This window comes from Lactuca sativa, chromosome 7, assembly GCF_002870075.4.
Source record: "Lactuca sativa cultivar Salinas chromosome 7, Lsat_Salinas_v11, whole genome shotgun sequence".
Classification (NCBI taxonomy): Eukaryota; Viridiplantae; Streptophyta; class Magnoliopsida; order Asterales; family Asteraceae; genus Lactuca; species Lactuca sativa.
Window position 1 is genome coordinate 9,679,888 of NC_056629.2, and position 71,057 is coordinate 9,750,944.

The 71,057-nt window shown below is 36.1% G+C and overlaps 7 protein-coding genes and 1 long non-coding RNA gene across 10 annotated transcripts in view; 4 read left to right on the forward strand and 4 right to left on the reverse strand.

The window, feature by feature from the left end:
* LOC111876936 (uncharacterized) overlaps positions 1–344 on the reverse strand; it is a 4,857-nt gene extending 4,513 nt beyond the window's left edge. Inside the window, exons 1-2 of the long non-coding RNA XR_006185050.2 lie at positions 145–344; positions 1–71 (exon numbers count right to left, since the gene is read on the reverse strand). The exon at positions 1–71 is cut by the window's left edge and continues 132 nt beyond it. This is a non-coding gene — a long non-coding RNA (uncharacterized LOC111876936). The remainder of the gene's footprint in view (positions 72–144) is intronic.
* Positions 345–1,918: 1,574 nt separating this feature from the next.
* LOC128127190 (uncharacterized) lies at positions 1,919–3,419 on the reverse strand. Its single transcript, XM_052765613.1, has 3 exons — positions 3,357–3,419; positions 2,099–3,243; positions 1,919–2,006 (listed from the first exon to the last, which is right to left on the reverse strand). Exons 1-3 carry the CDS (start codon positions 3,417–3,419, stop codon positions 1,919–1,921), a joined length of 1,296 nt encoding a protein of 431 aa, XP_052621573.1.
* A 136-nt stretch (positions 3,420–3,555) lies between these two features.
* LOC128127191 (uncharacterized) lies at positions 3,556–6,675 on the reverse strand. The gene is made up of 2 exons (XM_052765614.1): positions 6,333–6,675; positions 3,556–3,734 (listed from the first exon to the last, which is right to left on the reverse strand). Exons 1-2 carry the CDS (start codon positions 6,673–6,675, stop codon positions 3,556–3,558), a joined length of 522 nt encoding a protein of 173 aa, XP_052621574.1.
* Positions 6,676–6,720: 45 nt separating this feature from the next.
* On the reverse strand, positions 6,721–9,029 carry LOC111876939 (uncharacterized). Its single transcript, XM_052765615.1, has 4 exons — positions 9,021–9,029; positions 8,676–8,762; positions 7,622–7,855; positions 6,721–7,530 (listed from the first exon to the last, which is right to left on the reverse strand). The coding sequence occupies exons 1-4, from the start codon at positions 9,027–9,029 to the stop codon at positions 6,721–6,723; spliced, it is 1,140 nt and encodes a 379-aa protein (XP_052621575.1).
* Positions 9,030–30,564: 21,535 nt separating this feature from the next.
* Positions 30,565–32,101, forward strand: LOC111876935 (40S ribosomal protein S13). Its single transcript, XM_023873490.3, has 5 exons — positions 30,565–30,721; positions 30,822–30,894; positions 31,075–31,213; positions 31,292–31,478; positions 31,921–32,101. Exons 1-5 carry the CDS (start codon positions 30,699–30,701, stop codon positions 31,952–31,954), a joined length of 456 nt encoding a protein of 151 aa, XP_023729258.1. The 5' UTR covers positions 30,565–30,698; the 3' UTR covers positions 31,955–32,101.
* Positions 32,102–33,464: 1,363 nt separating this feature from the next.
* On the forward strand, positions 33,465–37,913 carry LOC111876933 (uncharacterized). Of its 2 annotated transcripts, XM_023873486.3 has the most exons (9): positions 33,465–33,811; positions 34,872–35,131; positions 36,031–36,132; positions 36,311–36,458; positions 36,609–36,698; positions 36,836–36,890; positions 36,962–37,084; positions 37,322–37,378; positions 37,493–37,913. In XM_023873486.3, the coding sequence occupies exons 2-9, from the start codon at positions 34,962–34,964 to the stop codon at positions 37,615–37,617; spliced, it is 870 nt and encodes a 289-aa protein (XP_023729254.1). In that variant the 5' UTR covers positions 33,465–33,811; positions 34,872–34,961; the 3' UTR covers positions 37,618–37,913. The 2 variants fall into 2 exon arrangements, with proteins under 2 accessions (XP_023729254.1, XP_023729256.1); XM_023873488.3 differs by lacking the exon at positions 34,872–35,131.
* Positions 37,914–45,574: 7,661 nt separating this feature from the next.
* LOC111876934 (uncharacterized) lies at positions 45,575–49,145 on the forward strand. 2 transcript variants are annotated; one of them, XM_023873489.3, is made up of 8 exons: positions 45,575–46,149; positions 46,378–47,322; positions 47,430–47,577; positions 47,862–47,951; positions 48,364–48,418; positions 48,527–48,649; positions 48,736–48,792; positions 48,872–49,145. In XM_023873489.3, the coding sequence occupies exons 2-8, from the start codon at positions 47,246–47,248 to the stop codon at positions 48,994–48,996; spliced, it is 675 nt and encodes a 224-aa protein (XP_023729257.1). In that variant the 5' UTR covers positions 45,575–46,149; positions 46,378–47,245; the 3' UTR covers positions 48,997–49,145. The 2 variants fall into 2 exon arrangements, with proteins under 2 accessions (XP_023729257.1, XP_042752528.1); XM_042896594.2 differs by having other exon boundaries at positions 45,575–47,322.
* Positions 49,146–51,312: 2,167 nt separating this feature from the next.
* Positions 51,313–55,078, forward strand: LOC111876931 (uncharacterized). The gene is made up of 9 exons (XM_023873485.3): positions 51,313–51,554; positions 51,647–51,760; positions 52,335–52,489; positions 52,581–52,703; positions 52,860–53,068; positions 53,178–53,321; positions 53,505–53,725; positions 53,811–54,069; positions 54,725–55,078. The coding sequence occupies exons 3-9, from the start codon at positions 52,414–52,416 to the stop codon at positions 54,884–54,886; spliced, it is 1,194 nt and encodes a 397-aa protein (XP_023729253.1). The 5' UTR covers positions 51,313–51,554; positions 51,647–51,760; positions 52,335–52,413; the 3' UTR covers positions 54,887–55,078.
* The last annotated feature ends 15,979 nt before the right edge of the window (positions 55,079–71,057 follow it).

Below are 71,057 nucleotides of genomic sequence, written 5' to 3' on the forward strand. Positions count from 1 at the left end.
GCCGTAGATGGGAGGTCAGAGGGTGTGCTGCGATGTGGAGTGGATATGCGATTTTTATGGAGCGAGTTTAGCTATTAGGGCAAAGTGTTTGAGATAGTCGTCGATGCCAGCCATAAAAAAAACGATTTCAGAAAGCAAACGTACCTCTGTGTGCGACGCTCGAAGAGGGAAAGCCGGAGATGGTAACGAGCGGAGCACCGGAGGTGGTGGAAGGTCTCTGGGATAGGCGTCGGAGGCGGTGACAAACAGAGGGTTGGAGGTGGCCGAAGGTCTCTGGGATCGACGTGGGAGATGGCACCCAAAAGATGGAGGGTCTCGTGAAAAAGAAGATAACATAGGGAAGGGAAATCAGGATAAATAGGGATAGATAGGTATATTGGGGGGAGATTAAAAATTTCGGAGTTTTTGACCATAATCGGGTCTTGAAAAGTATTTACCATTTTAGTGTTTCTTTAAAAATATTTACCATTTTAGTGTTTTTTTTATTTTTTTTATTTTTAGATTCCTTTTCAGTTTTTTTTGTTATTTTAAATATCTTATTTTTTTTTCTTTTTTATTCCACATTTTTATTGTTTTATATATATATATATATATATATATATATATATATATATATATATATATATATATATATATATATATTTAAATGACAGCTTTCATTTTAGTTTTTTTACCCTTTTATACTATTTTTTAAAATAAATGTTTTTTTATCTTTTTTTTTCCTGTTTTTTTTTTAATATTCATTTTTCTTATACAACATTTTTACCAACAAGTTTTAGCCTCAATATTAAAAAATCATCAAAAAACATTTATATAATCAAATTTTAATGCGCAAAAATTCCAACATTCACATACAATGTTTTTAAAATGAAAAAAAAAAAGACATCTCAACATTGTTTCTTACAAAAAGAACACCACAAAAAGAAAAAAAAAACTCTAACATTGTTTCTTACAAAAAGAACACTACAAAAAGAGAAAAAAAAACTCCAACATTGTTTATTACAAAAAGAAAAACATCACAATTAACTTGACCTTGAACCGGTAAAAAATCATTACCTGTAAAAAAAAGAAAAAAATAAGAGAATAACCACAACAAATACCATTAAAATTATATATATATTTTAAATTACCTTGGCATAGACGGACATCGTTTTCGATTATGTCCCGGTTGCCTACAAATTCCACAAAGATTGGCATTTCTTCCTTCTTTAATATCCATGCCATTTTTTAGTCTTGTTGAACGAGGACGACCTTTTTTATTTCGTAATAGTTCTAAATTTGGAAGTAATTCATTAAATGGTGATTGTGGCCAATAAGCTTCATGAGGAAGCGGGGAGAACTCAGATGCCCAAGTAGCATAATAATATTCAATCGAGTAACATCTATCAACATATTGCCAACTATTCAAAGAGAGTTTGGCACATGCACTCAAGACATGAGAACAAGGATATTTAAATGCCTCCCATTTACCACATGTGCAAGTTTTTTGTTCCAAATTAACTACTTGCACATTTCGACCTCTTTGAGTTATCAACTCAAATATACCTTTTTCTCGGTTAAAAGATCTTAAGGAATGTGCACTTGCTTTTGCCATCAAAGCTACTTGTTTTACAACAACATGTGGAGTATGTGTATCTCCATGAGCTTGAGAACTAGATCCTAAAGGACGTCTCACCTCAAAATAATGCACCATTCTATAGAATGTAAGTTGCACACAAGATGTGATTGGTAAGAAACGAGCACCTTTAAGTACACTGTTGAAAATCTCTGACAAATTTGTTGTGAGCAACCCATATCTCCTTCCACCATCATGTGCAAGTGTCCATCTATTAAGTGGATGACTCTCCAACCATTGTCGAGCACGTGGATTTAACTTCCCAATTTCTTCCATGATGGAGTTGAACTTTCGAATTTGATTCTAACTCCCAGCACGGTAAGCTAAAGCTTTCAATTCTGAATTACGAAACTTGTCATAAAAGTTGTTGATGAAATGCCGTAAACAATACCTTTAAAATTAAAAAAATAATAATAATAATGTAAGTTAATGAAGCAAGTTGTTGAAATGTCCTAAAAGAATAGTTAAGAAATATAACAATACCTATGAAAACCACGTGGCTCTAACCATGGAGATCCATGCTCATTGACAGCCTTAAGAATTCCACCATGACGATCAGATATTAGGCATATGCCTTCACGGTCTTTCACCACATGATTCTTGACATGAGAAAGGAACCAATCCCAAGTATCATAAGATTCATTTTCTACAATAGCAAATGCAAGTGGCAAAATTTGATTATTGCCATCAACTCCCATTGCAATTAGCATCTTACCCTTGTATTTACCATACAAGTGTGTGCCATCAATACTAATCACCGGTCGACAATAGTGAAACCCTTTGATAGAGGGAGCAAAAGCCCAAAAAACACGCCTAAATTCAACTTCATCCACATCGTTCGATCTTGAAACACACCATTCAACTATAGTTCCTGGATTGAACTTTTGAAGTGCACCTAGATATTTTGGTAAAGCGACATAAGACTCTTCCCAGTTTCCAAACACATATTCAATTGCTTTTTGCTTTCCAACCCAAACCTTCTTATATGAAGGAGTATAGCCCAATTTTTCAACTATTTCAGCTCTCAAAGCCAGAATACTGATAGAAGGTTGCTCTTTTATAAGGTGTCTAGTTTCCATAGCAATCAAGCTTGCATCTAGGTTTGGATGGTCTTGAGAAAGCTTATAGTGTAAACAAGTGTGCGGACCGGTATACGTTGTGATTTCAAAATAACCACTACGTTTACGTTTACTTGCATGAAGTTTCCATTTGCAACCTGATTGTAAGTACAACTTGCATCTTAGAGTCCAAATAGTTGGGCGTGACTCAATGACCTCAAATTGTCTATGTGTCCTAATGCTATGGATCTTGATTGCTCTAACAAGTTCCTCTTTATCCTTGAAAGAATCTTTTCCCAACTCTCGCGTAAAATCATTCTTACTCGTTGATTGTGTCATAATCCAATTTTCATCAATAGTCAAATTTGTTCCTTCCATATTAGTAAAAGTTGAGGGTAATTCAACATTATTGTCAAAAGATGTTTCATCATCATCTTCATCTCCAATTCCATCTTCCAATATTTCATTTAACTCAACATCATTGTCTATATTCATCAAATTAGTCACAACAGCAGCTTGAGAAATTATAGAAAAATTCTCATTGTCAATCATATCTATAATAGAATTCATCTACAAACAAACAAAAACAAGCAAAAATTGATCAAAAAATGATCATATGAATTTGTGATAACAAAAAATAAGAAACATAATGCAATCAATTACATCAAAAGATTAGAAAAAACAAGCTGTGAAGATGGGGAGGCAAAATCAAGACATAAATTGATCAAAACAATAATCAATTCCATTTACAAAAGCAAATAATCAAAATAGAAATTGATCAACAATTCTTCCTAACTAAAGCAAAATTGAGATAAATAAGAATAAAGAAGCAAAAAAGCAAACATAAACTTAACAATTGGAATCCAAAAGCAAACAGAAAACTTAAGAATCGGAATCAAAACCTTGCAGTCGCCGGCGATGGTGGAGGAGGCGCAGCCAGCCGCCGTCGGATGGAGGAGATGCAGCGGCCGGAGATGGTGGATGACAACAACACGATGAAGCAGCGAGCCCTAGTTTGCGTTTTCTTTTTTTTTTGTTTCTGTTCGTTCCAGCGTTCCAAACTTCAGGGAAAACCAAAACCGTGTTTTTTTTTTTTTTTTAAATAATATTAGTATTAAAATTAAATAATACCATTTTGGTAAATACTTATGAGAGAACACTAATATGGGAAATATTTTTTCTCATAACACTATAATGGTTAAAAACTCAAAATTTCGTGAGGCATTTGGGGGGAGATTGGAATTTTTCGTGAGGATCCAACATAAAAACTGATTCCACGTGAGGGAAAACATCCATGTTCATATGGCCTATAATTAAATATATATACACTTCTTTATTATTATTATTATTATTATTATTATTATTATTATTATTATTATTATTCGAGTTTTAATTTTTTTTTGGATAAATTTTCTTACATATTTAAGACACGAACAGTTAACTTTCTAAAAATGGTCAACTTTCTAAAATTGGATTTTTGCTGCATTTTTTAATATAGCAACATAGTCCAAATAAAAAAAATTGTGCTGACCTGGCAGCTCGATCCCAGCCAGGTGCTCTGCCCCTTGGACCCCGCCAGGGACTGCCGCACCTGGGACTGCCCCCGGACCCCCGTTCGTTTAGGGACTTCTCCCCTAAATAATAATGTACTTTGAATCTTGAAAAACTTGAACAAGTGTGTACTCCTACACCATCCTAACTTGTTCAATATTCAACAAGATTACTTTTGGTCAACAACTTTAATCATATTACACTTAAATAATATTGATGATATAAAATCACCAACAAACCTCCCTTATTTAAGTGTAATCATGATTAAACTTAAAACAAAACATAAATAACAACAAACTGATGCATAAATGATGACGATGAGGATGTGATGGTGGTGGTGGTGATAGGGGTGATGGTGATGGTGGTGATGATGATGGTGATGGTGATAATGATGGTTATGGTGATGGTAATGGTGATCGTGATGGTGATGGTGATGGTGGTCACAAAATACACTTTTAAACTCTTAAGCCTTTGGAAATTACCTAATGTTGTTTATATCTCATAAACAAAGTGACTAAATGTTGTTTATATCCTCCTAATAACTTTTAAATCCTAAACAAAGTTGTTTCTATACATTCTCTAAATCCTGAAACATATAGTTCATATTAAACTTTTATTATTACAACAAATAAATTCATTTTTTTTAATAGCCAAACCTGTTTTTAAGAAGAACCATTGCTTAGATTTGTCAAAACCCTTTGAAATTAATTATCTTATAACCATTTTGACAATCTACATTCAACAAAGTTTGTAAATCACATAAACCATTTTATCATATTGAAACCAGAATCAAAATAAACCCTAAATCAAAACAAATAATCAAGAAGCAAGTTACAAAAACCTTGTTCTATTCTATAACCAATAATCAGAAGCAAGTTACAAAAACTGAAAATTAATCCTAACCCAAAAATAAAATGTAAGTTGAATTAAACCAAAAGAAAAAAAAGCTTACTAATGATGGTGATGGTGTAATGGTGATGGTGATGGTGATGGTGATGGTGGTGGTGGTGGTGGTGATGGTGGTGGTGGTGGTGGTGGTGATGGTGTGATGGTAATGATGATGGTGATGGTGTGATGGTAATGGTGATGGTGATGGTGATAGTGGTGGTGATGGTGGTGGTGGTGATAGTGGTGGTGGTGGTGGTGATGATGATGGTGATGGTGTGATGGTGATGATGATGGTGATGGTGTGATGGTGATGGTGATGGTGGTGGTGATGGTGATGGTGATTGTGGTGGTGGTGGTAGTGGTGGTGGTGATGGTGATGGTGATGGTGATGGTGATGGTAATGGTAATGGTGATAATGATGGTGATGGTGTGATGGTGATGATGGTGTGATGGTGATGGTGATGGTTATGGTTATGGTTATGGTGGTGGTGGTGGTCGTCGTGATGGTGGTGGTGGTCGTGATGGTGATGGTGATGGTGATGAAGATGGTGATGGTGTGATGGTGATGATGATGGTGATGGTGTGATGGTGATGGTGGTGGTTATGGTGATGGTGATGGTGGTGGTGGTGGTGATGATGGTGATGGTGATGGTGGTGGTGGTGGTGGTGGTGGTGGTGATGGTGATGGTGATGGTGGTGGTGGTGGTGATGGTGGTGATAGTGATGATGGTGGTGGTGATGGTGGTGATGATGATGATAATGATAATGATGATGGCAGTGTGGTGGTGATGATGATGATGATGATGATGATGATGGTGGTGATGATGATGATGATGATGGTAGTGGTGGCGGTGTGGTGGTGATGATGATGATGATGATGATGATGATGGTTGTGGTGGTGATGATGGTGGTGGTGGTGGTGGTGATGATGATGGTGATGGTGTGATGGTGATGGTGATGGTGATGGTCAGTGGCGGAGCTCGGGTCAAATTAATGGGGTATCCCAAGAAAAAAAATCATGTAATATAAAATAAGCAAAAAAATAAAAACCGCAATTTTATTAGATATAAACTTCAACTTCTATAACAAAGCTTCGTTTTAAAGTTCACCTCTTCGTTCTTTCATTTTACGAAAACGATTAATCACATTTTCAGTCTTAACATTCTCTAGTGCTTATTTTTCTACACTACAAATCAAAGCATCATTCATAAAATCATCACCTATTCTATTACGCAAATCGGTCTTCAAGAACTTCATCGCAGAAAAACATTGTTCAACGGTTGCGGTTGCGACGGGCAAAACCAAAGTTAGTTTTAATAATCTATAAACCAAAGGAAAAGAGAGGTGCTTTCCAGTTTCCACCAACAAACGAGAGAGGTCTGCAATTCCCTTCAAGTTGAAAAATCTTTCATCATGGAGCAAAGAGTGATAATAGATATCAAGTTGCCCATTAAGTTGCACCCTTTCTGAATCGTCAAAATCGTTTTTGTATATCTCGCTTAACTTTAACAACTTTGCTTTATCAAAACCAGAAAATGAGTCACAAGGACTCAAAGCCGCCATGTTCTCCATCAGCTCCGTGCCAACTTCACTAAATCTTTCCCCAAATTATTGAATTTGCATATCCAAAATCGTGTTAAAAATCACAACTTCAAAATGATGTTGATTAGTCTTATTGGTCCTACGCTTTCGTGGGGTAACATAATATTCTGACATGTCCACAATTCTAATACTATGCTTTTCACTAAAAGCACATACTTTCTTCCAAATTTGTGGAAACCCATCTTTTCTAAAAACAAGCAATGCTTTCTTTGTCCCTTTTACTAACGAAGTCGCTTCCAAAATATTTTGATCTTTTTTTCGAAGAGGCTTTGACAAAGTATCCGTGAGACATAGAATTTCCAACATTAAGTGTAAAAGAAACACGAAATCAAGTGTTTTGAAATATGACAAAATACCCTTTGCTTGATTACGGTTATATAAAGTAGACCCCTCCTCTTTGACATATTTAAGAACCGTAACAACTTCTGCAAACAAATTCAACAAACTTACAATTGTTCTAAAATGTGAACCCCATCTAGTATCTCCAGCTCGAACAAGAGAAATCTCTTGATTTAACCCTCTTCCTGTTTCAGTTTCACCAATACCAATTTCGGCTGCCACTCTTTCTTTTTGCATCTCTCGTATCATATATTTTCTCTTACAAGACCCACAAACGACAGTAACCACCAAACCTAGTTGTTCAAAGACTTCTTCAACATCATCATGTTTCTTTGCAACCGCCACAACTACTAATTGAAGTTGGTGTGCAAAACAATGTATATAATGTGCGAAACTATTTTCATTTAAAATCAAATATTTCAAACCGTTAAATGCACCACTCATATTACTTGCTCCATCATAACCTTGCCCCCTCACCTATATATTTGAAAAAATTAATAAAAAAATATAACACATAAAAATAAAATTAATATCATATTAAAGGAATAAATATTTTATGATTTCTCACCTGATCGATAGTCAAGTTGTTGTTGGAAAAAACAGTATCGATGGCGGCTTTAAGAGTCAAAGAGGATGTATCCAACACGTGAACAACTCCGATAAATCTTTCCTTTACAATCCCAAGTCTATCAACATATCTTAAAACTATAGCCATTTGTTCTTTTTTGGAAACATCACTAGACTCATCAACTAATATATTGAACACATCTTTACCAATTTCATCACAAATAGACTTGATTATCTATTTTGAAAAACAATTGGCAATATCTTTTTGAATTGTCGGAGAAGTCAACTTTTCATTTTTTGGAGCATTTTCTAAAGTAACATTAAAAATCTTCTCATTATCTTCTCTAATCAAAGATAAGACTTCAATGAAAAGTCCTTTATTATTAGACTTTTCCGTCTCATCGTGTCCACGAAATGGTAATGCATTTTTTAATAAAAATCTACAACTACGGATTGTAGCACGTAATCAAATTTCATAATTACTTTGCTCAAGTTCCGTTTGCTTATGCAAAACTTCACCAATAGATTGGTTTTTTCTCAATAACAAATGACACTTTTCTTCGGCCTTATGGTGAGAACTTTGAATTTCACCCATATGTTTTCGGAATTATTTTTTTTACTCCAATTGTCAAAGCCTTCGGTTATAAATGCATCTTTTCCTCCTTGACCCCCTACCATGTCTCCAAATAAGTAGCAATAAAAACAATATGCCTTCTTTTTTTTAATGCTATACTCTAACCATGGAAATTCGGTAAACCATTCCACAACAAAACGTCTTTGCTTCTAACCAAATAAGGTAAATTCAAAATTATGCCCCTTTGGTTGACAAGGTCCTTTAATCAAATATGCCCTCCTTATTTCATCCCTTTGATTAGGATTATAAGATGTAATCTTTGGCCTCTCCCCTGGGTCCGAAGGAAGATCATTCAAATCAAAAGATTGTGGTACTTTTGGTTTTTGAGTATGCTCATTAGATTGTGGTTCTTGTGGTTTTGGAATATGTTCATTAGATTGTGGTTTTAGTGTATGTTGATTAGGTTGTGGAACTTGTGTACTTTCATTAGTCCTATTTTTTTTGAAGTTCCTTCACAATTGTTGTCTCCAACATCTAACTGTCTTTTGAAAAACTTGTTAATATCAACCTACAATCAAAATATATCAACAATCAACTCTAATTTTATAACTCGATTTCAAGTTTCAACAATAAATAACAACCTGCTATCAAATTATCAAAATATATGAACTGTATACTTTATTTCAAGTTTCAACAACAAATAATCACTAATTAGTGACCCTAAGTCTCTAATTTAATAACCTAATTGGTATTTTCTATTTTTTCAACACAATGCCAAAAAATTGAATTTCAATTAACCAAAAATAATCATAAAATTTCTACTTACTTGCTTCATTGTGCACCACTTTGATCAATAATCACCCACCACCGGTCATCGGGGGATTTAGCCGGAAAACACCCACCACCGGCCACCGATCAACGACAGAAGAAGGAGGGCAGTAGAGTAACGGCGAGTAGCAAGGCAGGGATGGAATTATAATTTGGAAGTTACACTAATTAGATGCTAAGAATTGCCGTCAATTAGTTTTGTGGTATTAGGAACTTGGGCTTTTAAGTTTAGGCTAATTATTTATTGGATTAAACATCTACAACAATATTAAAAAAAAAAGTTAGGGTAGCCCAAAATATATTTTAGACTTTCAGCAATATAAATAATAATTTTCAAAACAATTTATACTATTAAAAGAAATTTGGGGCCTCCTGTGATACCCATGGTGCTTTATTGAATCCGCATATGGTGATGGTGATGGTGATGGTGGTGATGGTGATGGTGATGATGATGACGATGATGGTGGTGATGATGGTGATGATGATGATGGTGATGATAATGATGATGATGATGATGTTGATGATGATGATGTTGATGATGATGATGATGTATATGAGTTTGTGAGATGTATGTGAACGTATTCATAAACATTATAGTGTTAAACCACTACTCCATCAGTGATAGACCACTTCCCTTGATGCTTCCCAAAGCTATCCCAAGTACCAAGACCAGAGCCACCAAACCCTGATAATGGTGGGGGATACTCCCCGTACCCTGCCCATCATCCTCCACACAACGCTCCTGAACTGCTTTTGGTCATAATTGGGATAATACTGGACACTTCGAACCCAAAGTGAGATATGACCCTACACTAACTACTATTAGTTCCTGGTATGCAATTGGCATAAGATAATTTCGAAAGTACAATCCGAATACAAGCAGAGAGACAACTCATACATACTATTACCAGAGTTCGGGGTAAGAACAACCCTAATACACATGAAGTCCAAAAAGCCATAGATACATACCTGCAACATTCCCTGTTGTGATCCAGATCTCCCTCATCTGCCACTGCAAGGCCCTACCCTCTCACCCATTCGTAAACCTCAAAGTTGTCGGGGCAGACGCACTTCTCGCTTCTCCCCTCATCGTCGGGTAGTCGGTCTTCTTGTGGCCTACCTGATTGCAATGAAAACATAATGGGCTTGGCCCTTGTGGTCGGTCCCTGCTAACGTGACCATCACTGCCACACTTGTAGCAGCCTGAACCCCTGGAACGACAAACTCCCTCATGAAATTTCCCGCACGTGCTGCACTGACTCCGGCCCTGCCGGTCTGTTATCCGTTGATCTGAAGTCTTGGGTCTCTTCGCGGGACCCTCCAAAGTATACATCTGATCCGACTTCCTCTTTGCAATATACTCCAAATCAATCTCCCTTTCCCGCACCCTGGAAATCATAGAGTCCAAGGTCGGGCATGCCGAGAAGCTGACATGCTCCCAAATATTCGCTCTCAACATGTCATGATAGCGGGTCCTCTGCATCTCATCATCCCCTGCATACTGAGGTACCAATAAGGCCCTCTCCCGAAACTTGGCGGTAATCTCCGCCACCGACTCTGTCGTCTGTTTCATGTCTAGGAACTCTCTGGACAACCGTTGAAGCTCCACCGTCGGTGCAAACTCCGCCTTAAACCTGGTCACAAAGTCGGGTCAGGTCATAGCCTCAATGGTTGAGGCTCCTAAGGAATCACCAACTGACTCCCACCAGTCTCTGGCTCTGTCTCTCAAACATCCCGCCGCAAAGCGGACCTTCGACCCCTCCGGGTAGAAGCTCGTCAGCTGCGCAGACTCGATGTCTGCAATCCATCTCCTAGCAGCAATGGGGTTCTTCACCCCGTGAAAATCTGGCGCACCACTCCCTCTGAAGTCCTTGAAGGACAATGTGCGCGTACTCGCCTGGCCAGACGCCAAATCGCTCCTGAAAGCTTGGAGGCGATCCTCCATCAGCTCAACTATCCCTTCCTTGACCGACCCGACGATGACGGGGGTCGACTTAAGGATGCCTCTGGTGATCTCAAACGCGATGAACTCGCGTAACCCCTCATCCACTGGTTCGGAGCCTGAACCTGAACCCGATCCCTCTCCTGAACTGCCAACTACCGGCCTCTGCCGTAGTACCACCATTCTACAATACATACAGGCAACTATTAGAGATACTGATATCCTTTAAGGGATCACATCTATTACAAGTCCCCCGGTCTTGTCTTAGCCTTCCTGAATTCGGGTACGGATCCTCTGCTTTCAGTAGTACGGGCCCATACTACCTTCCACATCTATCCGTACCTTCCTAAAGGACTGCCTCAACTCCACAAGATCCTTTTTACCACTGCTGATCTCTGCTACTCTTATCCTAGGCTTACCCTAGGAAACCTCTAACTCAACTCAAACCAGTCCTCAACTGCTGAAGGCCTCCTTGTGATGTCAATTAGCCATCACCTGAATATCATCACATGTGACGATGCTCATATAATCCTTCAAGTAAAAGACTCGTCCCTACAACGGTTAGACTCAGACGAGAGTTGCGCAATAGGGCCAAATCCAACACTCTGAGATTATTCAACCCTGATCACATGTGACGTAACGTATTCACCTAATGGCTAACTGCCATCACTCAGAATCCCACAATGCACAAAGCAAGCAACATTCGGACAAGGGAAAAAATCTAACCATAATATACTCAACAATCATAATCTCATATCAAGAATTTGTACTAGCATGCGACATAAGCTCATAAACTCAGGCATAACCTAAACAGGCTATCCTACTACTGTCTAATCAGCACTATCATGCAGCTCAAGCACATATAATAGGCACATAAGACATCCTCCCTAGATCCTTAGCCCCAATCTAACATGTAGTTTTCATAATCATATCATATCACAACATGTATGGGTATCTTGGGAAAACATACTTGAGCTCGGGCGGTCGCGCACATCACATACTTCGTTCTTTCTTAAAACTCTTACTTAATCTTTTAGAAAACCTTTTCTTTTTCGAAATCCTTTAATCCCTCGATTTGATTGCAGACACCCCCGAAGGTGTGTCCGAATCCCTCAAACCAGGGCTCTGATACCAACTTGTAACATCCTAAAATCTTAGGCCAAAAAGTTCATTTTTAAATAAGTTATTACATGTGACATCCCCATTTTCCACAGCCAGAAAAGACCGATTTTGTTTATGTTTCGTAAAAATCAGAGTACTTTTTTTCATAAAAATGTTGCGGAATATGTTCCCAGAAAAATATGATAAATACGTTATCAAAACATTTTCGAAAAAAATGTATTTTATTCATTTTAAAACGTTTGGGGTGTCATCGTCAATACAGGAACATAAGCATAAACGGAACTTACATTTATTTACACTAGTGATCTACATCTCTTTAATGTAACACTTTAAAAATTCAAGCCAATTTAAACTTTTCAAAACAACCCAGTTTCGTTAAGTCATTACAAAAAGGTTTTCAATACAATTATTATCAGAGTCTTCCCAAAACCACATCATAAAACATAAACATGAGGAGCGGTACGATCACGCCTTTGCCTTGCCACGGTCTCCTGAAGTACCTGAAACATTTAAACCACAACTGTAAGCCCGAAAGCTTAGTGAGATACCCCCAAAATACCAACGCCATACAGACATAACCATATCATATAACTGATACAGAACAGCCATGCACTTAGGGTCTACTATGTGACTGGTCCACCGCACCGGGCCTTCAGTCCACCTAGTCCACCCTCCGAGTCTAGCCATATCCATCGAGTCTGCAGTGTGGTTGGTCAGCTCGCACCGGGCCTTCAACCCACCTGGTCCACTCTCGAAGTCTACAGTATGACTGGTCCGCCCGCACCGGGCCTTCAGTCGGCCTGGTCCACTCTCCGAGCCTCGGCACGTCTGGTCCGCCCTCGTGGGGCCTACAGCCTATCCGGGCCGCTCGCTGGTCCTTCGGGATAACCGGTCCGCCCTGGGTATGTTAGCCTACAACACAAAGCAGGACCCGCCTCAACCCAACCCCAATCCAACAACTATGTGCACATAAACATATAATCATATAACAATCCACATCCAATCAAACCGATCTAGCATGAATACGTAGTTAGAACATCGCCTGAACTCGTATTTCATAATAAGGGGGTTAGAGTATCATCGCATGAATACGTAGTTACAACATCGCCTGAACTCGTAATTCGTCACCTACAGGTTATGAGCCTGCTGGTGTTTCCAGGGGGTTGTCTATAATAGTCCATGGTCGCCATCTATACTCTGGTAAATGACTACATCTCCAAATTGCCGGACAAGGTTATAGTATCTTTCATCCTACATCATCGATTCATCATCACCTATCTATCCTCACCTAATTATCATCACCTATCTCTCATCATTTTATTTCATCACACAACTATTTCATCTACCCATGGTTTATCCCAACATGCTTGTAGATATAAAATAAATATACATTTTAAATCATTTAAAACATGTATAAAATCATTCATGCAGCATAGACAACAAGTATTCAGATAATATGCACACATAGCACGTAATTTATGTAAAATATTTCATATCTATGTGTAAGATGAAAGGGACCATGCACTCACTTGGTAAGGTGGTGAATCGGTACTCGGACAACACTTCGTTACTCTTCAAATAATTATCCCTTGACGAAACCTAGTATCATTACCACTAGAGTTTAGTTTGACGTTAACCGCGACTAATTAATAGTCTAGCTATTATTATTATTATTATTATTATTATATAAGCATTAAATGACGCTTAATATAACTCATAATAATAGCCCAAATACTTATTATAATGTCCTAATAACATTACTATAATAAAACATAAGTTATACTAAAGATAAGTTAGGCGTAGCTCACTTACAGCGAGTTTTCTCGAAAACCGGGCTTCGCTGGAGCAACGTTTATGAGCTGAAAGACCCTTTTTCTTGGGACTCCGAGAGCCTCGGGGCTTCCTTCGGGTGCTAGGGGATTTACCTAGGCTTTAGGGGGGGGGGGGGTTGGGAGGCTAGAGAGAGAAACTAGAGAGAGAAAGTGAGTTTGGGAGGGGTGAAGAGAAGTGAATGCCCGACACCTCTATTTATAGGGTGAATTCCTAACAGACTCGCCGAGTCGGTTCACTGACTCGCCGAGTCAGTGCCACGTGTCATCATATGATGGCTTTCCTTGGGGAGAAAGCCTAGGCCCATATTCAGCCACGTCACTCCTTTTGCAGCAACACCCTTCCGACTTCTAAATCTCGTAACTTCCGCATACGAGCTCCGTTTTCGACGTTCTTTTTTTCCACACATAGGCAAAAACAAGATCTACAACTTTCATTTAGACTCCTTCGGCTAATTCTTGACCGATTTCAAATTTAACAGTAGGAGGCGTTTAGACTGTTAAATGACAACGAAGAATTCGTAACTCCTTCATACGAACTCCGTTTCCGTCCATCTTTTTACCGTTGAGTTCCTATTAATGAGATCTTCAACTCTCATTTAGGTCGCATAAGCCAAAAACCACTCGAACTAAAATTCGAGTTTCGGACTGTGCACTACTAAGCCGAATCTTAGAAAAATTATAACTGTTGGAATAGTGTCTAAGGCTGCAACTATATTAGGCAAGTATTTGACCCGGTTGTGCATGGTCCTTTTGGGTTGCCTTCACCATAGCAACTTGATAGGATGATTTATTAAGAGAGAATAAATATTATTAATATATTATGAGAATAATATAAAGAATAATAATATTGTTATTTGATTAATATAAGTCACAGAATTAATTGGAATTAATTTGGTGACTTGAAGAGATTAATTAAATAAGAGGGTATAAACTGTCAATTGTTTGATAGTTAAACTTTAGACTATAAATCCATATTGGATAGATGTGGGACGAATTCTAGAAGCTAAGGATAACTTAAAATTGTCCAAGGCTATCTAAGGAATGGATTTGGATTGCTTTAAGAGAAGATTATCCAATTAGGGTTTAGGTTGTAACCCTTAAGGAGTCTACAAGTATAAATAGACCCTATAGCAAAGGGAAATCGAAACTTCATCTAAAGTAGAGAACCCCTGGCCGATTTCCTTCCCTCTCCTCTCTCCCAAATCATCCTCCTTGCTATTTGGTGTTTGTAAGCCATTAGAGGAGTGACATTTGTGTCTCTAGAGCTCCAAGACAACAAGATCAAACAAAGGATTCAAAGGTATGATTCTAGATCTGTTTTAATATTGTTCTTATACCTAAATAGTCATTAGAAGTCTTGGATTCAAAGCATGTTTAATTAGAAAGCCTAGATCCAAGCATTAGGGTTTTGCATGCGCACATAGGAAAGTTCTTATGGCTAAAACCCATCAGTGGTACCAGAGCCTAGCTTGGTTTTCATTAAATTGTTGCTTATTTGTTTGAAACTTAACTGCAAAATTCGGTTTTTGTGTTTCTGAGTCATGGACTCGGCGAGTTCCATAGTGGACTCGGTGAGTTGGCCTGACTCGGCGAGTCCCTTGGTGCACTCGGCGAGTCCAAGCGTCAGGAATGGCCAGATTCGGGATTTCTTCATGATTATCTTATGGAAACTTACCTTAATCATATTAGATCAACCCCTAATCCGATTTTTTGATATATATGACTATAATCTTGATCTAATTAAAGATATTTATCAACTAATAAAATATTTAATTTCCTTATATGATAATTAATTAATTATTTTGATTATTTTGGTAATTATCTTGAAAGAAATATGGAATAAATCAAATATAGATAATTAGGAAATTAAGTGTTAATTGAAATTATTTGTTATTTGATCATCCATGTTTTAAATGTTTAAAACTTGTCCTCAAGTTTTGAAATTTATATTTTGTGATTAAAAGTTTTAATTTAGACAATTTAAATTTCAAACCCTAGATTTTAAAATGTTTAAAATACAACCCTATACTAATATAATATTACAAGAATAATATATATATATATATATATATATATATATATATATATATATATATATATATATATATATGTATGTATGTATAACTAAAATGCTAGTCTTACCGTTAGTAGGCCTCATTCACGAAGCCGATCTATAAGGTGGCTATAAAGTTGCGGCCTATAAAATGGCGCTTAATGGGTGTACACTCACACATACCGCTTGCTTGATCGATGGAGGGTCGTTAGCCGAACGGGTAGGATAGGGCAACCTCATCCTCTCATTAAAAGTATAATAAGTAATACAAAGTAACTACACATTTTTTAAAATTTCCCAATCTTAGTTACTTTAGGAAAAGTGAATTGATGCAATCCCATGAAATTACACTTTGCACCCTTGCTAAGAAGTTAGTGGAGTGTGTGTGGTTTACCGGCACACTAATTGGTTCTAAGCAAAAGTGGCAAAGGGTGATTCATTGTTTATCATAGTTCGATGGAGCGTGTGTGGTTTACCGGCACATCGAATAGGTGATCGTTACAATGAAGGCACCATGTGAATTTGCATGGTAATTCACACCCGCTTTGTGATGCTCGGTATCCCAGTCACAAACAAGAGGGGCATATCGACATTTAAACATGCCATTGAATAGTTTCAATGAATCTCATCCGAACCTAGGAATTCTCAATACATTTAGGACTTATAGTTAGGTTTTTATGCTGGAGAATTAGTGAATCGTCATTCACTTACCTTCAATTTATTTGCATGTTAGATTACGGCATCCCTTTTCCAATATGTAAATGTTGTTGTTGGATCCTAGCCCTAATTTTTCTTATTGGGTGATAATTAGGGATTCATATTCTAATCTATCTTTGTCCTTTCTATTTGTAGATGTCGAACGCAAACAACGCTGCTGTTAGTTCTTTCACGTTGATGAGCCTTTGCCAAAAGGTCACCTTCGATGGAACGAACTTTAGCGAATGGATAAGATACATTCATACCATTGCTCGCTATGAGGATAAGGAGTATGTCCTCGATGAGAAGCTCGAGAAAATCAATCCTGAAATCGCTACTCCAGCTGAAATGACCGCTTTTGAGACTCATGAGCGAGATGCAACGAAGGTACATTGCATCATGATAGCCACCATGAACTACGAATTCCAAAAGTCCTACGAGGACATGTACCCGTACGAGATGCATCAAGACTTATTGGAGAGATACCACCAAAACGCGAGACAAGAGCGTTATGAGATTTTCACCAACATGATTTCCGCTAAGATGGGTCATGGAGAATCTCTTACCGTGCACCTGCAAAAGATGCAAAGGTATGTCGACCGCCTTCGCAAGTTAAATGTTGACTTTGGGGAAGACTTGGCGATCGACATGGTGCTTCACTCTTTGCCTCCGATGTACAATCAATTTAGGATGACCTACCACATGAACAAAGAGGAGGTCACCCTAAGCAAACTCTAAGGTCTCTTGAAGGTCGCTGAGAGCAACTTCAAAGACAAGTCTGTTGCACCAACTCCCAATCCACCTGCTGCTCATGTCTTGGCTATTGGTCAAGCAAAGGGAAAGAAGAGGAAGGCTTCGTCTAAGAACTATCGCAAGGTTAAAGCCCGAGATGGTGCCTCTTCTAGTGGGACCAAAGTTGATCCCGCTAAGCCCTACCCTAACCCTAAGGAGGCAGAGTGCCACCACTGCCACAAGATAGGACATTGGAAGAGAAGCTGCCCAGAGTACCTGCAAGCCATCAAGGAAGGAAAGATCAAGCCATCTTTCGCAGGTATATACACAATTAAATCTAACGATTCTAATCATGCTATTTCTTGGGTTCTTGATACCGGTTGTGGTTACCACATTTGTTCTAATGTGCAGGGACTAAGAAGAAGTAGGGATGTGGAGCAAGGAAGGATCAATCTAATCATGGGGAATAGAAGATCGTCACATGTGACCAAGATTGGAGTGTATTCTTTAATGCTTAGGAATAATTTATGTTTAGATTTGAACAATTGTTGCTATTCGCCAGAAATGGCTAGAAACATCATTTCATTTCATGGTTTGTTTAGACAAGGTTTTAGATTTTCTTTTAATAATGAGAATGGTTCTATTTTGGCTTATCTAAATGGTGTCTTTTACTTTGAAGCTATACCATGTAATGGAATTTATGAAACTGTTATGATTGTTGATAACTTAGGAAATGATGTTTTGAACGTAGATTCTTCCACTAGTATGGATAAAGCATCCTTGTGGCATTGTCGTCTTGGACATGTCAACAAGAAACGCATAGCCCAACTCCAAAAGGATGGAGTGTTGGAGTCATTCGACCTTAAGGAAGATGACACGTGCGAATCTTGTTTGCTTGGACAGATGACTAAATCACCTTTCACGAGTACGTGTGAAAGGGGTGAAGGTCTATTGGACCTAATACATACCTATGTATGTGGACCATTTAGATCAACCACGAAGGATGGGAACCGCTTCTACGTGACTTTTACCGATGACTATAGTAGATATGGGTATATCTATTTAATCAAGCAAAAGTCAGAAACTTTTGAAAAGTTCAAAGAGATCAAAAATGAAGTGGAGAATCAATTGGGCAGGAAAATCAAGATGCTTCGATCCGATCGAGAAGGAGAGTACCTAAGTCTTAAATTCCACGATTATCTCAAGGAGTGTGGAATAGTTTCACAATTGACGCCTCCTAGGACACCGCAGTTGAATGGTGTGGCAGAAAGGCGTAATCGAACCTTATTAGATATGGTTCGCTCTATGATGAGTCGTGCTTCACTACCTATCTCTTTTTGGGGGTATTCCTTAAAGACTGCCGCCCATATCCTTAACCGAGTCTCTACTAAGAAGGTTGCCAAAACACCTCATGAGATGTGGACAGGGAAAGCTCCCTCGTTGGCACATATCAAGGTTTGGGGTTGTGAGGCTTTCGTAAGACGAGATACTCACGACAAGCTCGAACCTCGAAGTGAGCGATGTATTTTCATCGGTTACCCGCAGAATTCCTTTGGATATCTCTTCTATAGACCGAAGGACAATGTTGTCTTTGTTGCAAGGAGAGGAGTTTTCCGAGAGCGAGAACTCATAAGCCAAGGAGATAGTGGGAGGAAAATCGAGCTTGAAGAGACTCAAGAGTCGATAGATGAAGGAACCTCTACCGCTGGCACTCAACCCAAGGAGGAAACTCCGGTTGAACCGATTGACGAGTCCTTACCTCTTAGACGTTCCGATAGAGTTAGAGTTCATCCCCAGTTTTATGGTTTTCATATTACTACCGAAGGGGACACGTATATTAGTGATGGTACACTAATAAATCTTGATGAACCTAATAGCTATAAGGAAGCCATGGCAGGCCCGGAGTCTGCGAAATGGAAAGAGACAATGGATAGCGAGATCCAATCCATGTATGATAACCAAGTTTGGAATTTGGTTGATAATGTGCCCGGACGTAAGACCGTGGGGTGCAAATGGATCTTCAAGAAGAAGACCGACGTGGATGGAAACGTACACACACATAAAGCGCGATTGGTTGCGAAGGGCTTTACTCAAACTCCCGGAGTTGACTATGATGAGACCTTCTCGCCAGTTGTGAAGATAAAATCTATTAGAGTGATGCTAGCGATTGCCGCATTTCATGATTATGAGATTTGGCAAATGGATGTCAAGACCGCTTTCCTTAACGGGAAGTTGGCTGAGGATGTTTACATGGCTCAGCCATAGGGTTTTGTGGATCCGAAGCATCCGAATAGAGTGTGTAAGCTTGAGAAGTCCATTTATGGACTTAAGCAAGCGTCTCGCAGATGGAATCTTTGCTTCGATGAGAAAGTCAAAGAGTTTGAATTTGTACGAAGCGAGGATGAATCATGTGTATATGTCAAAGCCAGTGGGAGTATAGTAAGCTTCCTCGTTCTATATGTTGATGACATATTACTCATAGGAAACGACATCTCGACTCTGCAGGAGGTTAAGTCCTGGCTTGGGAAGTGCTTCGCTATGAAGGACCTCGGAGAGGCTTCTTACATTTTGGGAATAAGGATAGTAAGAGAAAGAAGTAAGAGACTAATTGGACTTAGGCAGAATACTTACTTAGAGAAGGTACTAAAATGTTTTAGTATGGAAAAATCGAAGAAGGGAGAATTACCGATACAAAGTAATGCCAAATTGAGTAAGACTCAAAGTCCGAGTACCGAAGCTGAAATAGCAGAAATGAGTCGAGTACCATACACTTCCGCAGTTGGCTCAATCATGTACGCTATGACCTGTACTCGCCCTGATGTAGCCTTCGCTTTGAGCATGGTTAGCAGATATCAAGGGAATCCTGGTAGAGCACATTGGATTGCAGTGATGAATATCCTTAAGTACCTTCGGAGGACGAAGGAATGGTTCTTAGTCCTCGGAGGGAGTGATGACTTGAAGGTGCGAGGGTATAGTGACGCCAGTTTTCAGACCGATAGGGACAACTACCGTTCGCAGTCGGGCTGGGTCTTTACCCTGAATGGAGGAGCAGTGACATGGAAGAGTTCCAAGTAGGAAACCGTAGCTGATTCAACGTGCGAATCAGAGTACATTGCAGCGAGCGAAGCGTCGAAGGAGACAATATGACTGAAGAACTTCATCGGTGATCTTGGAGTTGTACCTGCCATAAAGGAGCCCATGGAGATTTTCTGTGATAACGAAGGAGCGGTTGCCTTGACCAAAGAACTGAGGGATCATGGTAGATCAAGACATATTGACAGAAAATATCACTTCATTAGACATCGTGTAGAAGAAGGACAACTCATAGTAAAGAGGATATCATCAGAAGATAACCCAGCAGATCCGCTTATGAAGGGACTGAGTAGGGTTAAGCACTTACAACATGCTAGGAGTATTGGGCTAAAGGATGATATTAGCATAGATTAGATAGTATTAGAAACGTGTAATAGATAAATGTAACTAACATTTGATGATTAAATAAAGGAGTTTTATTTATGAGTAATGTTACTGTCTTATGTTAATTGTTTAACTATTGTTTCACTTTGCATGTTTTGACTTCCAGAATAATTGAGTTTATTAGGAATAATCGAATTGTTCAAATTGTCCACAATCGTTCATATGTTGGAAGTAGATATGAATGAAGATTGTCATGAATTGGTGTGTAGATTGTCTAAATGGTGTTAGACATAGCAAAGGGTTGCTACAACATCATGAGTGCTTATGAACTAGTTTTGAGCATTGGAACAAACCCGCGCTTGCTGGAATCACCTTATGGAATATGATATAAAAGGGTGATCGCAAGACGATAATATCATATAGTCTTAAAACCTAGATATATGGTTTGTTATTTGTTAATTGATTGTACATTGATAATGCGAAAACGCATCAGTAATTCGGTGTTATAAAACGCATTGCTGTGTATAGTTGGTTAATGAATAAGTAAATGCATATAAGTCGAAGTTTATCCGTAACTTTTATCTAAGAAGGTAAAAGCGATATCTCGGCCGCTCGATGATTTGATTTGACTTATGTGCCGGGCTTGGTCAGAACTGAATTGATGTGTTCGATTAAGTTCTATGTCAAAATAAATCAGAGATCGAGAAACCTAAATGCTTGACTAACCATTCCATAGGATTGTCAGCATGATATCTAACAGAGGACTGTACGATCCCTTATCTAAAGGACAAGATTGATTAGATCAGAGTTTGACAGCGTCTTTGAGAGCTACGATTGCAAACCGAATTGTACTTGTGCATATAGTTACTAGACTTATCCAAGTGGGAGACTGTTGGAATGGTGTCTAAGGCTACAACTATATTAGGCAAGTATTTGACCCGGTTGTGCATGGTCCTTTTGGGTTGCCTTCACCATAGCAACTTGATAAGATGATTTATTAAGAGAGAATAAATATTATTAATATATTATGAGAATAATATAAAGAATAATAATGTTGTTATTTGATTAATATAAGTCATAGAATTAATTGGAATTAATTAGGTGACTTAAAGAGATTAATTAAATAAGAGGGTATAAACTGTCAATTGGATTTGGATTGCTTTAAGAAAAGATTATCCAATTAGGGTTTAGGTTGTAAACCTTAAGGAGTCTACAAGTATAAATAGACCCTATGGCAAAGGGAAATCGAAACTTCATCTAAAGTAGAGAACCCCTGGCCGATTTCCTTCCCTCTCCTCTCTCCCAAATCATCCTCCTTGCTATTTGGTGTTTGTAAGCCATTAGAGGAGTGACAATTGTGACTCTAGAGCTCCAAGACAACAAGATCAAACAAGGGATTCAAAGGTATGATTCTAGATCTGTTTTAATATTGTTCTTATACCTAAATAGTCATTAGAAGTCTTGGATTCAAAGCATGTTTAATTAGAAAGCCTAGATCCAAGCATTAGGGTTTTGCATGCGCACATAGGAAAGTTCTTATGGCTAAAACCCATCAATAACTTCTTCATACGAAGTCAGATTTGGCGTTCTTTTTATGGATTTTCTCGATTTAACATATTCTACGACTTTCATGTAGGTCGCTAAGGCTAAATCTCTCTCTATCGTAAATTCACTATTTACACTTCCCGGTGTCGTGCCGGTTTTGCCGTAAAACTTCGACGGGCCATAATTCCTTCGTTTAACTCGGATTTCGGCGTTCTTTATATGTACGGAAACCTTGAGACATATTATACAACTTGGTTAAGACTATTTATTATAAATAATCTTTTGCCAAAAAGTTGTTTTCGACACTTATTGTCTCTAAATTGACTAGCCCGAATCTACGTGCGTTACATTACATATCACCATCAGTATAAAAACATTCATTATAATATATCATGACAAACCAAAGTGTCGGTAATCAAAACATATTATCATTGTAACGCCCGTAGATCGGGCTAGTCAATTTAGAGACGATAAGCGTCAAAAATGACTTTTTGATAAAAGATTATTTAGAATGAATAATCTTAAATAATTTGTAGTATATGTTACAAGGATTCCGTACATATAAAGAACGCCGAAATCCGAGTTATAACGAAGAAGTTATGACCTGTCGAAGTTTCGCGACAGAACCGGCACGACACAGCGCGACGTAAAAAGTGAATTTACGTTAGAGCAATATTTAGCCTTAGCAATCTAAATGAAGTCGTAGAATACGTTAAACCATGAGCGCGCATAAAAAGAACGCCCAAATCTGACTTCGTATGAGGAAGTTATGATTTTTCGAAGTTTCGACTTAGCGGTATGCAGCCCGAATACTCGATTTGAGACCGAGAGGTTTTTAGCCAAAACAATTTAAATGAGAATTGAAGATCTCATTAATTGTAGTAAAACGATAAAAAGATAGGCGAAAACGGACGTCGGATGAAGAAGTTATGATTTTATAACGGAGTTTTCCTGTCCCGGCCTACTAAAAATAAATAATAAAAATAAAGTCAAAATTAGCCGACGGAGTCTAAACGAAAGTTGTAGATCGTAGTTTCACCTACGCGTGGATATAAAGAACGTCGAAAACGGAGTTCGTATGAGGAAGATATGAATTTTTGAAGTTTATTAAATATTTTCGATATTTAATTTAAATATATATTGGCCGATATTATCCATGGGGGAGTCAACGACCTTATCGTCGTTACACCCTGCGTAACCTAAGATTACGCCCCGCGTAATTCAGGTTTCTAGCCCCTATAAAAGGGTGTCGAGGGCAGCCGAGTAGTTTGCTCATTTCTTCCCTTTTTCTTGCGTTTTTGCATCGTTTTGCGTGCCAGAAATACCCCGAAGCCCCGGTATCATTCCCGAGCCCCGAAGCAAGTCCCGAGGCCCCGAAGATCCCAAGAAGTGAAATTCCCGAGCCGAAGCTCTGCCCGCGAGAAGTTCGATTTTTGTAGAGATCTTCCAGATCTGCTGAGGATTACTACTTCTGCAAGTCGTAGTGTTGTCCGATCATCTTCTGATCAAGTGAGTGTGTAGTTACTTTCTTCTAACACATAAATATTAAGTATTTTCTATAAAAATACATGCTATGTGTATAATATAAAGTTGTTTATATGTGTGGGTGTATACTACCTTTCATAAACACGATAATAATACAAGTATGGTTTGAGTGTATTAAGTATATTGTTGTTTATAGGTGTGAGTGTGTGGTTACTTTCTTCTAACACATAAGTATGAAGTATTTGCTACGAAATACGTGCTATGTGTTTATATATTGTTGTTTATTTGAGGTATTGGTGGAATGGATGAACTATATAGATTTTTAATGAGTTAAACTATATATGTATTTTATATCTACAAATATGTTGGGTAGGACATGGGTAGATGAGATCCGTGAGTAGGGATCAGATCAAGAGGTTAGTTTAGATCCGTGAGTAGGGATCGGATCAAGAGGTCAGTTTAGATCCGTGAGTAGGGATCAGATTAAGAGGTTAGTTTTAGATCCGTGAGTATGGATCAGGTAAAGAGATAAACTTGTTATTAGTCTGGGAGTATGGATTAAGACTAAGTTAATTGTCCCTAGTCCGGGAGTATGGATTGGGCACAGTTATAGATCCGGGAGTATGGATCAAATATGGATTAAGATTAAGTTAATTGTCCCTAGTCTGGGAGTATGGATTGGGCACAATTATAGATCCGGGAGCATGGATCAGATCAGGATTAAGGTATAGTTAATTGTCCCTATTCCGGGAGTATGGATTGGGTACAATTATTGATCCGGGAGTATGGATCAGATCAGGAGTTTAGTTTTAGATCCGTGAGTATGGATCAGGTAGTTTTAGATCCGTGAGTATGGATCAGGTGAAAAGGTTAGTTTTAGATCTGTGAGTATGGATTGGGTGAAGAGGATAGTTTTAGATCCGTCAGTAGGGATCAGGTAAAGAGGTAAATTTTAGATACAAGAGTTTAGATCGTGTCGTTGTGAGGATCGATGGGGGTGGGATAAGAGTTGCCTTTATATGGTGAAATTGTACAAGTTTGAATGTTCTATATTTATAAATATATGATATAACATTGTGGGATGAAAACCCTATATGCTCACCAGGCTCCCAAGCCTGACCCACTCAGTTTTCTTTGTATCACAGGTATTAATACGAAGACATATTTCACAGAGAGATTTAAAGGAGATATAAATCAATTGTGTAATTTGTAAGTTCTGTTTATGCTTATATGTCTGTATCGGAACATGACATCCTGAGGTTTTATTATTAAATGAAAAATACATTCCCTTTGAGAAATGTTTTGATAAGTTATTATCATGTCTTGTTTTGGGAACAAATTCCGCAACCGTTATCTTTAAAAGATTACTCTGATTTTATAAAACAAAGCATAAACAAAATCGGTCTTTTCTGGCCGTGAAAATGGGGATGTCACAATCATAAAACCATATTAGAGTGTAATCCCAAAGATCTCGTGTGCGGAAAACATAGTGTGATGCGCTGCGATCAAGCCGACTCCCTTCCTTGAAAACAAAATACCTGAAACCAAAACTGAAAACTGTAAGCATGAAGCTTAGTGAGTTCCCCAGATACCAGATACCATACAACCCAACTGATACATACATGCTATACATAGCTAAGAGCCATACACAACCAACATATCCATAATCAAGTAAGGTGCTATGTGCCAAACATAGTCTCGCTAAGGTGCTATGTGCCAAACATAGTCTCGCTAAGGTGCTATGTGCCAAACATAGTCTTGCCATTATTTCATGGGCCGCACGTGGTCTTCCTAGTCAAGCATGGGGCCACTCCCTGGGTCTTACAGACAAGTGCCAAGGGCCACCCCCTGGTCTTTTATGCAAGTATCACAAAGACAACCGTACATACTACTCTACTTAGCTAAACATCATACAATGTGCCAAAAGCCACCTCCTGGTCTTTCATATATAATAGCATACAATGCGCCATGAGCCACCTCCTAGTCTTTCATACATATTGCCTAGGGCTAACCCTCGGGTCTTCCTATCATACATAATAACATATTGCACGCCAGGAGCTACCTCCTGGTCATTCATACATATTGCCTAGGGCTAACCCCCAGGTCTTCCTATCATAAATAATAACATACTGCGTGCCAGGAGCCGCCTCCTAGTCTTTCATGCATATTGCCTAGGGCTAACCCCCGAGTCTTCCTATCATACATAAACTAAATGGGTCGGCATTGGTGCCTTAGACCCTTACAAACAGTGAGGAGACTCACCTCGCACTACTGAACTGTGCTGATAATCCTCTGGTTGCTGACCGACAACCCTTGGAACCGCTGCTCCACTAGTTACTAGTATCAACATAACACTTAGTTCCAAACTGAACTTCAGAAGTTAAACTAAGACAACTCCGGTCAAAGTCAAAGTCCTGGTCAAAGTCAACCTTCCAGGTCAACCCTACTCGCCGAATCTGCCTACTGACTCGTCGAGTTCATATGCTCAAAGTCCTTCCATTCGCGACTCGACTCGCCGAGTCCATCGATTTCCGAGTCCTGTCCTGTCCAACTCATTAAGTCTCCATTCGACTCACTGATTCGGGTCTTAACTCGAAGGGTTTGTGGTTTCGCGACTTGACTCGCCGAGTCCAAGAACAGACTCACCGAGTCCAAGGGAATCTTCAACAGACTTGTCGAGTTGTTCTTCCAACTCGTCGAGTTCCTGCCCAACTTCATCCAACTCGTCGAGTTCACCCTTGTGACTTGCCGAGTCGCTTCAGCTCTTAATCCATGCAGTGGATTTTCGAGCCAAACAGGGGCTCCAACTCATAGATCCACTCTCCCAAAGCCCATTCCCCACGTAAAGTTGCAACCTTTACGTGTAGCTAAGGAGATTTAGGCTATACACACCACAAACTAGGGTTTAAGACAACCATGCTTCACCTACACTCTCAAGGCTGATACTTTATGACTCTCTAGACCAAGACACAACTGGAGCTGAAGGGATTCAGCTTGGGGACGTCCAAACCCGAAATGTATCATACTTGGTCCAAAATCTCACAAAGAGGGACATGAAATGATCCAATAATTAATAAGGCAAGGAAGGAACTTGATTACCAAATTGAGCAGCTAAAGAGATGAATCTTCTGGATCCACAACCTTCCTCTTGAACCCTCAACTCCTTCTTCTCCTTCTAGGCTTCAAGAACACTCCAACTCTTCAACAATGGCTTATACACTCAAAGAGAGCACTAGGGTTTCGTGGAATAGCTTCTGGACAATGGGGGCTACAAATGAGGTTGATAGAAAGAGAATGAGATGCTTAAATATGGTACAAGTCCCAAAATTAGGGCTTTCTCTACCCAGACCAGACTCGCTGAGTCAGTCTCCCCGACTCGCCGAGTCGTTCACTTAAGCCGCGACACGGATCACGCTCTGACTCGTGGAGTTCCTCCTTGGACTCGACGAGTCAACCCCTTGACTTAGGGTTTTCCTTCATTTCTTGGTCTTTCTGATTCTGGGTGTTACAAAAAACCACTTAACCATCCCTTTCCTTCTCGCTTCTTATTCTCGGCCTCTCACATCCCATTTCCAACTCCATCTCAATTCTAAAACTCTCTCTATAACCTAAAGAAAATCCTATCTTCCCCTCTAAAAACCGTGGGTGCATTAGTGTGTGTCCAAGAATACTTCATCAAAGATCATCATCTCGGTAAGCTACTTCTCATCAAGGTGTTTAACTTCATGTTCATGTTAAACTTACTTGTCTTAACACTCCATTTCATGATCCATGTCCCTTAGAACCCTTATAAGTTCGAGATCCACTAAAGGGAGCTTGTTAGAGCCGAAAACTCCTCCAATCTTCTTCCAAAACCGATCCATCAACCCCAATGTGAGTTCATACACCCTATTTTCGGTTTTTACTTTGTTTTGGGGGAGAATACAAGTTGCTTTGTGTAGATCTATGTGTTTAAGCATGATTATGTGTGTTTTACCATGTTAAATGTTGTGTTTATGTGTTGTAAACTTCATAAACTCGAAAACATGCTAAAATATGATTATATTTGTAGAACACAACACTTGATACAACTTATTATACAAAGAAAAGGTTTAAAACATTACAAGGTTGTTTAAAAATAAGAAGATCGCATAAGAGGGCCAAAAATGACAAAACAATCATAAAGTGAAGTTATTATATAACTCATGGTTTTGAAGGGACCAAAAAGGATTTATTTGAATAAATATGGACCTTTATGCTTTTTTTATGATTTCAAAATGGCTAAAAGTGTAAACTTTCACAAAATGGGCCTTCATGGTTTTCATTGGCTAAACTTGTAAATTATTGGCTTTTATGATTTAAATTATCATTTTAGACAAATTTGGGCAAAAAATGTAAATTTTCGATGAAAAGGGCTGAAAATGTTAATTTATTTTAACTTGGGCCGAAAGGTTAAATTTATATATAGTTGAAAATGTCAATTTTGATAAAACTGGGGCCAAAAGTGTTATTTCTATCAAAAAGGGGCTAGAACTGCTAATTCGTTTAAAACAAGCCCAAAAATGTAAACTTTTGGTCTTAAAGGACTTAAAGTGTCATTTTTACCAAAAATATGCCTTAATTGAAAATTTTCGGTTTTAAGGACCAAAAATGTCTTTTTACAAAAAGTGGGCATTTTGGTAAACAATTAAGCTCAACCCACCAATGTAACAACAAACAGATTAATTACGACATTTACACTTTAATTGGGCCTGGAATATATCTTATGTGTTCATTGGGCCTTAGTGGTCCATTTACATAATTGTTGGGCCTGAAATATCCATTTACATGCTTATTGGGTCTGGAATATACATTACATGTTTGTTGGGCCTTAGTGGTCCATTTACATGCTTGTTGGGTCTGAAATATCCATTTACATGTTTACTGGGCCTTCATGGTCCATCCATATGCTTGTTGACTTCACACATTCACGTACATACTCGTAGGGCATTGAAAACTAAATTCATACATGGAAACAACATATACTGTGCAATTCAAATTACGCGTAAATTCAATTAAGGCTTTTGTGAGATATTTCGTTTGGCACCTATCAAGTGTACAACTGTAGTTTGTAGTTATAACCCGAGTCTCCTGGAAGGAGAGCGAGAGTTTGTGTATAGATCTATACGGGGTTAACACCCCACACCTGAGCTGTTCGCTCAGTTAGACTAGGTCAGCCTAGGGTGACAAACCTTACCTTAAACAAATCGGCGTCTGAAAACGTCATGATGGGCGGATCAGTCATTATCAAGTATGGTTATAGTGACTCACAAAAAAATTAACTCAATTGTAAATTTACGAAAGACATAACAATTCTACAATTACAATATTATACAAACACCAACTTACGTTCTTGGGTACTTATACTACAACACTTTTGCAAGCAGAAAATATCGGATTTTAGTTACGCAGAAAACATGGGGTTTTCTGGAATACTTCCTTATACATTTTCAAAGCACACATGCATTAACACAGGATTCGATACAAAACATTCAAACGATTAACCTTTTTTTTTTATACAGAAAAAATCGGATTTTCTGGTGTTACAAAGCGATACAAAATTTTCATACAAATACACTTATGAACTCACCAACATTATATGTGTTGACGTTTTCAAATTAACTTGTATTATCAGGGAATCGTTAATCAAAAAGGTCGACAGGAACATATGAAAATTGTCACATTTTGTATCATCATACATTAAATCATTAACTATTTGAGAATGTAATGTTTAATATAATACTTGATGTAAACAATGACGGTTATATTTTGAATGTATGATAATGGTGTTTGTCAAGTTTCATTTATATTCACTGTGATGATATTACAATATGAAGTCACTCAAGCCCACGGACGTTTTCGCCGTTTTTTCTCTGGTTCGGGGGTTTGACACTAAACTTTGGCTTGTATTTGTGAATTCAAATGTTTTTCAGGTACTTATCGAATTGCGAAGGTGAAACTGTACAAACATACATCAACAGTTTTATGATTCGAGATTTCAGATTGTTTTCCTTATAACCCTGATTTTGAATTATGGTTTACGAACAAATTATTTGACTTTAATGTAGAAAATTGTGCAAAACAATAGTTATCAATTTTTAAAATTTTCTAAATTCTTTGTAATTTTGGTATTGGAAATTTTTTATTTATGTGGAAAATTAAAAAAAACTATTGAACTAAATGTATTTTCAAAATTCTTATTTTTATTGGAATTTTTTTTCTTCCAGAAAACGGTATTTTTTTCCGTAACTAAACGCACATTTATCATTTAAAATATAAAAATTTATTTATAAAAACGGATTAAAGTTACTACAGCTATTTTTTTTTCTTTAGTCCAATCTAGAGGCGCATGTCAAGAGCCGTTTTTTATAATTAAACTATTGGTTAAGAATACGTGATACGTCTTTACAAAAAAATGAAACCGTTTTTTTTCTTCGACTTTTCTTAAAAGAACAAATTGAATTGGTTTTTTAACCGAAAAAACCACTTTTTTTATGGAATTTAATTTCCAAAAAAACTAAAACGAGTATATAAAATCATTTTTTTTAATAAACCGGTTTAAAATCAGTATCTGTGCACCTCAAGTCTGCTATAGACTTTTTATTAGTATTAGTAGTAATGAGAGAAAAGCCCAATGCTCTTCTTACAGAATTTGGGCCGGTGTCAAAATTAACAAAGGTCCATCCAATCAAATTCCAAGAGATTGAATACCAAATTAACAAAAAAAATATAAATTGCAGCAAGTCTAGCCTTCTCTTCCCCATTCTGGATTAGGGTTTTGCAGCCGTCCTCCGAGCGTCAGCAAGCAGCGGCCAATTCTCCATCTCCGTCGCCATGGGTCGTATGCACAGTGGAGGGTACTTTCTTCCTCTATCCTCCTTCATCTGTCTGTATTTGCATATGTGTTTTGATGATTTCGATTTTTGATTTGTTTTGCTTTGTGATTTTGGTAAACAGTAAGGGTATCTCCGCATCAGCTAAGCCATACAAGAGGACTCCACCGAGCTGGCTGAAGATTTCATCTCAGGATGTAAGAAATTCTATCATTCCTTTGTTATAGTTTTAATCATCCTTATCAAGAAGTGATTTTTCGGCTAGGATTGCTTCTGTGGTGAACCTAAAAGAGGAAAAACGCACTATTTGTCTTTGTTCATTTAGGTTAGAGTCATTATTGGCTACTGAAGTATCTAACATAGATGGATTTATTCAGGTTGAGGACAACATATGCAAGTTTGCCAAGAAGGGTCTTACGCCATCACAAATTGGTGTTATTCTTCGTGATTCTCATGGTATTGCTCAGGTGAACAGTGTAACAGGAAGCAAGATTCTGCGCATTCTGAAGGGACATGGTATGCATTTACATCTCTTCTATTCAACATTTCTTCTATTTTGTACTAAAGTTGATTCTCATTTCTTGATTTTTTTAGGCCTTGCTCCTGAAATCCCTGAGGATTTGTATCACCTCATCAAGAAAGCAGTTGCCATCAGGAAGCATTTGGAGAGGAACAGGAAGGATAAAGATTCCAAATTCAGGCTCATTCTTGTGGAGAGCAGGATTCACAGGCTTGCTCGCTACTACAAGAAGACCAAGAAGCTGCCACCTGTCTGGAAATAGTAAGTCCAAATATTTTTTTTATACATCTTTCATTGTAGTTGACTTCCACCTGTTTATGAGTTTAATTGAATCCATCATGCATTTTTGCCCTATTTTTGACATCCACCTTTTTATGAGTCTAGCAAACAGTCACGTTGTCATGAAACAGGGTTTGCTATTGATAGCATTTGATAACAACATATATTCGTTTATTTGTGTATTATAGCATCCCACATTCATTTCTTTTTTCTATACAGAATTTAACTTATATAGGATTGTACTTTGATATTTTCTTCTTAGACATTATATTTGAATCCATACCCCTAATTATAGCATTAGACTAGTAGGAAGAAATAAAAGGAGAATGCCATAATAAACAAATGGGTGAAAGTATGTTGCTATTTCTTCCATTGATAATCAGATATGATTTATGTACTAACACAACATTATTTGTTTATGCAGCGAGTCCACCACAGCCAGCACTCTTGTGGCCTAGAGAAGAGAAGTGAAGGTTTATTTTATTTTTGTAAAAGTTGGAAGAATGGAGTTTCTTATTTCAAGTGGGTGTTTTCTATTTTGTTATGTAGCATGAATTTCAGTTTATATGGCATTTTTTTTCAATGATATTATATTTAACTTTCAAGGGTTGTGTCTTGACTCTTGATGCTTATACTTGGTTTTAGACTCATGCTAAGTTTAGCATACTAGCTGTGAAAAGCTAGATGCTAGATGATAAACTAACTTCAAGATATAAATTGGCATTTATAATTTTTTTATATAATTAAGAATGTATTTGGAATGTATCTAAAAAAGCTTCTAAAAAAACTAGTTTAAATAGCTTCCAAAAAAATTTCTCCCTCTCTCTCACACACACAAGCAAAACCTTCAAATGAATGACATAATCATAAAAACTCATCCCTAATACCATTTTTTTTATTCCGGACAAACACAACAAAGCAATTTTGTAAATAAGAAAATTTAGTAAAATCATGATTATGTCAATTTCAAATACCATAATTTTGTAAAAAAAGCAATGTAATTTGAATTTTTTGAACTTTTAACAGATTTACAAAATTAAATAAATTTATACAAAAGAATTAAATCCATTCTGTTTTTACAACCAAACTTTTTAACATATTTAAATTCATTCTCCGACTCCTTCCAAAAATCACAACCACGTATATCCTCAAGGAAAGTAGCTTCATCGAAATATCATTAAACATCACCTTTCATCTCTTCAATTCAATTCCAAGGTTCAAAGTCATGTTTTAATTAACCAAAGCAATTCAAAAAATACATAATTGTTTACCTAAGATCTTGAGAACTATCACTGTCTTCAACTCGGACATTAGCTGTAGATATGTTCCACGTGTTTCCTCCTTCTTTAAGGTAAACTTCGTAAACCCCATTTATAGTTTCGAGTTTTCCCATTGGAGTAAAAAAATAAGTTTTTTGACTTATTACCGGTTTCACACCAGAATAATAAAAAAAATGTTTGGGCAAGGGCGTTTTTAAAAACAACTTGTAATCTCTAATAAGTTCATTTTTCATAACTCCTTTACGATTTTCTTATCAAAAAACATTTTATTCCAACCTTTTAAAGCAATTGACTAATATACCCTAAACCTAATAGTTTTGAAAACCGGACCGGACATCGAACCGGCCGTGTTACAGGTTTGATGATTCAAGTGGTCCGACTGGTTGGACCGGTCCTAAAAACTGGATATATATATATATATATATATATATATATATATATATATATAATTCACGTTTGTCCATATGAAAAGAAATGTTTTAAGAGTTAAAGTTGAAAGGAAAATATTGCGGGTTTCATCTTTAAAATGAATTGATAAAAAAAAAAAAAAAGAACAGCTATATAAGTAATAAGTAATAAGATACAAAGAAAGAATGGAAACTATCCCACATCGATGAAATGTAAGAAGTATGGAGGTGTGCCTTCATTATATAAACTTCTCCCACTCCAAGCATTTGTTAGTAGTATTGGGGTCCAACTCAAAGGCAGTGGGCCAAGTTACTAAATTGGGCTTGTTTCTATTTAAATGGACCAAAAGTTTAGTCTTTTTAAATTTTAAATTTAGTTAATTCCGGTTTTGGCTGGTTAACCTACCCGGTTCTGACCGGTTTTTGACTAAAACGGCAGTTTATTCCGGTTTATAAACTGACAGTTTTTAGGCTAATAAAATCGGATTCCTTACCAACAGTGCCAAATACCCTTATACATGACATTCGCCGCCTCCATCTGCCATCGCTGCTTCGGTTGTGCTCGCGACTCCTGAAGCTAAAATCGATAAGGTGCTGTTCCTTCGAACCCACAATAAAGACAATAAAGGTTCGTTTTTCCTTTTATCTGTATGTTTTCATGTGTTCATGCGTTTCTGCTGATGTCGTTTTTTTCTTTTTTTTCCTTTCTCTGTTTGCGTTTCATGCGTTTCTGTCAATCTTCTTCTTCTTCTCTTTTCTTTTGTTTTTTTGATTCTCTGAATTTTCCATGCTGTCGATTTTTCCATCTGTCAATCCACCTGTTTCCTGTTTCCTATGGATTTGGAAGTGTGCTGCTGTCGATTTTATTTATTCAAGGGCGTAGTTTACCTTGAAATGTGAATTCATAACTGATTTTAATGTGTAGTTTTACCTTTGAATGTGAAATCTGATTTTGAATGAAATGTCTTTGAATGTGTAGTGTTTGTGCTTTAATTGTCAAGCTTATATGATACCTTGAATGTGCATGTGTTTGTGCTTCAATTGTAAAGCTTAAATGACACCGTGAATACAATTTAGGTTATGGACACCAATAATGTTAATCTTGATGATTGTGAAATATCAAAAAATAAGCTTAAGCCTAATATAAAAGAAAGTCCTTTAGGGTAATTTTGCACATATAAGCTGTTTTTTTTTTTTTTTTGCCAAACACTAAAAATGAAATTTATAACGTTTTCACACCTGATAAGCTTAGCCAAACATCTATTTAAAAACTCGGTTTTGAAGCGGCTATAAGTTACAAGTCAAAAAGTTAAAAGCCTTTTTAAATAAGCTTTGCCAAACACTCTGAAATTATTGTTTATAAATCTTAGAGCTTCAAGATGTTGCGATATGAGTTGTCTCGTAGTAGACATAGGGCTCAAATTTTTGGGATTGATAATTCGCTGGGATTCTACTTTTGGGAGATCTGTTGTAAAGGAAAAAATCTGAATAAAAGAATTAGGGCTTCACGTTAATAAAATTCACAGGGATTCTACTTTGTGTTTATGCTTCAAAGAGAGAATGAATTCTCACTCTTTTCTGTTTGTTTTTACCTTTTCCTCCTCAAGTTACAAGACTTTTCTTTCAATGCAATGCATGTATCGGTTTTTAAAATTAGAGTCCTATTTTGTAAATATTTAATTCTTCAGGGTCCAGAATAGATGCCATTATAATAAAAAGTGCGTGAAATATCCGCACGCGTGACGGGAGTCTGGGCAAAACGCCACCACTGACCACCAATGATCGCAACCCTTGCCAGTAATACGTTAGGAATCCTGCGCCACTTCCGTTCTTCTTCTTCTTCTTCCTACTCTCTAGATATCAAGTTTCATGCCCTAACCTCCATCATGGATTCCATTAACATTAACGGAAGCTCATCTTTCTCCACCTCTGCTCGTTCTTCTAGAAGGTACATCTCTCTAAAGCCATGTTTCGAAATAATTAAGCCTGTTGTTTTTAGTTTTATTAATTAGAAGATGACATTTAGATTTTGTGCAATAGCAGTGGTTTATACGTCCAACGTCAAATTGTTTGATGGATTGATTTGGTGTTTTACATGTCTACTTGTTTATCGTTTAGATTACTGTTTAAGTACACACTATGTTATATAAAATAAGGTATTCATGTCTGAATTGTAGACTCAGTTTTTCCTTTTGATTTTAGTAAGATGTGCAGGAACTCTGAATGTGATCATTAGTATGGGCATATACTGAAACCTAGCTGATATTAGTCTCTTATGGATACAATATTTGAAGAAACCTTCTTCACAGTTAAGAATTCTGACTAATAAAAACACAGATCAACATCCATGACATTTCAACATTTTAAATTACCTTTCCCCAAAACAAATAACTTCTGTAACGTTAACCAGCTAGTTGTAAAGTAAAAGATTACAGCTGCAGTTTGTATGTATACCTTAGTCATCCTAATTTCAGCATTGCACTAGAGAGTAGGAGAAAAGATTATCATAAGTTGTTACTTGTTAGATTTCCTTTTCAATGAACTTGTAATTGCAGAGTACGAGAATTTTTCAGTTGTATTTTAAGTAATAATTCACTTTCACCTATCTTGATAATAAAATGCATGAGAAAAAGAAACAACTACAATTCTATTGCTACTAACCTACAAAACTCCTGAAAGTTTGTGTACACCTTCATGAACTACAAACCAGATAACAAGACATGCAGATAGATGGATTCTGTTTTGATGCAAAACCTAGTTTTAGAACCTGATGATGAAAATTTGGTACATTAATTTAAAATTATTTACCCTAAATGACCATATGTGTAATTTTTAATTTGGTGGCAGTGGTGGTGGAGGTAGAGGTTCATCAATGAAAGAAAGCCATGGAAGGTCAAGGGGCCGAGGTGGAGGTGGGCAAGATAGAATTGATGCTCTTGGCAGGCTCTTGTAAGCATTATGAATCTTTTCTAAGTTTTAAAAAGATAGTTTTGTTTTTTTCATAAGTTGAATACTTGATATGCTATAGTTGTTTTTTTTTTTTTTTTTTGCAAAATGATAGCAGAAAGTAGGCTCTCATTGAACCAAAATATAAAATTTGTTTATTTCCATCAAACTAAACTTGTAGGACCCGTATCCTGCGACATATGGCTTCTGAGCTGAAACTAAATATGAGGAGTGATGGGTATGTCAAAGTTGAAGATCTATTGAGACTCAACATGAAAACATTTGCCAATGTTCCAATAACTTCTCATACAATTGATGATATTAAGGAGGTTCTCCTCACTTTTTTTTCATCTTCATTCAGCTCTGCTTTTAGTAATAAGAGATCATTAATTATATGTATTTTCACATCATGCTAACAATAAGAAAGAAAGAAGCTTGAATTTTTGTTGTTGGTTGTAAATTTGTAACGTGTGCTTTAGGCTGTGAGAAGGGACAATAAACAGAGGTTTAGCTTGCTTGAAGAGAATGGGGAGCTTTTGATTCGTGCAAACCAAGGTCATACAGTAACTGTATGTAAACAATTATTTATTCTTTAGGGTTTTATCTTATACAAACAAATGGCAATGTACTTTCATTTTTACTTTGAAAGTATGTTGCTATTTCTTGCATCCTTTAATAATAATTACTCTGTTGGTTGGGTTGGCAGTTGGTTGAGACAGAAAGTTTACTTAAACCCATCCTCTCACCTGAAGAATTTCCTGGTAATGACATTTTATAATTTTTTTTTTCTTAATGTTTGTGTTGATCTTTTCTTGATGTTTTTGTTGTCCAGTTTGTGTGCATGGAACCTACGGAAAGAATTTAAAATCAATATTGGAGACTGGTCTTAAACGCATGCAAAGGCTACATGTCCATTTCTCTTCTGGATTACCAACCGATGGTGAAGTAATTAGTGGTAAAAATTCCTCATCATACTTCCGATTCTTGCTATTACAACAAAAACTTGTTATTAGGACATTCATTATATATATATACTACTTTGAAAACATTTACCCAATTATAGCATAGGTTTTCAAAACAAAGAAATGAAACTACTGTAGGATGGTATAATAAACCAATTTAATTGATGAAAGTATGTTGTTGTTTTATTAACCTTTTGGTTGAGAATTTGTTATTGCTTGTATTGTTGTAGGAATGAGGAGGGATGTGAACGTGTTGATATTTCTTGATATTAGGAAAGCTATTGAAGGTACTAGTCACTACTCACTTATTGAAATGTTATACTCTCAGCTGCAATTAGGTTTCCTTTTTCAAGATGAAATTACCTATTTGCCCCCATAGTGATGGAGAAAGTATTTGGCAGGGGGGATGAAGCTTTACATATCGGACAACAAGGTGATCTTAACAGAAGGTTTTGAGGGTGTTGTCCCTGTCAAGTATTTTGAGAGGATAGAGTCATGGCCAGATAGGAAGCTTATACCTTTTTAATACACTCTCATCCCCTAAAATTTAGCATCATGATTTCGGAAAACCCACCCACATTACATGTAAGTGTCATACTACTTAAATGAAACTCATTAAATAGACTTTTACCGGAAATGTGGATAAATCAATAGGTAAAATACATAGATACATAATAGGTTGTGTTTTTTTTTGTATTTTGTCATATAAATATCTACTCTTGATACAAGATAACATTTTATTACAAAATGTGTGGCAAATTGTTAAACCGATTACAAAAGTCGGGTAACCGGTTAATTAACACTATTCGGTTTGTAGGTCTACCCATGAGTATCACGTAAAGTATCCAAATTTATGATCTTGATAGTTTAAATATTTAACCTTTGGAATTTTCGTTATCTAGTCCAAAATATGAGTTTTAACAATTCTAACAAATGTTACGTACATATAAGTTTATAACCATATCACTCAGTAAAGTTTAATAATTTCAATTTCTAACATCAACTTTTGATTATTAGGTATTTTAAGTTAATGTTATGGATTAGGATGTAAGTAGTAATAACACAACAAACCTCATATTTATAATAACACATATAATCTCACAATATAATTTAAAGATCATATATGTCAATAGTAAAAGTATAAATATTTTGAAAAATAAATGGTTTCGAGGTTAGGTAATTGTGAGGGTATAACTATAAAAATACCATAATCATTCCAAGGCACAATTTTTTTTAGAAAAACGCTTATATCCGGTCTCATAACCATTTATCTGTTCAAAATTTGTCTTAAAACGATAGGCTTGTGTATTTTTGTCATCCTTACATCAAATTCATTTAGATAATCACATGTTGGTCCAATTGGGCATTTCATAAATCTTTAAGGTCTAATATTGTGAATATTCAAAACTTTAGGGCCGTATGTATAATTATTATCTATTTTAATAAATGAATATTTTTTTTCTACATATAATACTCTCATTCAATTTGTTAAATTTCATTTTATAGTTATTTTGAATTATTTTTTTCACATGCCATTTTATGAGTTTTTTATATTTTATTAAATTTCGCATAATATTTTAATATAATAATTACAATAAATTTAATTTCAAGATTTCTAAATTAAAGTTTATTATTTATTTTTGTTTAAATTTAAAAGACAAAAAAACATTTCAATTTTAATAATTCATTATTTTTCTTATTTTCTCATAAATCCAAAGTTTCAAATATTTAGACCTTTATATATATTTTTCCTAATTAACCCATATAATATATGGTTCTCATAACTAGTTAATTGATATTTATACATCTAATATTTTACGGAAGCAACACCATATAAAAGGATAGTCTGGTCGAGTGTCCCATGAAAGATTAGTTTGATCAAAATGTATGGTGGATTGGATTTTGTTCGGTAAAGATGCTTCGTCGTAGGGATGAGAATGGGTTCAAACCCGGACCGGTAGATCCGGAACCGGTTAACGGGGATTGGAAAACGGACCTGTATATAGGAACCAGTTCCGGTTCGATTCCGGGTAAAGTAAGTTTAGAACCGGAAAACCCGACAACATTAAAGTGGGTCAGGTGGAACCGGGTAAAGTGGGTCTAGAACCAGGATAATTGGGAAATCCAGAATTTTTTTGTAATTACTTAGTGATCGAACTTTGAAAATTTTCAATTCTGATATCCCAACTTCGGGGGACTGTAAGTCATTGAATATTAAACCAAAAATGACAAAATTTTAGTCTAAAATCATGTACAAACTCTAAACTACACGTTGTAAAAAACCTCATAATAATCCGGTTTCAAACAAATTAGATATGCATTTTTAAAACTTTACAAAATATACAAATAAAGCTGAAAAACAGAAAATTCACAGCTTTGATATCCTGACTTTGGGGGACTGTAAGTCAATGAATGTGAAACCAAAAACGACAAAATTATAGTTTAGAATCATGTACAAACTCTAATACACGTTGCAAAAAAACCTCATGATAATCCGACTTCAAACGAATTAGATATGCATTTTTAAAATTTCACAAAATATAAGAATAAAGCTACAAAACAGAAAATTCAGAGCTTTGATATCCCCACTTTGAGGAATGTAAGTCAATCAATATGAAACAAAAAATGACACAATTATAGTCTAAAATCATGTACAAACCCTGAGCTACACTTTGGAGAAAACCACATCCTATTCCGACATCAAACGAATTAGATATGCATATTTTAAAACATTCACATAATACAAAAAAAAAAATCTGAAAAACATAAAATGTCCAACTTTGATATCCATAATTTGAAGGACTGTAAGTCAATGCATATTAACTAAAAAATAACAAAATTATAGTCTAAAATCATGTACAAACTATAAACTATACTCTGGAAAAAACCTCATGTTAATCCGACTTTAAACGAATAAGATATGATTGTTTTAAACTTTTCACAGAAACCAGTTTCAGCCCTTAAAACCGGTTTTGGTTCCTAACGCGTTTCCGGTTCTTAAACCCAGTTTACCTGGACCCGAAGAACCCAAAACCCGGATTATCTGAACCCGGATAAATACATTCTTTAAACCCAAGACCCGGACCGGTTCTACATGTTCTAGTTCTAACGGTTTTGATTCCGATCCGTTTTTTCGGTTTTAAATCTCATCACTACTTTATCATTACTTTGTCACTACTTTGTCGTATTGAATAAAATCAAACTTTGGATGGACCCACCACACATTATTAGCATAGGAAGGAGGTCGGAGGTCCCTCCAATAAAATCACAAATTTGAGTGTTTTTTCTAATTACTTAAATTTATATTTTTAATTTTTAATATTATTTTACCAATAAGATCAAATTTGAATCTTTTCTAATTAATCAAATGAATACTTTTTCTTACTAAATGCAACCATTCTTCCCATCAACTTTCAAAAACTCCATTATTATTATTATTATTATTTTATAAATCAGTTTATTCATATTTACCTTTTTTTTTATGTCTTATCGCTTTTTATTTTCTTGTTTTATGTTTAATAGGTGAATATTTAGATAGTGATTTATGATTTGATTTTTTGTATGTGCTTTTAATTTTTTATTCCATTTTGCCATTTTGTTATTTTTTTTAGTGTTTTATGCAATTTTAAGATGGTGGGTAATGGGTATGAGTTATTGAGACAGTAGCCAACTATTAGTGTGTTATGCATTATTGAATTATCGGTATCATTTCAATAAACACAATATTTCACATAGTTTTCGGGTTTATGGATTAAAAAAAGCAATCATGTGAATTTATGATCGCTCATGTTGGATGTCACGGAATAGACTTAGATGTTGTTTGTTTTTTCGAAGCGAAAATGTCTGAAGTGTGCGGACCATCTCTGCAACCCCCTGTAGCAGAAGAGGTGAACCAAACAACTGCAACATGTAATAAAAAGTGTGTTTGTTTTTTAACGTCTGCAAACTGCTGCAATAAGCTAAAGTAATGTGTGAAGAAGTTTGAAGCAGATGGTCTAGTGCTGCGCCACGCAACACACGCGCAACCATTTTTAAGTTAGAAGTCTTCTGAAAAACAAACAACTGCGAATGATCAAATGTTGTGCGGCGCAACAATAAATGGTCAGAAGTGATTTTAAAAAAAAACAAACACCTTAGCCTTAATGCATGCAAGTGAAAATATATTCCCGTCAATCATTGCCAATCTTCTTGTTATTCAATATGAAATATATCTCCAAGTATATTGAAGCACTGTATACAACATATAAAGCTTACAATATAGTGGGAATTGTTTCAAAATTTGTGGAATAATTTAGTTGATTCATTAATGTAGCCATCATATTTGGAAATTTATGCAGACCTCAAAACAATAATGACAAATTATTCGAGTATTATTTCAATCAAGTGTTCTCAATTATCTCAATGGCATGGCTGGATGCTAACCATCATTTACTTATTTCATTTTTTAGGTGTTCTTGATTATCGCAATCCTATTTGGATGGATAAATACATGGAACTGTTTGGATCCCTTTGGATTAACAAAAATATATATTTTTACAGTCACATTAACAATAGAGTTGCAAGACAGATTTTAAACCATGTGATTGAAATATGGAAATTGTGGACTATAAGCAATAGTTTTTCTCTTGGTCATAGTGAAGAGTATCGACACCATATTTGGTTGGATTTACGTACAAATTATTAGGTGTTCTGAAGAGTATACAATGATTGAAGATGACTTTTTAAATAACATAAACCACTTGCTGAATTTCTTCGGAGCAAGTTTTGTGACATTTGAATATTGGCTTACAATGCTGGACAATAGTTTTTTCATTGCTAAAAAATAGGGTGTAATTGTTCATCTAAACAAAAATGGATCTATAATGGCCTTGATCCGTAAGACATCCTAAATCACACAACTATAGTTATCACCAAGTTCATAGTTGTCATTATATGAATGTTGATTGAGAAAACATGTATTGAATGCCACCATTTCATCATAGTTATATAATAATTGTAATATTTAGAGGGTTCATTTATATAAAAATCAATAAAAGTAAAATTACATTTTATTACTATTATTTATTTGAATGTTACTATTAAAGTTTTTTTAATAATAATAATAATAATACTGTTACTATTATTACTACTACTAATAATACTGTTACTATTATAACTATCAGTATAAAAGAGAATTTAATAAAATCTAATATTAACCAAGCATTGTGTCAACAAATAGGATGCGGGTTGAAATGGTACTAACATAATTTTTTCAATTAATATTTGAAATAGTCAATTTTAAGTATACTCAAATAACCTCACAATCGATGCAAACATAACATCTACTCTGTTAAAAAATACTACTAACATTTAATATATATATATATATATATATATATATATATATATATATATATATATATATATATATATATATATATATATATATATATATATATATATATATATATATATATATATATATATATATATATATATATATATATATATATATATATATAGTGGCGGAGCCACATGAGAACCACAGTAAGCCCAGACCCACCCTCACATTCTCAAATTTTTTAATCAAAATTTTTACTAGCCCAGGGCTCAGCTTCCTTCAAATCAATTGAATTAGTCGAAAACCCAAAGTCCCCTTAGCTCAAATCAACACCAAATTAGAAGCTAGAGGCGTCCTGAACATCGTTGTCTTCTAAATTTCTAATCCTCTTAACCGATGTTGCAGCGGGAGGGGGAGATCGGAGCATATGAGAAGCAATCAGGTTAATCAGGTTATGGTGGGTTAATATTTTATATTCCGAAACAAAGTTAGGGTATATGTTTACCGTTATATTTTATTTTATTCTAAACTATGTGCCGACCATTAGCCATATGTATGTTGGTTTTGTTTTCATCAAAGTTGATCCCACTCTTGATTCATGAACACAACTGAATTTTGCCAAGAAGTCGGTGTTATATAAGTATAAAATTGTTCCAATTTTGATGGTTGAATTTTTTAATTAAACACATGAGTTTTGATCTGATCTCGACAATCTCTTTATATTAAAGCTTGGATAGGTTTGGGTACCATAACTTTATAAGATGTTGATAAAGGGCTGCTAACAGAATTCATATAGTGAAGAATGGCGAGTTTCATGGTTATTGAAAAAACCAATCTTAAGTTGTTATATTTTGGAGTTTAATTACAGTGGAACTTCCTTTTCGTAAGTTCAATTCTCTACTTAATCATCTTTTTGCTGCATATGTCAATTTATGCCATATTTTATTGAAGGAGAGCATGTAAGCAAACATTAAATATGCAAAGATATTTGTTGCCCTTTTCACCTCAACATCGTCAAAACTCAACCAAATGCCTATTGTTTTTTCTTTTTAAGCTAGCAGAAAAAAGTGACTTCCATTTTACCTTTGAATATACATATTTGATATTTCTAGTGTTACAGTTTGTTTAGTTATTGTTTTTATTACAAGAAGCAATGTTTACTATATATATATATATATATATATATATATATATATATATATATATATATATATATATATATATATATATATATATATATATATATATATGTTTTTGATAATTCATCAGGAACATTCTAGAAAAGATTGTTGGCTCCGCCCCTATATATATATATATATATATATATATATATATATATATATATATATATATATATATATATTAAAATCAATTGACCTCAGAAAATAATATAGTTTTATATTTTGATGGTATATAATTTAAAATAAAGTTAATATGGATACGGATTTATAATATAAAATAAAGTTAAGACAAAACTTCAAAAATGGTCCCTGTGGTTTTTAAAAATATCAAGTTTAATCCCTAAGTTCAAAAAACCTCACAGATGGTCCCTGTGGTTTCAAAACTTTTAACATTTGGTCCTTCCGGCTCACTCCGTCAGTATTTCACCGTTAAGTGAGGGGTATTTTCGTCATTTCAATACCCAGGGACCATTTATGAGGATTTCTCTATTTAAAAAGACAAAACTGCAAATTTAGTCATTGTGGTTTGCAAAAATCTTTGGATGGGGTCCAAAAAGTTTCCAGCTTGCACAGAAGATCCAAAATCAATGTTTTTCTTGGTTTTAAGTCCAAAAAAGCTTGAAAAGACGATTATACCCTTTTAATTTCTTTTTTTTATTTTTTGTAATTATTCTAATACCATTTTTGTCTTAAAAATAAAAAGAAAAGAAATATATTATCCCCCACCCACCCATACGTTCTCTCTCTCTCTTTCTCTCTCTCTCTCTCTTTCTCACTCCCTTCACCAGTTATGCATCTCTGGCGTAGGAGGAAGGAAACCACTGGAACTAGTAGACCACCAATCGCCACCATGACAGTACTCCTCCTCTTCCTAATCTGCTCACCGATCTCATCCAAACACCCCCCTTTAATTGTTACTGCTACTGCTCAAATCCACATCCCATAACGAGAAGGGAAGCAGTCGAGTGGAGCACCGGAGCTACCCCCTTCCTCCCTAGCGATTGGTCGAGGAACACCACCCAAACACCCCTGACTCCTTCACTACCGACGATGTGAAAGGAAGCCACGACGGGCCTGCCGAAGATGTCGACTACAGCCCCTCCTATTGACGAAGAATCACCCAAATACTTCCCATGCCCACTGTTGTCGATGGATCGAAGACAACAACACCCGATGAGGTTTTGCTGTCGATGGATCGCGCCGGAAAACCGACCATCTGGGTTTTCAAAAATTTCTCGATTTATTGTGATTGTGTTCGGTCTAAACCATATTCCATTTGGGGGTTCCATAATTTCACTATAATAAGACGGTTTGCATAGAAATTGAGGGTTGGATTGACTCAAGTGTATCGAGATTTTGAAGGACACATCATTGAAAAGAGGGTTTAATAATGATTCCACTATTACTCCATGTTTTCATCCTTCTGTTTGCAATCCCACCACTGCTACATGTTGGAGCTTCCACCACCGATACATGTCTAGAGCTATCGCCGCAGTTAGAGAATTCGTTAGTGGGTCTTGAATCCGGAGATGAAACCCTCGTAATAGTCGGAGAAGCACAACTCAGTGGCACGAAGAACGGAGAAGGGGAATTCGTCGATCTCTGATGAAAATACACTGTGTGTGTGAGAGAGAGAGAGGGAGAGGGAGAGAGAGAGAAGTATCAGTGGAGGGAGGGAGGGAGAACGAGACCTAAGAGAGATAGAGTTTTACATATTTTATTATTATTATTGAAATGTTAATAAAATGAAAAAAAAATGTAAAAGTAAATAAATAAGGGTATAACCGTCTTTTCAAAATTTTTTGGACTAAAAACCCAGAAAAACCTTGATTTTGGATCCTCTGTGCAAGCGGGAAACTTTTTGGATCCCATCCAAAGATTTTTGCAAACTACAAGGACCAAATTTACAGTTTTGTCATTTAAAAAAAATAATAATAAAATATAAATATTTAATATAACCCCCCCCCCCCCCCCCCCTCTCTGTGACAAGAGCTGTATGCTTCTGTAACTCTAGTGTGTAATTGTTCTCTCCATTTTCCCTTTCGTTTTTCTCTATCTGCATTTGTTGTGTTGGTAAATTCTCCTGTAAAAATCATGGCTAGAGCTTCTTCTTTTATTACTTCTTTTTCTTTATTCTTCATTTACCCATCCATCTAATCAGGGGTGAAAATCCCTCCAAGATCTCGAGCACGCAGAGTAGAGAGTATACGTTAGCAAAGGGTAATTCGAGGAATCTCTCATATTCCAGTAGAAGCACTAAGAAGAACCAGAATTAGAATCGGTTCAATTGGTGAAAACCCTCTTCTTCAAGGTCTCAATAGTGTAGGAGGAGGCCCTACTTCTGAAACAAACCCATCATTCTTACATTCTTCTGAAGCGGCATAGGGTAATCGAAGACACCGTTCACGCCTATTCTCAAGATTAATATCGGAAAGTGCTGCTTCTCTTTCCTCCATTTCATCTGCCCTAAACAAAGCAAAAAGATTGATTGGAGATCTTGAAACATACATCAATGATCGACTTTTTAGAAGTTCAGATGTTTCACAGATTCTACCAGGTAATCAAGAACACAACACTTATCTTCCAAATGGTGGTGATATTCACCTTCAACTGCTCAGAATGTAAAGATGAATACGAATCCAAATCTAAATCCTGTTGTCCCTGTTTCTTCTAGTTCTTCACAAAGAGCGATTGCTACTACTATTGTTCATTTGGATAATCTATCAACTAATAGTGCTCTAGAGATTGATCTAACTATATCGTATCATTCTTCTTCTTCTGCTAGGAGAGCTGTTGTTTTAAGGGCGTTGAGTATGGAAGGTGGAACTTCAGATGAAGAAGAATAACAGGTTGGAGAAGATAAGTGGGTGGTGCTTCGTAAGAGAGAGAGAGATATATTAAATTTCTTTCCTTTTTTCTTTTTCTTTTTTAATAAAAAAATTAAGATAATAAGAGAAAACCTCATAAATGGTTCATGGCTATTGAAATGACAAAAATACCCCTCACTTAACGGTGAAATGCTGACGGAGTGAACCGGAATGATCAAATATTAAAATTTTTGAAACCATAGGGACCATCTGTAAGGTTTTTTGAACTTAAGGATTAAACTTGATATTTTTGAAAACTACAGGGACCATTTTTGAAGTTTTGTCTAAAGTTAATATGGATAAGGATTTATTTATAATAAAATAATCAAAAGTTATACTATGTAAAGTAAAAGTTAAATATAGTAAATCAGAAGGGTATAAATGAAAAGTTTGGTAAACTTAAGGATTGGTTAACACAATTGACATGGAGAATCTTGATACAATTTCAAGAACCGTTTCGTTGGTTGATAGTAGCCTAGTAATATACTAGCAAATTAGCAGCTCCCTTAGGTCCATGTTCGTGTCGATGGGAATAATTCAAGTTTAATTTGCATATGGAACTGGAATCGATCCCCCGCGTGGAATCTTGTTGTTATGTCGGTGTCAACACCCGTTGACGGAGTCTGGTCAAACGACAGCGTTGACGACACCAGCAGGCAGCACTGCTTACTTTAGGAATCCTGCCTTCTTACTTCTTCTTCACTTCCATTTCAATCACACACTTGCATTGACATCACCCTTCCAACTCTCTACTCATCAAGTTTCCAGAACTAACCTCCATCGATCATGGGTTCCATTAACAACGATACTGGTGGTGGTGGTTGTGATGGGGAAGATAGAATTGATGCTCTTGGAAGGCTCTTGTAAGTAATCAATTTTCTTAATGTCAGCTTCATTTTCTGTATTTCTTTGACATTCTGATTTAAAAATTAGTTCATTCAATTTGGAATTAATTGGTTATACAAATCAGAACCCGTATCCTGCGACATATGGCTTCTGAGCTGAACTTAAAGATGAGGAGTGATGGGTATGTCAAGGTTCAAGATCTATTGAGACTTAACATGAAGACAGCCGCCAATGTTTCAATAACTTCTCATACTTTTGATGATATTAAGGAGGTAACTCCCATCTCTCTACTCACTGTTTTTATCTTTCCAATGTTCCAATAACTTCTCATACTTTTGATGATATTATATTTTTTCCATGTTCATGTTTTGTAAGTGTTTTTATTTGTGGGGATGGTGAAAATTGACATCAATTATTGTAAATGTTTTGGTCTTTATTTATTTTATGGAGTATTTATTTGTGGGCTCTACCACATTTGTCAGTTTTTTTTTTTTTTTTTGTTGTGTGTTCTAATTCTTCTTTTGATTTTCATCTGGTTGTAATTAATATACGTTAGGCTGTCAGATTGGATAACAAGCAGCGGTTTAGCTTGCTTGAAGAAAATGGGGAGCTTTTGGTTCGTGCAAACCAAGGTCATACACTCATGGTAATGCATACTTCATCATTTCATTGTGATGCAAAAAATAGCAACGTACTATCATTAATTTTTTTTTTTATTATTTCATTTTTTCTTATTACAACATTGCACTTTGAAAAAAAAATTGCTCGATTATAGCAATATCATATAAATATTAAATATAAAACATTTTTACTATAGTATAATTACGTAAATTTTAAAAAATATAATATCCAGATAAGAAAAAGATTGAAAGTGCAATGCCATGATTGGATGTATATCTCAAAGTAAAATGTTTAATAATATATATTTTTTATTTTGAAAGTACAATGGTGTAATAGAAAGAAATGGAAGCATGATGCTAGGTATAATATACAATTAAATGAAAGTATGTTGCTATTTCTTGCGTTCTCTCATAAAAGTTATACTATCCGATTGGCAGTTGGTTGAAACTAAAAGGTTACTTAAACCCATCCTCTCACCTAAAGAATATCCTGGTAATCACATTCTACTTATCACACATTTTACAATTTAGTCTTTTTTTCTTCCTTTGTTCATCGTTTTTTTTTTTTGTGTGTGTGTGTGTGTGTGTGTTTATTGTCCAGTTTGTATACATGGAACCTACAAAGAGAAGTTAAATTCAATCTTGGAAAGTGGTCTTAAACGCATGAAAAGGTTACATGTACATTTCTCTTTTGGATTACCAACCGATAATGAAGTAATTAGTGGTAAATTTCTCCGTTTTTGCATATTTTTTTTTGAACGGGAAAATATAAATATTGGTGATAAAATTTGAAAAAAATCATTTTTGCAGGGATGAGGAGGGATGTCAACATCTTGATCTATCTTGATGTTAGGAAAGCCATCAAAGGTACTCACTTTTTCAAGTCAAGATAAAATTACGTATTTGCCCTCTCATTGATAGAAAGTATTTGGGTGGGGTTTTTCAGGGGGGATGAAGCTTTACATATCGGACAACAAGGTGATCTTAACAGAAGGTTTTGAGGGTGTTGTCCCTGTCAAGTATTTTGAGAGGATAGAGTCATGGCCAGATAGGAAACTTATACCTTTTTAATACACTCTCATCATCAACTGAAGTAAGCATCATGATTTTGACATATGTACATGTCGAATATATCTCAAAAGAAGGATGTTTAATTGGTTTACATGTTTTATTCTGTTTGTGTTATTTAATATAATATGAGAACAAATAAAGTTTTGATCTTTTATCTTGTTCGAAATAAAGGGGTGAAATAAATATACAAATATCATAAATTTTGATCTTGATGCAAGATAACTTTTAGTAGAAAATTGTGTGATAATACTTGAAAGTTAGAAGGATAAGAATGATCGCATGGTTGTTAAACCAATTACAAAAGTAAGGTACAAAGGGATATAGCAATAGCTATTTGCTAAAATGATTATGTTTGAAAGACAAATATATCAAGATACGCATATTTTCAATGTTTATCATAAAATAACCACCTAACTGGCAGTGACACCGAATGACTTTTTCAAAGATTAAAATTGCGAATTTTTATTATTTTTGCAAGTTTAATCTATTTTTCGCAAGGATGAAATAATCTTGAAATTGGTTAACATCAATATTTCTTAAAAATATAAACAAAATAAATTGTAGCAAAATGAAATGGTTAAGGTGTAAGGTTTCTAAGAACATTGTTGTGGTTTCAAATCCTAAAAAAAAACCTTACACATGAAAGTCCCATGGTCTTTGATGGATTTTGAACTCACAACTTAAGCCATTAGCTTACAAAGAAACTCCAAAAGTATTTGAATCAAAGAACAAGCCAAAATCTATGAGTACAAACCCACTACAATTGTTATGTTGCATGTTTTTGAGTCGAACACAAGCAATAGCAACAATAACAACATACCTTAGAAATCCCATTAAAATGAGATTGGAGAAAGTAGATATCGACAATCATGTCTCCATAAAAAAAACATGTGCGTATTTAAATTCATGGAAAGTAGGTCCTAAGACCTTTTTTTTTTTTTTAATAATAATACAAGAAATATATGTAAAAAAATAAGGACCTACCTAATTATTTTTAAGTGATCTATCTTTTAATCTTTGGTAAAAAAAAAAAAAAAATCAACCCTATTTTATATATTCCGATCCACATAAATAAACCAAATGCTTCTATCCACTTAAAATTTATTCATATGCAATAGCGGAATCCAGTTAAAGTTCAACAAAAAAGGATAAAAGCTTCATCAAAACTTGATCACTAATCGATATATCCAAATGTTTGTTGCCTCATTATGTTCTCATCGGCTTAACCGATCAGTCTCACATTCCAACTGTCTATTGTTCGGCCATGACATCGTCCACTTTTGTCCCTCTGCCAGGCGCCACCGCTTCTTACCCTTTGCCCATCGCCTCCAGTAGCCCACCTCTTGCAGACTCCGCTGATATTTTTTATTCTTTCATTTTTTTAGTTTCATTTACATAAGGAACCATATGTTTTTTTAGTTTTAGATTCACTATTATAAAAAAGAAGGTGGGTGTAGAACAACTGTGTTACATACAATAACCTACGACATGTAAAACGAGAACCTATAAACGAGACAAACAAAAAAAAGAGCAAATAAAAAAGAGCACTATGACATATTTCAAGAAAAAATCATAACACTAGTATAAGTATATGCATCCGATTACCGGTAGATGAGCCGAACACAAGAAAAACCTTCAAATGAATGACATAATCATAAAAATGTGTTGTTGTATATACCCCTATAGTTCATAGAATTCCTCCATGCTCCCTCTTTTTTTGTCGTTTTATTGTCTTTAAAACCCTTTTTGATTAGATATATATTGTATTTTTGTTGTTTTTTGTTTTATTTTTTTGTCTTTTGTCTTTTTGTTGTCTTTTATTATTATTATTAGTAGTATTATTATTATTATTTTAAAAAATTAATTTAATTAGATGCTTCTTTAATAGTATGAATGAAAAAAATAATACATAAATAATCCAAACGGAAGAATAATATAGAGATAGTCGGAACAGAAAAAAAAAAAAAAGTAACACATTGATACTCTAAATGAAAATAAAAATAACATAAAAATAATCCAAACAAAAAAAATTCTTTTAATGTTAATAATAATAATAGTAATATATTTATTAAAGATAATGAGAAAAAAATAACAAAAAATAAATAAAAATAAATAAAGAACACAAAGATAATCAAAACGAAAAAAAAAATATTGTATTTATTAAAAATATTAAAAAAAACCAGCAAAAAAACAAAGACAAAGAAAAAAAGAAATAAAAAATTGGGGGTGAAAAATAAACTCCATCATAAAAACTCATCCCTCGTACAATTTCTTTTATTTTGGACGAACACAACATTAGCAAAGCAGTGTAATTTATATTTTTTAAAATTTCTAACATGTTTACAAAATCAAATAAATTTTAACAAAAGAATTAAATCCATTCCGTTTTTACAGCCAAACTTTTTAACAGATTTAAATTCATTCATATTTCAATTTCAATGAGTTTCATGATTCCGATTCCTTCCAAAAAATCGCAGCAACCTTGTATCCTCAAGGAACGCAGCTTCATCGAAATATCCATTAACAGCATCACCTTTCATCTCTGCAATTCAATTAAGGTTCAAATTGATGTTTAATTAACCAAAGCAACTCGAAAAATACCCAATTTTTTTACCTAAAATCTCGAGAACTATCACTGTCTTCAACTCAGGCATTACCCGTAGATCTGCTCGACGTGTTTCCTCCTCCTTTAATTAGGAGTTTAGGACTCTGGCGAGGCTGTGGAGGATCCTCACGAGCGCATTGCAACGGAGGCACTCTTAAGGTAAATTTCGTAAACCCCATTTATAGTTTCGAGTTTCGAGTTTTCCCATTGGAGTTATTCTTGTTTACCCGTTAATTGAATCATTTAAGCTCAGTTTGTAAATCTTAGAGCTTCAAGATGTTGCAATCTGAGCTGTCTCGTAGTAGACGTAGTAGACATAGGGCTCAAAATTATCAAGTCGGATTGATAACTCACAGGGATTCTACTTTTGGGAGATCTGTTGTTATGCATATTGCAACAAGTTAGAAATCATGTTGTCATACGGCAATAAAGATCTAGCTATAATTTGTTTTTTGAAGTTTGAAACTATTTTTGATTGCAGTTCTTTGTCTTGCAACCTATATGTCATTTAATTTTGCCTGCCAAATCATTGTATGAGATCTTGTGTTAAGAATCTTCAAACATCAGCAAGACATTATCATATGGATCTAAGCCTATCAAATTCATGTAGGGAATTTCAATCATGTTAATGAGTATAGTCTGTATAGAGAAGATGATTACTGTTTATTGTGTGAGCTTAGATATTTTACTGACAATCAAACTTGTATGATACATTTGCTCTTTATTTCTGCAGACAAGTCATAGTGGACAGAATTTAAACACATACATAAAAGTGTTGTTTGGGAACAAAGCTCCTTCAAGGATCTTTAGGGATGATAGTGTGCTTTGGATGGCGACAGTTTCTTTTGTTTGTGACACTTGTTTTCTTTCTTACACATTTTCTCTCAGGTTATTATCTTCTTTCATCTGTTTTTTTAGCACTTAAATCATCCTCATAAACCTTTTCACCATAAATAACCAAAATCTTTTGTTATTTTAGTTATGGAGTTGCATCAAGACTCAAATGTTAAAGATCCACACCAAAAGAAACAAAAGAAATTTAACCATCTTGTTCTTGGACCCCCTGCTGGTGAAGGTCTGCCAAATCGTTTGCAATGCAAAGGTATTTTCAACAACCATTAAAATTACTAAAAAACCTATTACTGACAAACATCATTACATCCTATCAATTTCCAAATGTTTTTAGGCAAGTTTTCAAGCTATTTCCTATTTTTCATCATCAAGGGCATTTTGGTAATTTTACACATTTTTCTTGTAGGTACCAAGGCTCTTAACAAGATCCAAATATCAACATCCTCCAACATTTCAAATGGTGGTGGTGGTGTTTCTTTTGTTACAATTTTCACGGTTTATAACTCTAGTGTTGATGTCAAATCAAGGGATGCTGCAACCATTGTGGGGAGAGTTCCATACAACAAGGTGGAAAGGTCAATGGCAGTCTTGAATACTTTCATAAATTTTATACAGGTACATCTCTAAAACCATGATGCCATTAAAAAAAAAAAACTAAAAGTATGATGTTATGATTGGTTTTATTTGAATTTTAATGGTGTGATTATTATTATTATTTTTACAGCTGGCTATGCCTGAAAGCAACATGGTCATCTTAACTGATCCAGCATCCAGGCTTCCACTAAAGAGAAACAGGGTGACTGTATATTCAGTTCAAGGTGAATATTCACGCGACAAGTTGATGCTTCAAAGAATCAGGTCTTACATTGTAAGAAGAGCACCCTGCATGCATATTGCCTATTTTCTATAATCAGGATGAGGAGGGCATTTACGTCTTTTGAGTAGACAAGAGATTGAGATTTGAGAAGCAGTCCATATGCCCCCCTTTTTGGGTGCCATTTTGTCTCATTGTCATCTGTCACTGTCACTGACTGTTTTCTACTGCTTGCAGGCTTTTCTAGAGAAAAAGCTTGAAGACCATTCACGGGAACCAACCCAAAAAATTACTAATTTTATTTTCACGGATTCAGACATAGCAGTAGTTGATGACGTGGCACAGATATTTAACAAATATGAAAACTTCCATTTGGCACTCACTTTTCGTAACAACAAACAGCAGCCTTTAAATTCAGGGTTCATAGCAGTCAGGGGTACCCCTGATGGAATTTTAAGGTATGTATGTTTAAAAACAACATCTTTATTAAAAAGAAAAAAGAATTGCCGAATAATGACTAATGAGACCTTCTGAAAAATATAGGGCAAAGGTTTTCTTGGAGGAAGTTTTGAATGTTTATGTTACAAAATACATGAAGGCTTCACGAATGCTTGGAGATCAACTTGCTCTTTATTGGGTTGTAAAATCTCATACTTCTTTTGATGAAAAAACATTTAATAAAGCAGAACCTTTTCTTGAGGAAATAGGTGGGGCCTCCGTGCTCTTCTTGCCTTGTTTGGTTTACAACTGGACCCCACCCGAAGGTGCTGGTCAGTTTCATGGCATGCCCTTGAATGTAAAGGTATTAACTAATAAAAACTCCCTTTATACCATCTTACTTTCATTTCCTTCTATTTTTGTTTTTTTTTTTTAAACATTCTACTTTGGAAAATCCATCAAGTTAATAGAATGTTTTTTTTTTTTGTTAGAACATTATATTTTGAAAAATCTATCCTGAAAAGCTGTTTTGTATTTGAATGACTTTGCTATAATTAGGTAAATTTTTCAAAAGTAATAGTGTTATAGTATTAAACAAGTCGATGGAAGTACATTGCTATTTATTGCATTTAATCCAAAAGTGAAAAGAAAAACAGTACATATTACATGAATCAAAGATTTTGGGAAAAAAAATGCCAAAGTATAATAATTCTTTTCACACTTGCATACTATATAGGAAATAGGATCCTATTTTACATTTTCACAAGAAAGATGATAAACTTGAAATGAAAAATCAAGTATAATAGAATTTTTAATTTTCCAACAAATCTTTTGTTGGATAGGTTGAAATTGTGGGAATCTTTTATTACATATTCCTTTATGTACCAACATTTTTTTTTGGCCAGTCTATCTCATATTTATAGTATTAATTACTAGTATGCAAAAGACATGAATGCTCTTTTTTATCCACATCATAAAAAATAACCCTAAAAAGCAAGTTAATTTGATCTTTTTTTTAGGTGGTTCATTTCAAGGGATCAAGGAAACGGCTTATGCTCGAGTCTTGGAATTTCTTCAAGTCTTCTTCTTCTTCTTCTACTGAGGATCATGATGTATCAGTATCAGTATCAGACATGTTGTGTCTTGTATTAAGTAGTGGACGAACAAAGTATGATTTTTAAACAACAAAATTAAGGAATTTAAAGAAAAAAAATAGAGGAATCTCATCTTTTTGTTTTGGTGTTATTTAAGTTTGATTTGGTTGTTTATATGGATTTTTGTGGTAGTGCTTTTTTTTTAATTAATTAATTTATTATGTATGAATATTTGATTTTTTTTAGTTAAATGAGTTAAAAGGTTGTGTTGTTGTTTTGCTTAAAGGTCCACAAGATAGGATTATACTAAAAGGAGCATGGTAGTGAGTGGTTCAGATTCGACATAGGACCAATCTATTCTACACCCGGTTGGTATCCATTAACCATTATTTCGTTTTTGTCTTTTAATTACTATTTTTAGAATAAATGATTTTTGGATAATTAGTTATAAACACAAACTGAAAAGGATTTCTCGAATAAAAGAATTTCATATTCTTTTAGTGTGAAATGCAAGGAATGATAATATACTTCTATTTATTTGGTTATTGTAACATATCATTATTATGATATTATTTAACTTTTAACTTTTTTTTACTAAACTATTGTTCCTTTGTTTAAAAAAAAACTATTTGCAGCAATTTGTAACAGGTAACCCACTTGTGATTTCAATGATGTGGCGTATTTTTTAATTTTTTATTTTAATTATGCCAATCTCATTTTTTATTGTTTATTTTTTTATAATGTTTTGAAAATTGGTTGTTTAGTTGAAGTGGTCTAATGACAGTGGATCCGTAATTGCACGTATAACTCATGTCTTTAAAGATTTATACCACTTAGTAATTGCTCGTATAACGCATGTCCTTCAAGGTTTATATATCACTCAAAAACTAAGTAGCATAAAACCCCATAATTTAATGTATGTTATCATTCTTTCCAAAAGCCATGGACAAGAAAAACACCAAACAAATACTCATAAATATGGAAGAACGAAGAAACTAGAACAGCATGCATGCTGAAAATTCACAAACTAAAAAGAGAGCATAATAGATTTCCGTTTTAGTATGGAATAAATGGGAATTGAGATGCAATATTTATACATGTACGTTGCCTTATTTTTTGTTTTAGGTCAAACAACTAGTATTTATATCCGTTGAATTCATGTAACATAATGTATCAGAAAAATGATTCAATAGAAAGTATTAAAATATCTATAAAGTGGCCACCGTGGGCGTAGCTAATCATCATGATCATGTGAAACACGTATATTGATTGTGTTCTTTGTTTTTCGTTTTGGATTATTACTCTGTGTGAAATTGTGTATCGTTTGTTCAAATGTTTAAACACTAAGGCTGGTAGGTATCATCACGCGTGAGAAGGGAAGGAAGAAAGGCCACATCATTATTTTAACAATTCCACAACTAACCCACTAGGTTGTGGAAATGGTGTTTACTGGTGAAGAAGAGAGAGATTGTAGAGAAAGATAGACACAATGAAATGCTCCACCAATCATAACAATCGTCTTCTTCCGTAGTGGGTATCACGCCACAACACACCTACTCCCTATTGGGGAGGTGTTCACGCGTGGGTAGAGATGCCACATAGGCACCACGCGTAGTCAAACCCAATCCATACCCCAAAGCCTAATAAGGAGACCTCCAAAAAATAGGGTGGTGATGAGAGCCATCCATGTGGAAAGCATGGAAACTAGGTTTATCCCTAGTCTCCAAGCTTACCCTATACAATATCATTTATGGATTGTTAAAATATATTTGTTAATAACTCATTAAAGCCTCATCAAATGTTATTCATCTCGGGGACAAAAAGAAATTAGAAAACTTGTTAGTTAAAGAGAAAAATAAAAAAGTAAATGAAAAATCTAATCACATTATCGTTTATGAATTTTTAATATATATATATATATATATATATATATATATATATATATATATATATATATATATATATATATATATATATATATATATATATATATATATATATATATATATATAAACAAGATCGGATGAGGACACCTTAAAAAAAATTTAAAAAAAATCTAACAAAAATTTAAATCATAAAATCGAGCATAGATTATGTCCGGGAGAAAAAAATTGGAAAAAAGAATTTGGATCATTAAAAATGAAACATGAATCATAATGATGCAAAATAAAAAACTAAAGTTGAATCATGGATCAATTTTAATGATGCAATTTTTTTTCCATTTTTTTCCCCCGAACATAGATTTATGCTCGATTTTATGATTTGTATTTTTTTTAGATTTTTTTTTCAATTTTTTTAAGGTATCCTCACGAGTAAAGTTTCAAAAATGTCTTATTTGCTATAGTTTATCTTCAACTTCATATTAGTTTGTGTTCTTATATATATTATTACTAACTAGATTTAAAACCGTTGAAATCACGGTTGAAAATGAAAAAAAAAAAAACACTATTGATAATTCCAAATCATAATAACTAATCAAATATTTTCAAAAAAAATTATTAATTTACCAAGATAATAGATTTATCTGTAAGTTTATAACAATAGATAAAATTAATATATACAACAGATAAAATTAATATGTACATTGAATATTCGATCTCAGTTTGTAGACGTATTTGATAAAATCATGATTCTATCGAATACAATATAAATTTGAATAGAATTTGACCGAAATAAAGAATAAGTAGGTAGTTTTATACAGGTTAAGTAAAAGAAAATAAATAATAATGAGAAAACATTAATAATTTCTAAATTATACCCATGGATTTTCTAAAGACTTTAAGAAACACTAATCTAGGGAAAACACAAAAGTAGTATGTTATAACAAAAAAAAGTTTGTTGTTATTTCTACATTAGACCCTTAAAAACATAGATAATATGTTCCATGATTAATCAAAGAGCTATAGGTCATCATATTATGAAAAATCTATCAAATTATGACATTCCACTATTAAAAAACATAAAATAATAAAGATTATTAGTTTATACATGTAATCAAGAACCAAAATTTATATATTTTAAAATTCCAAGAGAAATGCTATAAATAGATAAATATTTTGAGGTACAATATTGTAATAGGAAACATTGAAATTAAGATAATATCATAAAGTATACAACCACATTTTTCTAAACAAACAATTTATAATTTAATACATTTGTTGGATTGTATACATAAACATATACACAAACAACATTGAAAGAAAGTATGTTAAAATCACATCATTTTTTTAGATTTTTATCAAAAATAAAATATACCTACTATTATAAACCTAAAATAAATATACCTAAATTTTTACATTGTTCTCTCATTTTAATCCCCATACCATGGCTTAATTTTCATCATGCAAACTATTTAATAATTATTTTAATGCCAAAATAATTTAGTTTAATCGAACTATTTATTTGGTACCATATTATTTGTATACCAACTATTATTTCATACCGTACATAATTTAGGAGAATAAGATGTGTTATCATACCATTTTCAGCCCTAATATTCACAAGATATTGGTAACAATTTCAAGGTAAATGAAGAAAATTTTCATAGTACTAAAACAATTAGTTTTTAAATATTTTTTTGGTGAAGGCTATAAAAAAGTCAATTCTGAGCAAATAGTAAATTTCGCCATTACGAAATCGATGATTATTTGTGGAAAATAATAAGCATAGCATAAGACTATAGTGACCACATTTATCATTTTCTCAAAATAATATAAACAACAAATGAATAAAATTTATTGTTGTTTCTCTTTCGTTTGATACAAAGTAAAATTTCATTTTCATTTTGGGGCTTCTTTATCGTTAATAATTTGAAGTGTTCTTGTAAGAAGAAAACATACCAATTCATTATAAAACCACAATTATAATAGAGTGACGTAATAAATAAATCAATCAAACTATTACAATATGAAGATATTGTTATTTTGCTTATTGGGTAAATGGTCCAGCTCAATGAGATATGTTGGATCAGGTTTTCAATAGAAACAAAATTTATTTATAACCGAAAACGATACAAACAAATACTTATATATCTATACTTGTATCCGTTCGGTTGGGATTTTAAAATATTGACGTTACACTTTTGTCCTCGACCAAATTATGGCCCCACATGCCCCAAACAAATAAAACACCACCAATATTTCTTGAAATTGACTAATCAATCATGAGTCATGACTCCAAAACAAGTACATTTTCAGTTTTTTTAAACCAAAAATCCACATATGCATTCATGTGAATTTGATTCTAAGTAATTGGTCAAATTGTCTCAAATAACAATGTATTTATTTGTTTTTTTTATCAAATAAGAAAACATATTTATCTTTTACTGATAATTATAATTAACTTTTATTCAATTTGAACATGGTTCTAGTATATTTAAAACATTTAACTATTTATAAAATACAAAAGTTGTATATAAACTGATATTGATTGTTTTTTCTTATTTCTCCATCTAGCATGACTGATTATTTTGGCATCTCCTAAGTATAATATAAACTATGATTGAATACTAAAGTAATTGATACTGTTTTTTGTTTAAGTGAGCATTTTCTACACCCATATATCTAGAATAAATGAAGAAGAACAAGTCCTATAATGAATGCTCTTCAAATTGATGTGACAACTTAAACATGAGACGAAAGATCTTAGAGTCGACAACAATACAATAGTTGTACCGTAGATTCATGTACTTTCCTTGCACTTATAGATTTGGTTGTCTTCATATGAGTGCCATTATGTTATTAGCATGACTAGAAATATAGTATTGTTAGGGAAAACAGGTGATACCTGTCAAGATTCATAACAAATATGATGTCACTTGCCAAGTTTGATGACTATTGTTAGGAAGTAATACGGATAACAAATAAAACTAAAAACACTCAAAGACACAATATTTATGTGGTTCGGTCAATGTGATATATGTCCACAGGTAGGAGGGGAGTATTCTTTATTTCAGAGTTCTCAAACAGAGGTTACAAGTATAATTCACCAGAGATTCGTCCTACTCACTAAGGATACAAAAGACAAGACATCAAATGACTAAACAAACATCCTTATTTATAGTTGAGGCATCATACCTAAAATGGGCCAAACCCATTAGCCCATAGACCCATGAAAGGTGACAACCAATTATATTCCGCCATGCAACATATTCTAGAACATTCTTCCATATCATACAACCCATGAACATCAGCAACACACACGATAGACCACCTTAACCATAGTAGAGCAACATGATGCACATGTGGAGTATCATGATCACTAATGGCCCAACATCTATCATGATGGCACAACATGGTGTATTTCTTGAGCATCATAATCCTCTAAGAATACGTGGATCAATATGGCACAACAAAGGAATCAAGATGGCGCATCATGTACCAAGATGGTCAATGACAACGTAACATCTCTTCCATGGCCCAACTTCCCTTCTTATGGAGCAACATCATCTTCATGGATCAACATCTATTTGGCTCAACATCATCTTGGCGCAACTTCAGACATGATGACACATCATGCTATCATTTTGCGCAACATTCTGAAGGATGGTGCAAATTCCTTCTACATGGCGCAACATGATGTTCCATGTTGCTCTAAGTGCTCTAAGTTGCTCCATGTTGCTCACACTGCTCCAAGTGCTCCATGTTGCTCCAAGTGCTCCAAGTTGCTCCATGTTGCTCCAAATCACTCCAAGTTGCTCCAAACCCCCTTTTAGAAGATATGTTCCTTTGTCACTTGTAACGTCTCGTTTTCATAACCAAAATTTTTCATTTTTTTTATTAATGTAAAACTTACCAATTTATAAATCTATTATTAAGAAAACCGTTTATTCTAAATTACATTTATCTAAAATCAGAGTTTTAAAGAAAACATGGAATCCTCAATGCTGTTGATGCGTGTGTACAGTCTCGTCTTCGCCTTCCCATAGACGCCAATGATACCTGAAACAATAAACAACTGGATAAGCATAAGCTTAGTGAGTTTTCCACAAAATACCACTAGATAACATACTAACAAACATCATGCATACAAAGCCTTCATCCTGACTGGAACGCCGCACCGGCCTACAGCTCATATGGACTGTTCTCCGGGCCTTCGGCCTGACTGGAATACCGCACCGGCCTATAGCCCATCTGGACCGTTATCTGGGTCTTCGGCTTGACTGGTGCGCCTCTCAGGCCTGCAGTCTATCCGAGACGCACTGGGTCTTTTGACCTTTAGTCTACACTGGTCTGACTCAACCCAAACCGCTTCCCCTGAGCCTCTGTGTGTTTGGCTTACAATCTGTAGCACCTGGTTCTTGGTACATATTTCCTTCATTAGCTATTTATATATTTTTCGCATTTTGGCCTTGGACTCGGCGACTTGAAGGACCAACTCGCCGAGTAGAAGCGGGACGGAATGCGGAACTTAAGTGATGAACTCGGCGAGTCGGGTCCCGGACTTGGCGAGTAGGTACTGTTCGGACAAAAACCCTAATCTGAGGGTTTGCACCCTATTTAAGTAATGATATGACCGTCATATTGTCCCTTATGCTCCCAAAACACTTCTCATTGAAACCCTAGCCGTTTGTGCTTTGTTGAGGCCATTTTTGGTGTTCTTGTGTTGTTGTAAAGCTTGGAAGGAAGGAAGGAGATTGGAACTTGAGTTGGGGACAGTAGATCCAGGGATTTTACTTCATCTTCAACAGCTTCAAGGTATAATGCCCCTGTCTTGACTCATCTATGTGTTTATTCATCTTTAACTTGGGATCTCTTTGGATTGCTAAGTCATGTTTCGGTATTGGAAGTATTGAGTGGGTTTTGACTTCAGATTTGGACCTTAAGAGGGGTCTCATGGCATAAAGGTGCCAACTTTAGGGCCATGAGAGCCCCATGCACATTGTAGGACACTTTATGTGAATTTTTGAGCTAAAAACCCCATGCATGTGCATCAAGTTTGGAACTTTATGTATAAAGTGGACATTAGGAGGCAAGATCTATGGTTTTGGCGTGTTAGATCTCATTTAAACCGACTGTATGGAATTGGTCAAGGCTGGACTCGGCGAGTCCAAGGCAATCTTCTTAAGGATGAAAATGAACTCGACGAGTTGTTCATGTAACATCCCGAGTTCAGGAGTGCAAGTTCAAGGTTCAAAGTGAAAATGTCAATGGGCAACTCAGCGAGTCCATGGGTGGACTTGGCGAGTAGGGTCGCGATTCTGGTCGCGTGTTAAGTGGCCAACTCGGCGAGTCGGCGGCTGGACTCGGCGAGTTGGTGCTGTGTGGAGAAAACCCTAATTTCGGTGGATGAGCCCTATATAAAGGACATTATACCCTTTCCCCAGCCTCTTTACCCTCTCTTGAAGTCCAGAAAACCCTAATGCGCGTTTGTGATAGATTTGAGAGCATTTGAACCTTGGAGAAGAGATTTTGGAAGGGATCTTGGAGAGTTAAGAGGCTTGGAGCAAGGGGCTTTGCAAGGATTCGGATTTCTCTTCTGTTGGAGCTTTCCTTTGAGGTAGTATTTCGTTGCTTGGGCTGTTACTCTCCTAGATTCATCATTTTGGAGTCTATGGAAAGTATAGCTTGTGATATTTTGAGTTTAAAGGTTAGATCTGAGGTTGCTACCTCAGATTTGGAATGGAGAAGGTCTAGAGTGCATTAAAATCCCTGTTCTTGAGTGATTGGTGAAGCCATCTTGTCCCAAACCCTAACCCTAGAGTGTTATATGCTTAGATCTCTTTGGATTCACGTAAAGTTTGCCACTTTACGTTATGGATGGGTTGTAGAAGGATAGATCTATGGTTTGGATCATCTGCATGGCCTGGAAAGCTTTTGTATGGATTAAGATCTACGGGTACTCGGCAAGTCACAAGGGTGTACTCGGCGAGTTGCTTGAAGGTGGGCAGGAACTCGACGAGTTGGTTGAAGATAGCCTTGGACTCAGCGAGTCTTCTTGGACTCGGCGAGTCTGGTCATGAGGTCCTAACCTTCTTCTGGTTGAGCCGTGAATCGGTGAGTCAAGGGAGGACTCGGTGAGTTGAGTGCGAGGGGACTCAGAGTTGTGGGACTCGGCGAGTCTCGGGATGACTCGGCGAGTTGAGTTGCAGATTGGGAAGTTCTGAGCATGGGGACTCGACGAGTCATCGGGTTGACTCAGCGAGTAGAGTCAGTCAGGAGGTTGACTTTGACCAAGGGTTGACCAGTTGACTTCCAGAGGCATTTTGGTAATTGTTGGCTTTTGTTTTGAGTTCAGTGTTTTGGTGATTGGCTAGTGGTGGAGATCGTGTCAGTGGTCGGAGCAGCTTGGTCTTATCTCTTCAGTCGTCAGTTGCAGGTGAGTTATCCTCACTAGATTGACAGGTCTACGGCACCAAGGTCGGCCCTTTATAGGATTGTGATCTGGGTATCGTTGTTATGTTATTGCTTTGCTATGTTGCATCCTGGTAGTTAGGATGGTTTATGCTACTGATCGGTTAGGTCGGTATCTTGGTTAGGATGATGTTATGCTATGTGATCTGCTAGATCGGTTTGATTAGATGTGAATTGTTATATGATTGAATGTTTATGTGCACATGGTTGTTGGACTAGGATTGGGTTGAAGCGGGTCCTGCTTTGTGCTGTAGGCCAACATACCCAGGGCGGACCGGTTATCCCGAAGGCCCAGCGAGCGGTCCGGATAGGCTGTAGGCCACAAGAGGGCGGACCAGACGTGCCGAGGCTCGGAGAGTGGACCAGGCCGACTGGAGGCCCAGTGCGGGCGGACTAGTCATATTGTAGACTCAGAGAGTGGACCAGGTGGATTGAAGGCCCGATGCGGGCGGACCAATCACACTGTAGACTCGATGTATATGGCTAGACTCGGAGGGTGGACCAGGTGGACTGAAGGCCGGTGCGGCAGACCAGTCACACAGTAGACCCGAAGTGCATGGTTGTTCTGTGTTCTGTTATGATATGGCATGTTGTGCGTGTATGGTATATGTGGTTGGTATTTTGGGGGTATCTCACTAAGCTTTTGGGCTCATAGTTGTGGTTTAATGTTTTTCAGGTTCTTCAGGAAACCGTGACAAGGCAAAGGCGTGATCGTACCGCTTCTCATGATTATGTTTTATGATATGGTTCTGGAAAGACTCTGATAATAATTGTATTGAAAACCTTTTTGTAATAACTTAATGAAACTAGGTTGTTTTTGGAAAGTTTAAATTGGTTAAAAATTTTAGAGCGGTACAGTTCATCAACTCGGCGAGTCGAGGACAGAATTTGTTCATCAGATGAAGGTGAACTCGATGAGTTGTTCATCAACTCGGCGAGTCGGATGAGTTTTCATGTGATGTTCATATGATAGAAGAACTCTTCGAGTTGACGCCCCAACTCGACGAGTGGGGTCATGGATGAGGGCGAGTAAGGGGTGAGGGAATCGGCGAGTTGACGGCCCAACTCGGCGAGTCGGGTCAACTTGAAGATGACTTTGACTTGGACTTGATTGGGGGTAGAATAGTCATTTTACCCTAAGGGTAGATGTCGGTTTCTGACTAAGTATTTGTGGGGATTGTAGCCAAAGGATTTCCGGAGCAGCAGCAGACAGAGACTTGCCACACGGATTATCAGCAGCTACTTGTTCGAGGTGAGTTACCCTTTCAGTAGCGGTGGGTCTACGACCACAATGTCGACCCACCAGTAGGAGTTGTATGTTAGATGATTGTCTTTGTGATATCATCTAGGTTTGCTACTACCTGATATGTTATATGCTGACATGATATGTTATATATGATAGTAGTAGAGTTCGGTTGTTAGGACCGAAGGGTAGGTCAGGCACCCCAAATATGTCTAACAGTATGTGATGATATGTTTAAATGCTGACAAGATATGTTATATGTGATAGTGGTAGTAGGAGGGGAATAGTCCCCAAGTTCGGTTGTTAGGAACGAAGGGTAGTTCGGACACCCTAAATAAGTCTGATAGTATGTTCATGTCATGATATATGTGATAGTAGCAGTAGGGGTGGAATAGTCCCCGAGGATCGGTTGTTAGGACCGACGGGCGGGTCAGCACCCCAGAATGGCTTGACACGGGTAGGACGACACCCCAGAATGGCCGTGTGGGTAGGTCGGCTCCCCAGAATGGCCATACCGGGTAGGTCGGGCACCCCATAATTGTCTGGCAGTATGTATGTTACGTGATTGTATGGTATGTGGTACGATGGGGGAACTCACTAAGCTTCGTGCTTACAATTTACATTTTTGGTTTCAGGTACCTCTTCAGCAAAGGGGAAGGAGCTGGCACGGTAGCGGCACATCATACACACATGTTGGTTTTCCGCATTAGAGTTTCTTGGGATTGTCCTCTGACATTGTTTTATTTTGTGAGTGGTTTTCAGGCATGAGTTGTGGATTTATGAAAAGTTATTATTAGCTGGCATTTTCTTATAAATGTTTATATAAATCAATTAATTAAAAATGAAATTTTTGGACTTGAAAATTGGGTCGTTACACAATCGGCCCGCACCAGGTATCTTGGCTTACAACAGAAAGCAGGACTGCCTTATCCCAAACCAAACACAACATGTCAATATATATATATATATATATATATATATATATATATATATATATATATATATATATATATATATATATAAACAATTAGGATTAAGTATGCACATAATACAAGCAAAAAACAATCATACAACTCACTACCGCCTACTACTCATCTCACAACATACAATCCCGCTACCAGCTAACCCCCATAGAATGCGTAACCATAAGTAACCATAGGTGGGATAGTCACCCAAACAGATGATCCTACTCTACAGCTACAACCAAACAGGAAACAGGCAAGAGAGCCTAGACTAAGAGTACTCAGTCTATCCTACATGACCACATATAGTCCCTAGGGTCACTCCATAGAAGATAACCAACAAGCACAAATAACATTTAGTTCTTAAGATTATTACCACAAAGAAACATACTCAATACTGGGAGACAGATCTAACAGATCACTACAACATAACAACATACTCGATACCATAACACAGATCTAACAGATCACTACATCATAGTACCATACTTAATAACAGAACACATATCTAATAGATCACTATAGGATAACATCATACTCAATATCAACAATCCAAGGAATGCATGGCCATATATACTCATAGGTGAGATAGTCACCCGAACAGATGATCCCACTCTAGAAACACAACCAAACGAGGAATGAGTAAGAGAGCTTGGATCAAGAGTCTTCACTCTATCCTACACGACTGTATATAGTCCCTAAGGTATCCCTCTACTAATATATGACCAAAACTAGTGGGTCGACATTCGTGTCTGCGACCCACAGGTATAGTGAGGCGAGACTCACCTTGATATGTGTGTAGGTAACCACTGTAGCAATAAAGAACTCTACTAGCTTCAACTCACTTCCAATCACCTACAGGAAGATACTTAAGTCAATACCTGATCACATGTTATAGTCATTTGCAACAGTGACTACTCCACATGAAATGGAAATTAGGGGTTCACATAAAATGACGATTAGGGTTAAGTAAGAACACTTAAACCATTAAGGACCTAATCACCTAAGGTTAGGACTGATTAATGTTTGACTTAGTAATTCTCGGGTGTAATAATAATCCAAGCCCAAATACGTGCTCGATTACTGTCCAAAATAGAGCACCCCGATTCTAGGGTTTTTTCACATAAAATTATAACTAGGGTTAGTGTTCCACACTTAACCCCTTAATGAGTTAATCCATTAATTTCATTATTGCATTAAGTTAATTGTAGGGCATTATTAAGTATTATTTAAAATTTAATTAGCAGTCTTAACGCGGGTCCCGACCAACTCCAAAAACCAGGGTTTTCTTAACATTAGGGTTTTCTAAACCCTAATTAGGGTTTCCAACCCCAAACTCGTTACTCGGACTAAAGTTAGAACTTTAGGTCATTAATTGCTTAATAAATTGGGCACCACCCATTGCCACCACGAGTAGTGGCGGTCAGCGGCGATCTGTGGTGGTAACCACCCACACACGGCGGCGGCGGCTTCGAGTGATAATATCTAACAATCCAAGTACACATAAAAGTTCTTACATCATTCATACACACACTATCACCAAAAAGAATACTAAAATGTCCGATACAGCTACTAAGATGGTGGCAGACTGCGACAGAAGGTGGCAACCATCACCTTACAATGGTGGTGGTGGGTCTTCTTTGATTTTCGGCCAAGAAACATCCATACAACATCACACCATTAAAACACACATTCACACCATAATACACACAAACAACCACCTAACACAGTGGCTGGTGGTGGCAGAAAGGGCAACTGCCACCATGGTTAGCTGCCATCGTGGTCCTATCATTTTCCGGCCAACTAAGACGCACCCACACACGCGAAATTTATTGAAACAAGCACACACACACACATCGACATACAATGAAAAACACACCAACACACACGAAAATACACACAACATAGCCACCCTTGTGGCAGCAGGCTGTGGTTGGAAGGATGATGTTGAAACGAGACAGTCGTCGGAGCAGCAGTGGCAACGGACGCGAGGAACGTCAAAAAAACGACGAGTGGAAGGCTTCACCATTAACGAAGAGAGGGATGGCAACCACAAACTTCAATCCTCTGATAGCTCACAACTCAACATCAACCAGCGATTCATGTCTTCGTCAGCAGTAGCAGCGGTGATGTTGGCTCGGTGGTTCATGGCAGCAACACAGAGGCGACGATGGCTGGAGGAGTGGAGTGATAAGGTGGTGGCTAAAGAAGCGATGTTAGGGTTAGGGTTTGAGTGTATCTGGTGTATAAGAGATGAAGGGAAGGGAGAGGTGACGATTTTAATCCCCTGTCTCCAACTCCAAACTTAAGTCCACTTTTGACACTTCTAGCCCCTCCAGCCACAAACATTTTCAGATTAGACCCATTATTTACCAAACAACCCTTACTTCGCGAATTTATTTACATTTCAAGTCCAAAATGTAACATCCATAAAATTCATAAAAATTTATAAACTTTTCAAACCTTCCAAAAACCATTCATTGTTTACAAATTGTTTTCAAAATAGTTTATCATCAGAGAGATCCCAGAAATCATAACATAAAATGTGAGGAGGTGCACGATCAAGCCTTTTCCTTCCCGCGATCATCTGAAGTGTATCATCCCAAAAATATAGACCAAAAATTTCATTTTTAAATTAAACAAATATAAAACCATTTGTCTGCAAATCATATAGTAACAATACATATGTCAAACCAATGTATCCATAGTCAGAACATGTCATAACAAAATCATATTAGAGTATAAATCCCATAGATCTCTGGTGCGGAAATCGTGCGTGTGATCCGTTGCTACCATGCCGTCTCCTATCCTTTCGAGGAAGAAGTACCTGAAACCAAAACTGAAAATCGTAAGCACAAAGTTTAGTGAGTTCCCCATCATACCACATATAATATAATCACATGATGCCTAGCATATCTGGCTGCCGGCCTCCCCTTTGGTCTCTTTCAACTAGGGCCTCGATACATTGGTCCTTTCAGGGTGATTTCCAGAGTGGGCAAGGTAGCATACCATTTAGAGCTACCCGAGGAGTTAAGTTAGATCCATGATACCTTCCACATATCCCAGTTGAGGAAGTGTATAGCTGATGAGACGGCTGTAGTGTCGCTAGAGGATATTCAGGTAGATGTCAGCCTGAATTAAATTGAGAGGCCGATTGCGATCTTGGATCGGAAGATAAAGGTTCTGAGGAACAAAGAGGTGCCCCTGGTTCAGGTCCAGTGGCAACATCAGAGAGCGTCCGAGCTGACTTGGGAGCCAGAGGCGGAGATGCGGGAGCAACATCCAGAGTTGTTTGTAGAATGAGACTTCAAGGGCGAAGTCTGATTCTATTGGGGGAGAATTGTAACATCCGGATTTCCAGGTATCATAATTTAAGTATTTATTTTTGAGTTAAGAAGAGGGACTCGACGAGTTGACGCCTAAACTCGTCGAGTAGGAACGCGACTGATGACTCAGATTAATGAATGGACTCAGCGAGTCGGCAAGTCGACTCGACGAGTCCGCACTGTGGACAAAACCCCTAAATCTTTGGGCCTGCTCCCTATTTAAAGGTCGTTATGGCCTTCATTTGCGGCCACACACCCTTGAGAAACCCTAAATGAACCAGAGAGCATAGAGAGTGAGGGAAAGAGCTAATTTCATCACCATTTGTGCATTCTCGCAATAAGGAAGGAAGGGATTCAAGCTAGGCTGATTGGGGAGCTCAGATCCACTATCACCTCGTCAAAGGTTGTTGTTTGAGGTATGAATCCATGCCTATGTTCGTGTATATAGTGGATCTCATGAATCTAGGGTTTCCTTCCCCCTTTTTAGTTGAGTTATGGAGTATGTGGTGTCCCTTTGTGGCATAGACATTAGATATGGACCTTGAGAGGTCCAGAGAGTCCCAACCACCTAGCTTTATGCAGTCATATAAGAGTATTGAGCCTAAGACACCATTATAAGGGTTATTTTATCAAATAGAGCTAGATGTGTGGTGCATGGACATAAAGATTGAACCTTTACGTGATTTTTGGTTGCTAGAAGGTCAGATCTATAAGTTAGAGAAACATATCTGACCTCAGAAGGTCAATTGAGTATTGCCATGGAGGAAACTCGTCGAGTTCATGTGAGGACTCGACGAGTCGGATCGGGATGCCCCGCGATTCGTGATCAGTGGTAACCCGTGGAGTGAAAGGTTAACTCGACGAGTCGAGTGAGGCCTTAGTAGGATCCAGAGGACACACATGAACTCGCCGAGTCACCCGAGTGTACTCGACGAGTCTGATCAAAGTTGGACCGTTGAATGGAGTTGACTTCCGTTAACCTTAGGGTTTTGGTCAAACTAATTCAAGAGAGGAAAGAGAGGGGTAGAATGGTCTTCTACCCATTCTTGAGAGTTGAGAACATAAAGAGAGTATTGATAAAAGATATTATCATTTTGATAGGAGGAGGCTAGATCGGGGTTATCAAGAACGAGAGTATACTAGACATCATACGAGGTGAGTCTTCTCACTAAACTTTACCTAGAGTGGTAATTATGTGTGGCCGGAAGGTCTTATGTGCTATGACGAGTATGTGATATGTATATGTTATGTATGTTACGAGTAGTATAGCATGGACCGGAAGGTCAACAGAGTATGGACCGGAAGGTCAGCAGTGGATGGACCGAAAGGTTAATATGGTATGGACCGGAAGGTCGACAGAGTAGGACCGGAAGGTCTACTCAGATTGTGGGATCGGAAGGCCCCTGAGTCACATTGATCGGAAAGTCTCATAGAGCTATATCCTCGAGTGGCTCATGTGTTGTATGTAGTATTTTGGGGAACTCACTAAGCATTTATGCTTACCGTGTTATGTGATATGTGTTTCAAGTACTAGCAAGGATCGCGGGAAGGCGCCGACATGAGTTGTACACACTGACAGAGGGTTTTGTATTTGAGATTCTGGGATATGTTTTATTGTGATAACATTGATACACTTGTATTACGAGTTGATTTATGTGAGACATGTTATGTTTGAAAAATGAAAAATTGTTTTAAATTTTCACATCGTTACAATTTGGTATCAGCGCCTTGGTTTGAGGGATTCAGATGCACCTTCGGGCATATCTGAACTCAAACTGAGGAGTTGAGAAAATTTTTCATAAAAGAAACAATTTTTCTAAGGAGAGTAAAAGATTTTGAGAAAAAGCAAAAAGGAGCAGTGTGTACGATCAGCCAACACCCAAACGGTGATTTCCCAAAATACCCTTACATTATGTGTTATGAGATATTATGTGATGCGCATGCTAGAGTAGGCTAGGAAAATCATATTTTAGGACTAGGGTGACCTTATATGTGATGCCTTAGCCTAGGAGCTTATGCTGTTGTGAGTTGCTTTGAGTGTATGTATGTAGCAGGAGTAGCTTGTGAGAAGTCTGCCTAAGAGTAGGCTGAATTCATGGGGTATAGAGTGCTTGAGAATTGGGATCCTAGGAGGAGGACTTGGTATGGATACGGATACGGTGTGGAAGGTAGTATTGGGCCCGTACTACTGAAAGCACCGGATCGGTAAACATCCCAAGTAAGAATCCTTAGGGTGCCAAGGAACAAGTAGGAATGCTTGATCAAGTGTGAGCAAGCTCGGTCGAGTCCCTGATTATTTTATGTCGTATTTCAGAGGCATCATGGTGGGAATGTGCCACAACCCAGGAGGCAGTGGCACTAGTGATGAAGAGATCC

Bases quoted from the DNA above. Each gene is read 5' to 3' on its own strand.
- LOC111876939 (XM_052765615.1), bottom strand. The intron at 7,856-8,675 runs GTACACAAGTTC...TTTTCAAAATAG, and splicing joins AAAAAATAGGACTAATGAAA to ATAATCAAGTCTATTTGTGA. The intron at 7,531-7,621 runs GTGAGAAATCAT...TCAAATATATAG, and splicing joins ACAACTTGACTATCGATCAG to GTGAGGGGGCAAGGTTATGA.
- LOC111876933 (XM_023873486.3), top strand. From the start codon at position 34,962: ATGATCGCAACCCTTGCCAGTAATACGTTAGGAATCCTGCGCCACTTC. The intron at 36,699-36,835 runs GTATGTAAACAA...TTGGGTTGGCAG, and splicing joins ACCAAGGTCATACAGTAACT to TTGGTTGAGACAGAAAGTTT. The intron at 37,085-37,321 runs GTAAAAATTCCT...GTATTGTTGTAG, and splicing joins CGATGGTGAAGTAATTAGTG to GAATGAGGAGGGATGTGAAC.
- LOC111876934 (XM_042896594.2), top strand. From the start codon at position 47,246: ATGGGTTCCATTAACAACGATACTGGTGGTGGTGGTTGTGATGGGGAA. The intron at 47,578-47,861 runs GTAACTCCCATC...AATATACGTTAG, and splicing joins CTTTTGATGATATTAAGGAG to GCTGTCAGATTGGATAACAA. The intron at 48,793-48,871 runs GTACTCACTTTT...GGGGTTTTTCAG, and splicing joins TGTTAGGAAAGCCATCAAAG to GGGGGATGAAGCTTTACATA.
- LOC128127190 (XM_052765613.1), bottom strand. From the start codon at position 3,419: ATGGAATTGATTATTGTTTTGATCAATTTATGTCTTGATTTTGCCTCC. The intron at 3,244-3,356 runs GTTTTTTCTAAT...GTTTGTTTGTAG, and splicing joins CCTCCCCATCTTCACAGCTT to ATGAATTCTATTATAGATAT. The intron at 2,007-2,098 runs GTATTGTTATAT...TTAATTTTAAAG, and splicing joins GAGCCACGTGGTTTTCATAG to GTATTGTTTACGGCATTTCA.
- LOC111876931 (XM_023873485.3), top strand. From the start codon at position 52,414: ATGATAGTGTGCTTTGGATGGCGACAGTTTCTTTTGTTTGTGACACTT. The intron at 53,069-53,177 runs GTACATCTCTAA...TTATTTTTACAG, and splicing joins CTTTCATAAATTTTATACAG to CTGGCTATGCCTGAAAGCAA. The intron at 53,726-53,810 runs GTATGTATGTTT...TGAAAAATATAG, and splicing joins ACCCCTGATGGAATTTTAAG to GGCAAAGGTTTTCTTGGAGG.
- LOC111876935 (XM_023873490.3), top strand. From the start codon at position 30,699: ATGGGTCGTATGCACAGTGGAGG. The intron at 30,722-30,821 runs GTACTTTCTTCC...TTTGGTAAACAG, and splicing joins GGTCGTATGCACAGTGGAGG to TAAGGGTATCTCCGCATCAG. The intron at 30,895-31,074 runs GTAAGAAATTCT...GGATTTATTCAG, and splicing joins TGAAGATTTCATCTCAGGAT to GTTGAGGACAACATATGCAA.
- LOC128127191 (XM_052765614.1), bottom strand. From the start codon at position 6,675: ATGGCGGCTTTGAGTCCTTGTGACTCATTTTCTGGTTTTGATAAAGCA. The intron at 3,735-6,332 runs GTGATGATTTTA...TTTTCCCTGAAG, and splicing joins CGATTTGCGTAATAGAATAG to TTTGGAACGCTGGAACGAAC.